Genomic DNA, 62,676 nt, shown 5'->3' with positions numbered 1-62,676 from the left:
TAGCAGAAAAAAAAAAAAAAACACTTTACAGCTGGAACCTAGACTTAAAAAAAAAAACAGAAAACAGCGGGTGGAACAACTGAACTAAAGAAAGGGCCTTACAGGCCTCGTAGGACACTTGTTAATGAAATCTCTCTCCCTCTCTCTCTCTCTCTCTGCTACAGGGGTGACGTATGGACTCGGGTCATTCAGAGGGCAGGCAGCTGCACGTACAGTTAACCCTTCGTTGACTCGTTCAGGGACGAGACAACTCCTTTTGGCAGGGTGACACCTAGTGGCCTTAACTCGTTACTGAACGAGTTTGGCTCCTTGGGTGTTAATAGTCATTGCACAGCGGGTATTCCACAGCTTATTAACTGTGGTACCTACAACAGCCCAATAAAAGTCCTGGTCCATGGGTGAGAGCTTCTCATCAAATATGCCATACATTACCGCGTTATAAGTCAACTTTACATTGAAACCAATACGGGCCATTCTCCCCCAAACATACTGTGACCTGGGACAATAAACTAGCAGGTGCTCTATTGTTTCATCATCATTACAGCTCACAAATGGGCACTTAACAGTTGTTACGAAACAGCTCCACTTGACAACTTCTCTAACGGCTAGTTGTCTTACGGACACCAGCCACATGACGTCTCTCTTTTTTTCAGACAAGCTTTTACTCCAAATATTTTTTAATCACACCTGCTTCTGATTGTCATCCAGATTTCTGGTAAAGAACGCTCGCCAAAATGTCATTCAAACGCCTCCCGAAACTCTCACACTATCTGCTTGGGACGCTTGCATTCTCCCATGCTTAACAGAATGGCATTCTGTTAAGCATGGGAACCCAGAGGCTAGAATGAGCGCAGAATTATGATGTGGAGGAGGCAAGGAGTAGTAAACAAAACAAACTTTACTGAGAGTAACGTGGTACAAACAGAGTACAAACTAAAAGCGGAGCACTTACAGTACGGAAACACAGGACCGTAAAACAACAAACCGAGGTAAGCCTCACAGGGCAGGAGAACAAGAACTTAAGGCCTTGCAGGGCAAAAACGGCAGCTAGGTGGAACCCGGGGAGCTAGGAGAGCGACTTCAAATGCAAAAAGTCCAACAGAGCAAGTCGATGGCAGAGTAACGTCTTAACACGGTTAATGCAAGCGTGAAGAGTGAATCACACAGGCCAACTTAAGTAGCAGCACCAAACAATAATCAGAGAACCAGGTACAGTTGTGAGTCAAACAATAAGAGTCAAAGAGCAAAACAAGTCAGTGGAGGGGGAAAAACGACAGGGGGCGCTGAGGGACAGTGCAGGGCACAACAATATGTTTACATTGCCAAAGCAGAAGTGTACACAATACAATACAATCAGAACAAAATATGTACAGTTTTCATACATCGCGGTTACGTCAGGCAGAGCAGGGACATATACAATGGTTTTTAAGGTGGTTGGGTTCCATTTGATATCCTATCACAGCAGCTCACGAATCTTGCTGCTGTGTTTGCACAACATTGTTTTACTTCACACAGCAGGTATGGGAGTTTTTCATCATTGGTCATATTTTCAAACTCTCCTTGGGTGGTTATGATCTGTGGGAAGTATGTGTCTCTGATGTCTTGGTACAAAGTCTGTGCTCACTGAGTCTGTACCTAGTTAAGATTTTTCTTTGTTTTGGGTCGGCCACCTTGCTCAGGTATTCTGCCATGGTGTATTCTCTGTTTAGGTAAATAAATAAAGGTAAAGTTAAAGGACTGCTATGTTCACTTTTGATTTGGACACTGAAACGACCCATCTGTTTAAAACATACATTAAGCCCTATACATTTCGGACATTTGAAAATAGCCGATCTACAAGCTCACGATGTGTCTGCTATTAATAGTATTTCTATATTGCAGGATTGATACTTTTTTAATTAATTTGAGTACTTTTCAACCACTGCATATACAGCACAACAGCGAATTGAACGGTGTGCTCTCTCCCCTGTGTCTCCAAATATGCGTTGCCCTGCGTTACTTCACTACAGGGGAAAATGTATGAGGCCAATATAATTTGTGATACAATCCGTTTGCAGGGCAGTGCGCAGGGATGCGCTCGCCCTGTGCACGCATATCAGTGACTTGTGTAGGCTACATGCCAGTGGAGAGACGGAGCTCTCTGTTGACAAAAGACGATACAAGCTTTATTTCCTTACGAGAAACAGTTCGTTTTCATTGGATTCGGGAGCTATGACGTCATTTTATGCGACTATACATTACTTTAGGAACAGTCTACGCATTACTAGTTACGTTATGCCTTAAGCAGTCGTGGTGCAACACCTGTTAGTAACTCACTTAGTTACAAACTAACTAGTAGTTACTAAGCCTCTAGTAAGGACTTTACTCCCTAACTTAGGGCAGAACTTACGTTCTGGTGGTGCAACTGGCCCCTGTACCTTATTCCCTCTCTTGATGTACCTTACTCTTTACTGTATATGTTCTTGTTTTTCTTTTATCTTTTTCTTACTTCTCTGTAACTTTGTAAATAACCTTATACTGCTGTGCTGCCTCTGGGCAACTGATTTTCCCCCTTGGGATAATAAAGGTATCTATCTAGTACGGATGCCCCCCGAGTGCCTTCCTAGGAAGGTCCTCGATGCACGTCCCGCTGGGAGAAGACCCCGTGGCAGACCAAAGACCAGATGGAAGGATATCTCCAAGCTGGCTTGGGAACGCCTCGGTATACTCCCTGAGGGAGTGGAGGAAGTTGCTCTGGATAAGAAAATCTGGAAGTCTCAGTTGGAACTGTTACCCCCACCACCCGATTCCGGATAAGCGGTTGAAGATGGATGGATGGATGTAACACACCACTACTGCACGTTTGTGCGTGCGTGTGTGTGACTATTTTTTTATTCAACTTCTGTTTATATCTGGGTGTTATTGTAATGATGACAACATGTGTTTATGTTGATAATAAATACAATTACCACCTCTTTAGACCGCCTGCGGACTAAAGGCCTTCTGTTGTTCAGTTATGCAGTGACAGATGTGATATAGGTATTTAAACAGTTCTGTCACATGCTGCTATAAGTGTAAGGTGGCATAACATTGTATCTAAATATGGCAGCACTTTTTATTTGATTCTATACAGAGCACAATGGTGAATTAATCATAAAAATATGATATAGAATGACACCTTTCCAGTGATGTCATTACGTGCGCATCCCGCATCAAAAACTCATTCATGTCATGGTCCTGGGGTCCCGGGGATGCGCCTCCATTGGAGTCCATGTTAAAATAATTTACTTCTTCTACTTAAGTTGCTATATTAGTTTAGATAGTTTAATTTGTTTTTTAATGTATTGTGTAAGATAAACACTGTACAGATTTATTATCAGTTAAATCTGGAACAGCTAAAAACTATTTTCACTAGTTGTTCTCAAAGTGGGGTCCTGGGTCCTTGAGGGAGTTCCAGGGGGTCCCCAGATAAATGAACCACGTTACTCTCAGTAAAGTTTGTTTTGTTTACTACTCCTTGCCTCCTCCACATCATAATTCTGCGCTCATTCTAGCCTCTGGGTTCCCATGCTTAACAGAATGCCATTCTGTTAAGCATGGGAGAATGCAAGCGTCCCAAGCAGATAGTGTGAGAGTTTCGGGAGGCGTTTGAATGACATTTTGGCGAGCGTTCTTTACCAGAAATCTGGATGACAATCAGAAGCAGGTGTGATTAAAAAATATTTGGAGTAAAAGCTTGTCTGAAAAAAAGAGAGACGTCATGTGGCTGGTGTCCGTAAGACAACTAGCCGTTAGAGAAGTTGTCAAGTGGAGCTGTTTCGTAACAACTGTTAAGTGCCCATTTGTGAGCTGTAATGATGATGAAACAATAGAGCACCTGCTAGTTTATTGTCCCAGGTCACAGTATGTTTGGGGGAGAATGGCCCGTATTGGTTTCAATGTAAAGTTGACTTATAACGCGGTAATGTATGGCATATTTGATGAGAAGCTCTCACCCATGGACCAGGACTTTTATTGGGCTGTTGTAGGTACCACAGTTAATAAGCTGTGGAATACCCGCTGTGCAATGACTATTAACACCCAAGGAGCCAAACTCGTTCAGTAACGAGTTAAGGCCACTAGGTGTCACCCTGCCAAAAGGAGTTGTCTCGTCCCTGAACGAGTCAACGAAGGGTTAACTGTACGTGCAGCTGCCTGCCCTCTGAATGACCCGAGTCCATACGTCACCCCTGTAGCAGAGAGAGAGAGAGAGAGGGAGAGAGATTTCATTAACAAGTGTCCTACGAGGCCTGTAAGGCCCTTTCTTTAGTTCAGTTGTTCCACCCGCTGTTTTCTGTTTTTTTTTTTAAGTCTAGGTTCCAGCTGTAAAGTGTTTTTTTTTTTTTTTTCTGCTAGTCTCCCTGCCGGCTTCTGAGACCGTGCTTTCTGTTCTGTAGCTAGTTTTCTAGCGTCCCAGCCCCTTTTGGTAGCTGTGTTTTTTGTGTTCTCCCCGTTACCGGCTCTGTTGGGGGAAATCTCGCATTTTCGACATGTCAATTGTTCGACGGGCCGCAATTTCGACGCGCCAATAGTTCGAGTTAGGGATCGCGAGATTTCGGCGCCGCTGTTTCGACGGCACGTTTTTTCGAAAAAACTGACGCCGGTCTTTCGACTGGGCGGCCCGCCCTTTCGACACGGCAGCACGGTATTTCGACAATGAAAAAAACACGTCTCTCTCACACACGCACAGACAGACTCACAATGCCAACTAACCCAGCCTTACCTCCCCGACTTTTTTGTTCTCTTTCTCGTCTCTCTCCCTCTCCTCTCCCTCTCTCTCTCTCTCTCTCTCTCTCTCTCTCTGTCTCTCTCTCTGTCTGTCTGTCTGTCTGTCTGTCTGTCTCTCTCTCTCTCTCTCTCTCTCTCTCTCTCTCTCTCTCTCTCTCTCTCTCTCTCTCTCTCTCTCTCTCTGGATTAACATTACCTGAGGACGTGGGGTAAAGTAACACAGACATAGAAAGGTAGACGCCTCTTCCGGCTGGGGGGTGCTGGTCCAAGACTCCTGGCAAGCCTCCCAATAACTCTATGCAAGCCTCCAGAATTCTGAGGCGGGGCTCTTGGGAATTCTGAAGGACGCTTCCTTGTGCGTCACAGAATGGGAAGCTCGGTAGTCCAATCAGATGCAGTCCTGGCAGGACTCCCTCTTTCCCATTGGAGGGGGCAGAGTGCCTTCCGCAGTTCCACAGTTATGCACTTCCGCCAGGGGTGTTTGACCAGTCGCGCTAATGAACTGCAGCGGTGGAGGAGGTATCTAGCTTTTTATATCTGTGTAAAGTAATCTTTACGGACGGGAAAAGCAGGGCCGTGCTTAGGGCCTAGGGGGACCCAGGCAAGGCAAACCCCGGTTTGAGGCCCCTGGCCCAATTGGTAACCATCAAAATTGCATATATTTTAAGTCCATGTTAATCATTGCCAGTAAAACAAACACTGCGTGCCATCTTTAAGAAGCCCCAGTAAACCTGTTTAAAGTATTAAGTTAAACATAACATTTATGTTAAGTCGCTTACCGTTCATTATGTTGACATCATCATGGGCCCACTTCAAACTGTCAGGGGGGCCCCAAATGAGATTGAATATATACATATATATCAATATATGTACCTCAATTTGGTAACCCTCATATATATGTTAAGTCCACAGCTACTTTAATTAATCTCATCCTGGGGGGCCCCCATTCCCTGCATCCGGAATGGATACATTTCTTCTAAAGTCTGTGTAAATATTTACATTTAAAAAAGTTTTGAGGGCCCCCAAATTGATATTTTTGGGGGCCCTGGACAGTTTGAAGTGGGCCCCCCAGGATGAGATAACATTTTCACAGGGTTTATTGGGGCCTCTTAAAGATGTATGTGACATCACAGAACACACAGAACACACATGAAGGAACTGCTTGGGTAAATTAGGGCCATTGTTATCTGGCCTGCACCTTTGAGAGCCAATCTCTTTTCATATTCTAATGAGCTAATATGTCCAAAGCAATTGTTTCATGTTAACCCTCACTTCAACTGTTCTCTGTTCAACAGCTCAACTGGGGCCCATGCCCATATTGGTTAAAAAAATCAAAATCTCATGAGGCCCCCAGCCTGTGTGGGGTTTGCCTGTATGAACTGCACGGCCCTGTTTAAGAGTAGCCTAATGAATGACCACAGTCAGTGCGCAACAGGCTCCGCCAATCACTTATCTTACTTGTAAAAGGAACATATTATAAGACATGACAGTAATATGGGTGCATATAAACGTAAAATATACTCTCCTCCCTTGGCTCCCTAGCTGTAGTAGCCTATGCACATATGAACATGTCTGTGAGACAGACAGACAGACAGACAGACAGACAGACAGACAGACAGACAGACAGACAGACAGACAGACAGAAGATGCGCGAACACCCTTTGCTGTTTTAGCACCTCGCAAAAACACTACTGATCTAGCAGGCTTGTCAACTCTCCTGGATCTCCCAGGAGTCTCCTGGATTTTGAACCCCTCTCCTGGGAGTCTCCTGGATTGGCAAATCTCCTGGATTTCTCCTGGATTTTGTATCAAACTCCCAAAATTCACCAGAACACAGGAAATTACATCTACTATGTTAAAAATGTTCTGGGGGAGGACCCCCAGACCCCCGCTTTAGGGGTGGGGGCAATGCATGCAAGAAAGATCATACAGATATTCACTTAAGTAATGACTTAAAGATGAGAAATCATTATTAAAGATGTCCTTTTGCTTCTGTCATCAGATCTGTACTCACTACATTTGGCATATTAGGCTGAAATTGTACACATGCTAGTAAAGTAAGCCTGATAAATGTATCAAACATGCACAAAATTCAACAGAACACAGGACAATATATCTATTTTGGGGAGAGGACCCCCCAGACCCCGGTTGGGGAGTTCCGCGCACCCCCCAAAAATAAATCTCCTGGATTCTGACAGTCCAATGTTGACAAACCTGCTGATCTAGTAGGTGTGATAAATTCTGTCGGGTCAGTCTGGAGCATATTAAAGAGGTTATTATAGGCCTAATCGGCGATCACTCACGTGCGCGAGCGCATGCATGCGACATCTCCAGCTAATAAATCCGTGCACAGGGCTTCTAAATGGAGACCCACTCCCCCCACAAGTTGCCACAACACCCCTGCCTACAGTTCATGCATGTCACGAATACAGGTCACTTCGCCAAAAATCCAAGCAACATATATAGGCTTCAAAGGAGCTTTATTGGCAAACACGGGCTTATGACACAGAACAAAAGTTTACATTTGGGCCATTGTGAGAAAGACAGTAACCAGTCCGCCGTTCGCCCTGTGGTGTGTGTGTGTGTGTGTGTGTGTGTGTGTGTGTGTGTGTGTGAGAGAGAGACAGAGAGAGGGGGGGGAGAGAAGAGATCGAGACAAGAGAGAGGGAGGGAGACGAGAAAGAGAACAAAAAAGTCGGGGAGGTAAGGCTGGGTTAGTTGGCATTGTGAGTCTGTCTGTGCGTGCTGCCCAGAGCTGCCAACCCTCACGCAATGAGCGTGAGACTCACGCAAATGACCCTCTTCTCACGCTCTCACGCCACACATCGTATTTCTCACGCCGTCATATCACCAGCCGTCACAAAGTGGAAAACTGCGTCAACTCAAGTGTCACTAACTGAAAACGAGCGCTCTATGCCGTTTCCATCCATCTTTCCCAGTGGGATCCATAATCAGGCGTCACTGAGACATCCACTTCCACCGCGATTTGATCAACAAAGGGCTTAAAATACTGTATCTGATTCTGAAGTAGCCCTAATGATTAGATGCGTCGCTGTGTGTGCGTGAGCGTCTGGTGTGAGGAACGCTGCGTGCACGTTCCTGCGCACATCATTCTCTACAGTAAGATTGACAGGCGACAGGAGGATCTACAACATTAATTCAACACAGTTTAAATGAGGGACTTTTGGATGGATGCGTGTGCAAAAAGAACAGCTATTCAAGCAAAAGACGTGTTACTTGCAGCTTGTGAATAAATGTAAACATTTATCCATAATTTTCTCATCCTAGTAAAGCCAGATAAAAGTATAAAATTCCCTGTAAAATGCAACAGAATACAGGAAATAACATTTACTCTTTTAATTTTTTTTCTGGGGGAGGACCCCCAGACCCCCCACCAAAATGATCCACAGTATAGGCTATTAACTACGTTTCTGCCTCAAAATTACATATTCATTATTGAGGGTTAGATTTGGAGAATTAAATAACACCCACCCAGTGCAATACTGTACCTGGTTGGTATAATAGTGACTCCAAGGGTCAATAAAATTATAATAATAACGTAAATTATTGTAATATTTGTTGAACATAATAGGCCTATATCATTTTTTTTATTTATTTTGCGGCACCAAAGCCTCCCCCCCCCCCCCCCCCCCCTCGCAAAAAAAAAAGAAAAATCTCACTCTTAGGTTTTCCTGAAAGTTGGCAGCCCTGGTGCTGCCTTGTCGAAATACCGTGCCGTCTTGTTGTCGAACTGTTGTCGTGTCGGACAGTTGTCGTGTCGAACTGTTGGCGTCCTTTTTTTCGAAAAAGGGTGCCGTCGAAACAGCGGCGCCGAAATCTCGCGATCCCTAACTCGAACTATCGGCGCGTCGAAATTGCGGGCCGTCGAACAAATGACACGTCGAAATAGCAACACGCTCCCCTCTGTTGAGCTGTAGTTTTTTTGTTTTAGTCAGCCTTTTGCTGGTTTTGCTCCTTCCCGTTTTTGACTTTTTTTATTTTGATCCCAGCTGCTTATACCAGTTGTTTATTTGTTCTCCCTGTGTAGTTTCTCTGCCTTTTTTGTTTTTTTGTCTCACCTTTTGTGTTTTTTGCTTCCCCCTGTAGTTTTTGTAGTTTGTAGGATTGAGCCGTTTTGAACAAAATGCCTCAAATCACAAACACAAAGTGCCATTATCATGAAATGGCACACATACATTCCCACTCGGCCGAGGAAGAAATGCCACTTAAAAAAACAAAAAAAAACAGCCTCATGGTGGCGCTATAACAGGCCGATTTGTGGTTATACCCATAGACATAGAAAGGTAGACGCCTCCTTCAACTCTGATGCATGTGCATCGAGGGACTATTGATTGATCGATTGAAGAATTTGTTAGAAGTTTGCAATAGAAAAAAGTACAGTTTCATGACTGTACTTTTTTTTTTCATGACAAATCACTGGTACAAGGTCAACTAAAAGGAGATCCTAGAAAGCCGAGGCTTATTTCCACAGGAACCACACTTTAAGTATCTCATATAACATTGAAAGACAGACGGATAGAACATAGTACTTTATCTAGGATAATATCAGTTTCAAAAGCATAACATCAAATACAAAGGCAGAAAAAAAGAAAAAGGGGGGGGGGGGGGGGGGGGGGGCATGGGGGCTTAGTCTGTGCTGTCTGAAGCTGTCTCAATTTTGAAGGAGGCTAGGGATTTGCTCTCCTTTAGGGCTTGTGGAAGGGCGTTCCACATGTTGATGGTGTTGTAGGCTGTAGCAGGAGAACGAGTTAGAGCCTTGTTTAGTGTTAAATCTACGTTGATGGTGATTAGTGGAGCTGCCTCTGGTGTTGTGATCGTGAACATCCTTGACCTTTAAGAAGTAGTTTGTCAGGTACATGGGAATCTTGGAGGTGTAGTGTATCTTGTACACCAGGCCCATTGCAAGATGCTGTACTCTATCAGCTACTTTGAGCCACCCCACGCTTTCGTGGTGATGATTGGTAAGGTGGGTCTGAGGAGGGAGACTAAGCACAACCCTAATTAGTTTGTTTTGGGCTGTTTGGAGCTTTAACTTTAAGGCAGCTGGGGCGTCGCGATACCAGACAAGGACTCCGTAATCAATGAGGGGCCCAATAAGAGCACCTCCTAGTGTCTTTCGGGATTTAATATTGATCAGCGGGGCAACCCTTTGCAAGAAGCGAATTTGTTGGTTGACTTTATTGATTACCTTGGTGGTAATTTTTTCACTGGATAGGTTAGCCTCCAGGATGCAACCCAGGTAGCAGATGTGTTTTTTTCTTTCTATCACAGTGTCACCTACTTTAATTGTGAAGTTCTCAACTAGGCTAAGTTTCTGACTAGATCCAAAGAGGATACATTCAGTTTTGCCTAGGTGAATTGAGAGTCTGTTGTCATTGAGCCAGGTGCAGATCTTGTTAAGTTCACAGTTAAGGGCCAGTAATGGGTCTGTAACTCGGTGAACAAATGGAACCAAATGGACCTGTTCCATTTGTACTCTAGTATTTTAACATTTAATATAAATTGGGGTCCCAGTGATATAAATATAATTAAATGGGTGTCTGTAGCCTAGTGTATTTAGAAATCCTAGTTCTAAGTTCAAACATTAGCCAAATTGTAAAATAAATATAAGAAATAGGCAAACATTTTGAAAATAGCCGATGTACAAGCTCACAGCGCTCGAAAACATTGTATTGAGGACTCATAAAACTTTTCTGGGACCCATTTGAATGACCACCTGTGGGTCCCGGGACCCATTACATTGAAAACCTAGTAACATCACTGCCTTTCATCATGAAGTAGGCCTTCTACCTTGTGTGATACAGTTGATTGAATGTTTAAATGTTTAGTTCCAACAGTTTTCATGTGTCATGTCATTGGTAGTCAGATCAAATCCACCACCATGCTGCATAAACTGAAGTGTGTTTACTGGGGTCAGAAAACCTTCTAGTTATAGCGAAATTGATAGCAAAACAAGATATAGTTTATGGTATTGCGTCACAAAGTATCTCTGCGAAGAGGTATGTGAGTATGATGTTAATTTAACATAGTTCAACATGTTTTAGAAGAAAGATAATGGAGGAAACATTGTTCTCGGACTGTGGAAGGGTGATGTTTCGATCGCATCACTTAAAAACTAGATTGCTGTTTTCATCTCAGATATATTAATGACGAAAAGGCACATGTGTGCTAACTGGTCAGCTCTTTGTTGCATTAAATAATACACAACGCAGTTAGTTATCTCTTGTTTTAATCGAGGAGAAAACACAAAAGGCACATTAAGCCACTATAGACAAGAGGGGCTGTGTGTGTTGTCTCTACATGGTTCTCATGTGGTGTTTAAGTCCAGCCCCTTCAGAGCGGTCAGCACCAGTCTGTCAGACTTTACTTTAGGAAAGGAAGGATAAACTACTGAGAAGAGAACAATGGCAGAAGTCGCACCAGCTCCAGCTCCGGCCAAGGCCGCCAAGAAGAAAGCAGCTCCCCGACCCAAGAAGACCGGGCCCAGCGTCGCTGAGCTGGTCGTCAAGGCCGTGTCCGCCTCCAAGGAGCGGAGCGGTGTGTCTCTGGCTGCCGTCAAGAAAGCTCTGGCTGCCGGCGGCTACGATGTGGAGAAGAACAAGGCCCGCGTCAAGATCGCCGTCAAGAGCCTGGTCGCTAAAGGCACCCTGGTCCAGCTCAAAGGCACCGGCGCGTCTGGCTCTTTCAAGATGAACAAGGCAGAGGCGGTGAAGGCGAAGAAGCCCGCTGCAAAGAAGGCAGTTAAAGCAAAGAAGCCCGCTGCCGCCAAGAAACCCGCAGCGGCTAAGAAGCCCAAGAAGGCGGCAGCAAAGAAGCCCGCAGCTGCCAAGAAATCACCCAAAAAAGCCAAGAAGCCCGCCGCCGCCAAGAAAGTAGCAGCTAAAAGCCCCAAGAAGGCCACCAAGAGCCCCAAGAAAGTGGCTAAGAAGCCCGCAGCAGCCAAGAAAGCTCCAGCCAAGAAGGTTGCCAAACCCAAGGCAGCAAAGAAGGCAGCCCCCAAAAAGAAGTAAATCATCTGTTCCATCTTTATTCCCACAAAAGGCTCTTTTAAGAGCCAACCACTTCATTTTATAAGAGTATCCTCACTTTGTATATGCCATGGTCATATGTGAGCACTGGAATAATAACCAGTCTGTTTAATAGACATGTGTGTTAATGGTCTAATGCCACTCACAAATAATTAATGACACTAACAGTCTAGACATAAATGTATTTATGACAACGTTAATAAACATAAGCACACACACAGCCTTTACTTTGTCCTACGTTTTGAATGTGGCCATTTCTCTCACTTTAGCTATAGAGCTTGCAAACCCACCCACCTCCCCTATGACCTAATTTTGTTAAATCATAAATCACTATTAGATTCGCCATTGTCCTGACTAGTATGTTTTGGTTCAAATTCAACATTGATATTGAATAGTAGCCTACTACCATTGTTATTGTTCAGAATCGTATACATTATTATGCATAGTAACCCTGGTCCACCTCAAATAAGCGAGACAAGAATTCCGTATTAATACTTATTGATGAGATAACTGTATTTAGGTTGTCTGTGACAATACAAACGTTTGAACTTGAGAGTCGAAAGAAATGCTATGGCCCAGAGGGTGTATTAGGCATGTATTCAGTAACACCAAATGTACATTGACAAGAATATGAATGGGGGGATACGTTTAAAAAATGTACAATTATTATGATAGAGGACTTGAATAAACTAGGGGGTGATGTGACCAAAATGAACAAGGGGGAGGAGTGTGTGGTGGGGGAGGAGTGTGTGGTGGGGGCAGTCTGCCTGTCCTCCCTTACGTCCTCAGAACACAGATAAAAAGGCATGGCTCACAGCTCTGGGATCATTCACCTCTGCATCTTCAACTCAACTGAAGCTGAAAAATGAGTGGGCGTGGAAAAGGCGGAAAGGGACTGGGGAAAGGAGGCGCCAAGCGCCATCGCAAGGTTCTTCGTGATAACATCCAGGGAATCACCAAGCCCGCCATCCGCCGTCTGGCTCGCCGTGGCGGTGTGAAGCGTATCTCCGGTCTGATCTACGAGGAGACCCGCGGTGTCCTCAAGGTCTTCCTGGAGAACGTGATCCGTGATGCCGTCACCTACACCGAGCATGCCAAGCGAAAGACCGTGACCGCCATGGATGTTGTGTATGCTCTGAAGAGACAGGGACGCACTCTGTACGGCTTCGGAGGTTAATAATGCTGACTTGATCTACCAACAAACAACCCAAAGGCTCTTTTAAGAGCCACCCACACGTTATGTAACGAGTTCATTCCCACTTTTGTAAATAACTACAGCTTTTAATCTCTACATGTGAATTATGAATACAATAAGTTAACAATCTACAAAACATGAATATACTGTGCTGCTAAGGACACACACGCACAATGTTGTAATCCGACACGCACAGCCAGGCAGAAACGTCTCTTTCCACATTTAATACAGTACCTGGCTTAAAGTCCTGCTCGCAATTTGGTGTTAGGGGAGTTTCTCACCTGAACTGAGTCAGTGGGTCCCTAGACATGAAAAATCACAGAGGTGCTCGTCCGCCATAGTGGCACGAATGGCGCAATGGCCATATCAAATATGGCTGCCATCGGCTATGATGAAAATCCAACTTTTCTGTTTCTGGGTGTATATGCACATGTAATACCTCTATTTGGACTAATTGTGGTGTGGGGAATTCATTTCTGATATTGTTTTGACCATTTTGGGTGATTTGGACCTCAAAAGGTCATGGTCAAGGTCATTTTGCTATTCCGAAGACCGTGGGCCATAACTTGGCCATTGTTAGGAGTAAAAACAGGTGCAGTAGGTCTAAATCAACTAATGCTGACATGTAAAATTCATTTATGACATTGTTTTGACCATTAAGGATCATCTTGTCTTTGAAATATCAATGTCAATGCCATTTTACAAAAACGATTTTGTTCATTACTTGCACTTTTATAGTATTTTTTGTAAGTTTGTTACTATTTTATAGTAAGTTTGTTTTCTTTATAACAAAAGACATACTAGTGAGAAATACAACAAGTAAACATCAACATTTAACTTCAAAGGGGGGTTTTAAATGGGTCTTTAAATGAGCAAATAAGACTATTTACGAATAAAAGTAACAAATACAATTACACAACAAAATCACTCACAAAATTAAATAACAATTTCCCTCAAAGTGCACCATATTGTGATTGTGTGCATGCAAGTATAGTATGAGGTGTTTTTACAGGATGGATTTGTCATTGTTACATGGCAAAATATGATGCACAGAACTCCATCAGTGTCGAGTGTCTTGCTTCAGACATGGCAGGAGTGAAGTGCTCCTTCCATCCATCAGAGCTTGACATTGACTTTTTGAGGCAGTTGTCCTTTGGACAAGTATATTTCCCATTCACTTGTCTGGGGACAAAAGTCACTTGTCCGGATAAAAATGTCATACATTGAAATAATAACAAAAGGATGGCTAAAATGACCCCCCTTGCTCCCTCCACTCCATAGTATGGGCACTTGTCCCAGACAACAGGACAAGCCTTTATGTCATGTCATGTCATGTCATGTCATGTCATGTTCCATGTTCCATTGGTTCTAGTCTTTCCTCAGGTTCCTTGGCTGTTGCAAGCAGGTGGCAAGAAATGCGCTAGAAAGGTGCCTTGTTGGTCTCAGCAGTTGTTCTTCTCTGCTACCAATACTGTGTCTTGTTCTGTCAAGGTCTTTGCCTCTCCAAAGTTTGTTAGATATTGTACTCGGTCAGAAGCCATAACTACATGTTTAATCCTCACCTGGCCCATGCAGTCATCTCCTGTCTCCAAGGCATACAGTATGTACCTTGATCACTGTCTTGGCTAGTGGTGCTCCAAGATGAGACTGCTTGATGCAGTGGAAGTGAGTCTCACCAGTGCCATACTGCTGCCAGATCTCCTTCATCCCCAGTGCTTGGAAATATGGGGTGTAGTATAGCAGTAATGTGAAGGAGACTGGGGTCCGCTCATAGTTCCGACATCCCATTATTCTGACCATTAGGTTAGTGAAGGTTAGGGATAGGCTTAGTTATAATGGAGGCTGTACATGCACCAGGTGTCAGCCTCTTCAATCCTATTCAAGATGTCTGGGATCTCTTCTCCACTAGCGATATCATCAACAGAGACAACAGAGCTGATAATGGTAAATGGACTGCATTTACAGTATATAGCACTCTTCTCCAAAGCGCTGTACAATGTATTTCACATTCGCCCATTAACACACACATTCACACATACATTCACACCATGAAACCATGCAAGGTGCTCATCGGGAGCAGTTAGGGGTTCAGTGTCTTGCTTAAGGACACTTCGACAAATAAGCAGGAGGCAGCCGTTCTACCTACATCGCCACAAGCTTGAATGGACACCATATTCCGAACACACAGCTGGAGAGCTGTTTGTTCTCCTCAGACACCCAGAATTTGTAAAGTTGATGAGGGATGGGTCTGTCGACTCTGTTATCTCTGATGATGAGTGGCTCCCTGCAAAATGGGCTGGAGGTGAAGAGATCCCAAAGATTGAACTAGATTGAGGAGGCTGTCACCAAGCTGCTGGTACATGTGGAGTCAACTGGCCCTATTATAACTAAACCTACCCATAACCCTAACCTAATGGAGGGAATAATGGGTCGCCAGGATTATGAGTGGGCCCCAGAGAGTTGTCGTAGTGATACTTCCAAGCACTGGGGATTAAGTAGATCTGGTAGCAGTATGGCACTAGGTGTGCAGCGGCACATGCTTCTACAGCATCAAGCAGTCTCTCATCTTGGAGCACCACTAGCCAAGACATTGATCAGGGGACATATGCCTTGGAAACTGGAGATGACTGCATGGGCCAGGTGGGGACTAAGCATGCAGCTATGGCTTCTGACCGAATACAATATCTAACAAACTTTGGAGAGGCAAAGACCTTGACAGAACAAGACACAGCATTGGTAGCAGAGAAGTACAACTGCTGAGACCAACAAGGCACCTTTCTAGTGCATGTCTTGCTACCTGCTTGCAACAGCCAAGGAACCTGAGGAAAGACTAGAACCAATGGAACATGGATGGATGCAATGAACACTTCGACTCTCGAGGATATGGCTGCCTTGCTGATGGATAAATGGTAAATGGTAAATGGTGCATTTATATAGCACTTTTATCCAAAGCGCTTTACAGAAATTGTGCATTACATTCACCCACACATTCATACACCGGTGGCGGAGGAAACCATGCAAGGCACCAACCAGCTCACCGGGAGCAATGTGGGGTTCAGAGTCTTGCCCAAGGACCCTTCGACATTAACTCAGGGGGAGCCCGGATTCGAACTGGGAACCCTTCGTGCTCTAATAACGGTTTCTCTACCCCTGAGCTATGCCGCCCCAATATCGGTGCATCATATTTTGCCATGGAACAATGGCAAATACATCCTGTAAAAACACATCATACTAACTTGGATGCACACAATCACAATATGGTGCACTTTGAGGGAAATTGTTATTTAATTTTGTGTGTGCTTTTGTGTGTGATTTTTATTTGTCACTTTTATTCGTAAATAGTCTTATTTGCTCATTTAAACAGCCATTTTAAACCCCCCTTTAAAGTTAAATGTGGATGTTCACTTGTTGTATTTCTCACTAGTATGTCTTTTGTTATAAACAAAACAAACTTACTATAAAATAGTAACAAACTTACAAAAAATACTATAAAAGTGCAAGTAATGAACAAAATCGTTTTTGAAAAATGGCATTGACATTGATATTTCAAAGACAAGAGGATCCTTAATGGTCAAAACAATGTCAGAAATGAATTTTACATGTCAGCATTAGTTGATTTAGACCTACTGCACCTGTTTTTACTCCTAACAATGGCCAAGTTATGGCCCACGGTCTTCGGAATAGCAAAATGACCTTGACCATGACCTTTTGAGGTCCAAATCACCCAAAATGGTCAAAACAATATCAGAAATGAATTCCCCACACCACAATTAGTCCAAATAGAGGTATTACATGTGCATATACACCCAGAAACAGAAAAGTTGGATTTTCATCATAGCCGATGGCAGCCATATTTGATATGGCCATTGCGCCATTCGTGCCACTATGGCGGACGAGCACCTCTGTGATTTTTCATGTCTAGGGACCCACTGACTCAGTTCAGGTGAGAAACTCCCCTAACACCAAATTGCGAGCAGGACTTTAAGCCAGGTACTGGAGTAATTTGCCCAAAATAAGCCTTGCTTTGCTTCATAAACCCATTTTAAGCAGCACGGGACTTAAAGTGGAGCCTCGCACACAATCCTTGACAAGCGCTTGTGACTGCCATTATTAGTGTATGAACATCTAGAGGCGAAAACACACCGAGTTCATTATATTACTTTGAAAATACAGAGTTTACATTGTCCCAACTGAAGTTAACTGGAGTGATGGAACTAAGTCGAATCTGCTTTCATTGTCTTGCAGTAATAAACGGGCTAGGTTTCAGGAATGGAGAAAAATAAAGTAACACCCGGTTCTCTATTTTGTTTTTCTAAGCCCAGAAGAGAGCGGAATCACATTTACACTTTATAATACTTAATTAACTATTTCTTATAATGCCATTGTCTCAATGAATGGACAGACTGAAATAGTCTATACCTTTTGTTAGTCAAGAAAGCACTGTTTCCTTTGGGGACCTTTATGGACATTAAAAATGTACATTTACCCTAAGTGCATGTTTAGCCGCTCAAAATATTACAGGGACAATAGAGCGCACGAGCGGGAGAAATAATACAGAAATAAAGACACCGCCCTCTTTGTGGGAGGATCAGCCAATCATCTGCTGGGAGTCACACCACCACATTGGCATTGGCAGTGTATAAATAATGGTGCGACTGCACTCTTCCATCACATTCTACTGCTAGAATACCTTCAAAATGCCCGAAGTTGCTAAGCCAGCGCCCAAGAAGGGCTCCAAGAAAGCCGTCTCCAAGACCGCCACCAAGGGCGGCAAGAAGCGCAGAAAGTCCAGGAAGGAGAGCTACGCCATCTACGTGTACAAGGTACTGAAGCAGGTCCACCCTGACACCGGTATCTCCTCCAAAGCCATGGGCATCATGAACTCCTTTGTCAACGACATCTTTGAGCGCATCGCCGGTGAAGCCTCTAAACTGGCTCACTACAACAAGCGCTCCACCATCTCATCCAGGGAGATCCAGACCGCCGTCCGCCTGCTGCTCCCCGGTGAGCTGGCCAAGCACGCCGTGTCTGAGGGCACCAAGGCTGTCACCAAGTACACCAGCTCCAAGTAAACTGTTCTGTCTGCTCTAAACACAACGGTCCTTTTAAGGACCACCCATATTTTCCAAGAAAGAGCTAGATCCAAATGCTAACCATATAGCCTGTCTACAATCCTGATCAGCTATGTGATATGAGATTAGCAAATTAAATATACCCAGACATGGCACATTAACGCTGACTGGTTTACAAGGAAAGACGAACATGGCATAACAGTCCTTAGATATATATATATATGCAGCCAGTGTTTAGTCCATAAACTTGCTTGTAAAAACATTGGTGTTGTCCTTGCCTCGTGTTTTTATTTAGGCAGCCAAGTATGTTATGAAGTGTAATGATTATAGTTGTCATGCGTGAAACTTCAGAGCTAATCGAACAGATTGATTACATCTTAATAGTTATATTATAATTTTCTCCTCATAGGGCATTAGGAGCAACTCTTTGTTGAATCAGTGGGTGGCTCTTAAAAGAGCCTTTGTGGGGTTTATTCAGACGAATGAAGCAGGTTTATTTCTTGGCGGCTTTCTCGGTCTTCTTGGGGAGCAGGACTGCCTGGATGTTGGGCAGCACACCGCCCTGAGCGATGGTCACTCCGCCCAGCAGTTTGTTGAGCTCCTCGTCGTTGCGGACGGCCAGCTGGAGGTGACGGGGGATGATACGAGTCTTCTTGTTGTCACGGGCAGCGTTTCCAGCCAACTCCAGGATCTCAGCGGTGAGGTACTCGAGGACAGCCGCCAGATAAACCGGGGCGCCGGCACCGACTCTCTGGGCATAGTTGCCTTTACGCAGCAGCCTGTGGACACGACCCACGGGGAACTGGAGCCCGGCACGGGATGAACGAGTCTTAGCCTTCGCCCTGGCCTTTCCGCCGGTTTTCCCTCGCCCGCTCATTCTGAAGGTATATATATATAGAGTATAAGCTCGAAGAAATGTGCTGGAGGAGAGGAATACGAGACCTTTTATAGCCTACGTTCGACTTTCTAACACAGACTTACTTTTTTGTGATTGGTCGGAGATACTCTCTGTGCTCCCCACCAATCACTACTAGTGGCGTGATCGGCTCCTCCCAGTCTAAACTCTGGTTCCTCCCAAACAAGGAGGTTCCTGACCACAGACCAATCAGAGAAAGACGGCGCCTCAGAGCCGCTGAAATAAAACGAACGAGTTTGCGCTCATTTTTATCACAACTTAGTTGTTCAAGCAGCTGATAGAAAATGGCCCGAACCAAGCAGACCGCCCGTAAATCCACCGGAGGCAAAGCCCCCAGGAAGCAGCTCGCCACCAAGGCAGCTCGTAAGAGCGCGCCGGCAACCGGTGGAGTGAAGAAGCCTCACCGTTACCGTCCCGGTACAGTGGCTCTGAGGGAGATCCGTCGCTACCAAAAGTCCACCGAGCTGCTGATCCGCAAGCTGCCCTTCCAGCGCCTGGTGAGGGAGATCGCCCAGGACTTCAAGACCGACCTGCGCTTCCAGAGCTCCGCCGTCATGGCTCTGCAGGAGTCAGCCGAGGCTTATCTGGTCGGTCTGTTTGAGGACACCAACCTGTGCGCCATCCACGCCAAGAGGGTGACCATCATGCCCAAAGACATCCAGCTGGCCCGTCGTATCCGTGGAGAACGTGCATAAACTATCCGTCACTGTCTGAACCCCAAAACGGCTCTTTTAAGAGCCACCAAATGTATTATTTGAAGAGCAATAATTCCCTGCTTCGTATTAGGGTAGACACAAACACTGTCCATTCACGTGCAATATTACGCAGGTAAGTGTTTGTTGCACGTTCACAAGGCAAATCAATGTTATTTACATGAACCGTAAACAACCAGCATAATTTCTTAATAAAATATTAAACAAGATGGCCATGGTAAACTAACCTTTTGCATATGCAAAAGTGGTCCTTTATCTCTGTATTGGAAGAAAGGCATGCAGGCGCAGTGGAGTAAAATATAATGCATGTTTGTTTGAGCATTGTCATAGCAAAGAGAACAGAACATTACTATGTTACTAGTTATTACTAGTTATACTAGTTATTACTAGTTATATTCCGATTGTGAAAATAAAATGTAACTTCCGACTACCATTAGTTAACATGTAATTAAATACATTAATTGTATTTTAGCTGGGCTGTAGCCCCATTTGCTTTGTCTAATTTAGACATTTTGCTCATGTGGCATTTTTTTTAACTCCATAGACCAGTTTGCTACCAGTTCTAAATTATTAAGACGCGGATCTTAATCAATTAATACAAGTTCTCACTAATGACAACTAATCACATAATTGATCGATCCTGATTGGCAGTGCCAAGACAAAAAATATAAATAGGAACTCTTTGAATAAAGTTGTGGGTGGCTCTTAAAAGAGCCTTTGTGTTAAACTGGTTGTTGTGAGGCTGTTTACTTCTTCTTGGCAGCTGCCTTCTTGGGTTTCGCCGCCTTGGGTTTGGCTGCCTTCTTTGCTGGTGCTTTCTTAGCGGCAGTGGGTTTCTTCACTTTCTTTGGACTCTTGGCAGCCTTCTTGGGGCTCTTGGCTACAGCTTTCTTTGCAGCTGCAGGCTTCTTTGCCTTCTTGGGAGATTTTTTAGCGGCTGCGGGCTTCTTGGCTGCCGCCTTCTTGGGAGATTTCTTTGCCGCGGCGGGCTTCTTGGCTGCAGGCTTCTTGGCTTTGACTGCTTTCTTTTCCGCCTTCTTGTTGAGCTTGAAGGACCCAGCAGCACCGGTACCCTTGGTCTGAAGCAGGGTGCCGTTTGCTACCAGCCTCTTCACAGTGTTCTTAACGATGACCTTCTTCTTCTCCACGTCGACGCCGCCGGCGGACAGAGCCTTCTTGAGGGCGGCCAGAGACACACCGCTCCTCTCCTTGGAAGCTGTCACAGCATCGACGATGAGATCCTGGACGCTGGGACCGTCCGTCTTGGGTTTAGCGGCGGCCTTCTTCTTGGCTGCTTTAGCCGGGGCGGCGGCAGCTGGAGTTGGGGCGACTTCTGCCATTCTCTTCTGTATCGTATATCAGATGCACTGAAGTAAAGTCCGAGTAGAGAGACTGAGAGGGGAGGAGGGGGTGGAACTTAAAGGATTTGTGAGAACCATGTAGTCTCAACCCACTAGGTCAGTGCTCTGTGTGCTGCAGAATACTGGGACACTTGTGTTTTCTCTGCAACTTAAAACAGATAAAATACAGACTGAAAAATATATTGAAGTCAATAAACAAATGGGGCACATAGCAGACACGTTTCACTTCACAATCAAATCATGTGGAGTGCTTAGTGCTCCTGTGTTTTGTTTGGAGACGTTAAAAATCTCAGATATACACCATTACAAGGAGAGTAGTTTGCCATCTTTCCCCCGTCATTTGGCTTTTAAAATACTTTTAATATAGAACAACCAGTTTCATATTTTCCGCAGAGCAAGATTTGATGGCTGGCTTTGAAATAAAAGTAAAACAGGTCGTCTGTGGCAAAGCTTTTTGTTTTAAAACTGAAACTTTCCAGTGTCGGCAAACACAGCACTGCTGTTGGCCTGCCCTGTGGCATGGACACTTATGAGAGGACACTGGTCATTTATCTGACTCTGCTAAGCTCTTGTTTTGTTAATAATCATAAGAAACCTGACATAGTTCATTTCAAGGCTTACATTTATGATTTATATGTATTCAAGGACGGTCAGTTAAAGGCCCAGTTCACCTCTGGGACAACCAGATCTTATTACTTATTATTTTATTGTTGTTTGGGACAAGATCAACACAATCCTGAGTTGTTGTTTTTTTTGTTCAATCTGTGTTTTGAGATATGTTAGTATTTCAGCATGAATGGTGATGCATTTTGCATCATATGATGCATCTTGCATCCAATGGTGCCATTCACAAAACAATATACATACTATTGTGTCAGCATTGAGTTAAATGACTGTACATAGGCCATACTGATACTTACAAAGAACAATACCATTGTGCTTTCTTGGGTTTAAATCATATTAGTAGACCGTGTATCTAAACTGTACTGCCATGTACTTTTTTATGCGGGGTCTCGAGCTAGTTCGAAGCAAAGTAAAATAATGATGCTGTTATCATCCCAATCTTCCCTTTGGCTCTGTATGCCTAGGTATCCAATAGATTGCTGAGTAAATTGACACGCAGCCAGCATAATGAAAAGAGCTATATAAATAGAAACTTTTATTTATGCTATTACTTAGGTCGGGGGGAGAGGGGCACTGGTACGATTGTGATCTGGTACGATTATGATGCATGCATGATGACTCATATGATGCAAAATGCATCATCATTCATGCTGAAATACTAAAATATCTCAAAACACAGATTGCACACAAAAAATAACTCAGGATTGTGTTGATCGTGTCCCAAACAACAATAAAATAAGATCTGGTTGTCCTAGAGGTGAACTGGCCCTTTAACTGGTGAGTAGCGGTGAGGTGAGTCTAAGGAAGGTTAAGCAGGACCCTAATTAGTTTGTTTTGGGCTGCTTGGAGCTTAGTTTTTAGGGCTTGTGAAGCTGGATATTTCTGAAGCTAGACATTTTTTTGTGCTGTTGGGGCTTGCAGCCACATGAAGCTGGATATTTCGGCCGCAAAGCTGGACATTTTTAAAACCGGATAAATAAGTGGAGAGATTGAAAAATATCCGATTCACTGGGTCCGTGTAGACAGGGAACCCGGATATCTCTGAAGACTTTACTGTGTGTGTGCTTGTTAGACCTAGATATCTTTGTCGTGTGGACCTAGATATTTTTCTGTGGATATCTGAAAAAACGGGATATATGAAATATCCAGCTCTGTGTGGACCTAGATAATTTTTCTATGTGGATATCTGAAAAAACGGGATATATGAAATATCCAGCTCTGTGTGGACCTAGATAATTTTTCTATGTGGATATCTGAAAAAACGGGATATATGAAATATCCAGCTCCGTGTAGCCATGGCCATAGTGGCAGCCTACAGAATACAGATGGTGCTGATTACCTTTGCAATGTAAGGATATATATTCCATAATCCTGTGTCAATGAAAAAGAAGGGGGAAAAAAAGCATGCGTCACCTGCTTTGCCTAGTCCAGACGGTCATGTTAGACTGGATAATGTCTGTGATTTTGGATATTGTACTATTGTGATTGATTTGGCATTAGTGTTCTTCTAGCTTATTGGGACTCAAACTGAAGTATGTCTTGTAGGCCTACTTGGCCTGAAAAAAGGGTATTGGAGCAACCCTATTTTCTAGTTCTTAGCTAAAGAAATCGGTATCGGAAAGAATCGGTTTTGGCAGGTCAGACCTTCATAAAACCGGTGGATCGGTATCGGCCAAGAATTTTGCTATCGGTCCATCTCTACTTATTTTAAATAATACATTACATATAATAAAAAGAAACTTGGCATAGCTCATGCAGTCTTGCAAAATGCATACCTTTTACAGTGTAGTTATATCACGGGTGTTTCACATGACAGATTAAAACAACAATGCTTTGCACCAACACAGGTAGTTTAGGTATTATGCAGCCATATATGTTGCATATTTGTGATAGTATGCTTTTAATTTGCCTGTTAAAATAGCGTATAATGACAACTAGCAAAAATGCAGATCTACAAGCTAAAACACGCCTTTTGAAGTGCTGTAAGAATGTAGATTGGCTATTTTAACTAATTTAGACAAATCTTACATGATCATTTGTGGAAAAGCCTTGAATAGGTCCCCAAATATATAGGACCAACATGGTTGTTTGTTGGTGATTATAAAGATACATTCATACTAAAAGGATTAGAGGAAACCCATTGCATTTAATATGGATCACTGATACATTATGTGAAAATAGCAGATCTACAAGCCGTGAGCTTGTAGATCTGCTATAGCATAACTGGTATAGAGCTGCTATATTGACGTTGTAAAGTTTTATTTATTCGATTATTTCATTTTCAGGTCAGTGTGATAGTGGGACATGCAAAAGGAAGCAACCAATTTTATTCATATGGATCCTCTGTTTTGAGAGAGCGAGAGAGAGAGAGATTGTATTGTATCATATTGCAGTCTGACATGATTGATATTCAGACTCATCCTGCATATTGGTTTTAGAGCTTAAATTACATTGAGAACCTGTCAAAATGTATATCTGACAGTTGGCATAAAATAAGTCAGAATTATGTTTTTTTTTATTAGTATTAATTTGACAATTGACAAAAAAACAAAACAAAAAAGTTTTAAAACTATGGCATTGATCTGACATTTGGTCAAAAAGTCAGAAATTGCAATGTTGGGACATTGTGTTTATGCTATAACTTACTGCAATATAATTACGTTTTATAGTACGCACGCACGCACGCACGCACGCAAGCACACACACACACACACACACAAACACACACACACACACACACACACACACACACACGAGAGCTGTCAGGAACAATGCTTTTAGTAAGCTTTAAATTAAAACATGGAAGTGTTTTACTATTGTAGTTTTACTGTGATTTATTTACATTAACCACTTCAGACTTTGCTATTATGCCAAATTGGAAATAGCTGACCTACACAATGCCATAACGATGCATTGAGAGTTTGTAGATGGGCATTTTCGTATTTTTTGTAAGAAAGTGGCCCAAACTAGATTAAAAGTAGACACTTAACAGCAGCCAAATTAAATCAAAACCAAGTTTTATTTTTATATTTTTTTTACCAAAAAAAAAAAAAAAACAGATGCATCATTATCATCAACCAAACAGACAGGCCATGGATCATAACAACCTGGCATCATCATTGTATGGACATGGATATACAGATCAGTGTTCCTCTACAAGACACGTTATCCTCATTGTCATACAGTCATTTTCCTCTTGAATGACTCATTGTGTCAAAATGTCCCAGAGCAAAGACTCTTAACCCCTAGTAGCTGCTGACCGGGCGCTGGATTGAAGGAGTAGTTCACCCCCAACATGATTATTTATAACTCACACCATGGAGACTTGAGTTCAATAATATATATTGTTTTGTTTTGCATTTTGGTCCCCATCCAGAATCAATGGGGGTAAATTTACTATAATCAAATTCAAGTCTTAGAAATGCGACAAAAACAAACAAATATGATGTGATTGAACTCATGTCTCCATGGTTTGAGTTATCAATAGAAACAAAAAAAGTTATTTTGTGGGTGAACTACTCCTTTAAAGCATCCACTGCTCCTAATAGTTAATGCAGAGACAAATTTCACATATGTGCAAATTATATTGTTTACATCATCATCATGTTTCAGTTACAGTGACTTTCCCTGGCAACATTTTCAGAGGGAGAGCACTATCCAAATTGCAAACGTATGGATAGAGCATGTCAGTGAAAGTGTGTGTGAAGGTGCGAAAGTGTTTGTTAGTATCGGGATCTGAGAATGACAGCTCTCCTCTGTTCCAGTCCACATGGACTCTGATCCTCTGGATATTCTGCCTCATTGAGAGAGACATCACTAACTAGGGCAAAAGTCTTTGGAATACAACACTACTGTGTCTCTCTCTCTCTGTGTGTGTGTGTGTGTGTGTGTGTGTGTGTGTGTGTGTGTGTGTGTGTGGTGCAACTCACCAACCACTGTGTTTCATTTCTATTGCACTTTGTCTCTACACTTTTAACATACACAAACAATTAAGGCGGATTTTGCCGATACCAATATACTGTAGGCCTATAACAAAACAACATTATGTTGTCTGTTGAAGAAAAAAAAGATGTCTTGTCTTAATCGTGTCATGTACAGAAGAGAAATGGGAGAGAGGGTGGAGATTTGATTAATTTCCCAATCATGCTCAGTAGTGTATCATAATTTTGAGTTGGTCTTTTACCACTCATAGCAGTGAATATATACCATGAATAATATGTGTCAAACAAGTGTAACACACCACTACTGCGTGTGTGTGTGTGTGTGTGTGTGTGTGTGTGTGTGCGTGCGCGCGCGCGCGTGCGTGCGTGCGTGCGCGCGCACACATGTGCACGTTTAATATTTTTTAATTCAATTTCTGTTTATATCTGGGTGTTATTGTAATGATGATAAAATGTGTTTCTGTTAAATGCAATTACCACCATCTGTCTGCAGACTAAATTAGGCCTTCTGTTGTTCAGTTACAGTTCAGTGACAGTCGTGACTCGTGATATACCTATCTTAACAGTTCTGTCACATGCTGCTATAAGTGGCAGAAATATTTTCTGTAGTAAATATGGCAGCACTTTTTATTTGATTCTATACAGAGCACAATGGTCAATTAATCATAAAAGTGTGATATAGAACGACATTGCATCATGAGAAGTGTGATACAGTTGATTGAATATTTAAAAGTTTAGTTTACTGTAGTTAGTTTGATCACAAATAAGTTATCTTTCCAAACTGTTCCAACAGTTTTCATCTGTCATATCATTGGTAGTCAGATCAAATGCACCATCATGCTGCATAAACTGAAGTGTGTTTACTAGGGTCAGAAAACGTTCTATTTATAGAAAACACGGATAGCAAGACAAGATATAGTGTATGGTATCGCGTCACAAATAATCTCTGTTAAGAGGATTAAGAGTTTTGTTGTTAATTTAATATAGTTTAACATGTTTCAGAAGAGAAATGATGGAGGAAACACTGTTATCGGACTGAGAAGGGTGATGTTTTGAGTGTATAACTTAAAATCTAGATTGCTTTTTTCATCTCAGATATATTAATGACAAAAAGGCACATGTGTGCTAACTGTTCAGCTCTTTGTTGCATTAAATAATACACACTGTAGTTTGTTATCTCTTGTTTTAATCGAGGAGAAAACACAAATGGCACATTAATAAGCCACCAGACAAGAGGGGCTGTGTGTGTGTGTGTTGTTGTCTCTACATGGTTCTCATGTGGTGTTTAAGTCCAGCCCCTTCAGTTCAGAGCGTTCATCAACAGCCTGACGAACTTTGCTTTAGGAAAGGAAGGATAAACTACTGAGAAGAGAACAATGGCAGAAGTCGCACCAGCTCCAGCCCCGGCCAAGGCCGCCAAGAAGAAAGCAGCTCCCCGACCCAAGAAGACCGGGCCCAGCGTCGCTGAGCTGGTCGTCAAGGCCGTGTCCGCCTCCAAGGAGCGGAGCGGTGTGTCTCTGGCTGCCGTCAAGAAAGCTCTGGCTGCCGGCGGCTACGATGTGGAGAAGAACAAGGCCCGCGTCAAGATCGCCGTCAAGAGCCTGGTCGCTAAAGGCACCCTGGTCCAGCTCAAAGGTACCGGCGCGTCTGGCTCTTTCAAGATGAACAAGAAGGCAGAGGCGGTGAAGGCGAAGAAGCCCGCTGCAAAGAAGGCAGTTAAAGCAAAGAAGCCCGCTGCCGCCAAGAAACCCGCAGCGGCTAAAAAGCCCAAGAAGGCGGCAGCAAAGAAGCCCGCAGCTGCCAAGAAATCACCCAAGAAAGCCAAGAAGCCCGCCGCCAAGAAAGTAGCAGCTAAAAGCCCCAAGAAGGCCACCAAGAGCCCCAAGAAAGTGGCCAAGAAGCCCGCAGCAGCCAAGAAAGCTCCAGCCAAGAAGGTTGCCAAACCCAAGGCAGCAAAGAAGGCAGCCCCCAAAAAGAAGTAAATCATCTGTTCCATCTTTATTCCCACAAAAGGCTCTTTTAAGAGCCAACCACTTCATTTTATAAGAGTATCCTCACTTTTACCAGACTACATGTGAGCACTGGAATAACCAGTCGGTTTTAATAGACATGTGTTTTAATGGTCTAATGCCACTTAAATAATTAATGACAAGAGTAGAAATATAACTCATGTTATAAGAGTATCCTCACTTTTATACCAGACTACATGTGAGCACTGGAATAACCAGTTTGCTTTGTGTGGTGTTTTAATGGTCTAATCATGCCACTTAAATAATTAATGACAAGAGTAGAAATATAATGGTAACATAATTATTTATGACAAAGTTAATAGATATTAACGCAGTTAACTTTGTCCTACATTTCGAATACGGCTATCTCTCTCACTTTAGCTATCAAGCTTGCAAACCTCCCCTATGACCTAATTTATTTACTGTAAATCAAAAATCACTGTTCGATTCGCTATTGTGCTGTCCTCCTGACTACTAGTATGTTTGTTTTGGTTCAAATTCAACATAACATTGATATGGAATAGTAATTACTACAGTTTACAGTTTAAGCATTTATTTTAGCAGACGCTCTTAATCCAGAGCGATTTAGCCTACAATAAGCAGGGTAATACATCTACCATTGTTATAGTTCAAAATCACATACATTATTGTAAATAGTAACCCTGGTCCACCTCTACATCGTGTGCAACACATAGCAAATGTCACATTTCTCAAATAAACCAGACATGAAGTCATACTTAATTATTGATGAATTACCTTTGTTTAGGTTGTGTGATAAAACGTTTAAACTTGAGAGAGTCTGAAAGAAATGTTATGGCCCAGAGGGTGTACCTACGCAATACGCATGTTAACACCAAATGCACATTGACAAGAATATTAATAGGGAGATTTCAAAAGTGAATAGCAATTACAATATGATATAGATAGAGGATTTGACTAGCAATGTTACTATATTCTTATTCTGCGTTCCCAGAAGCTTCTCATTTTTCGCCACTAGGGGCCAGGGGGCACTATAATCTATGAACAAGGGGGAGGTGCGTCCGTGTGTGGTGGGGGATGGGAGGGCGGGTATGGCACCACCCACACTGCGAGGTCTGCCTGTCCTCCCTTACGTCCTCAGAACACACATAAAAAGCCATGGCACAGCGCTCTGGAATCATTCACTTCTGCATCTTCAACTGAACTGATACTGAAAAAATGAGTGGGCGTGGAAAAGGCGGAAAGGGACTGGGGAAAGGAGGCGCCAAGCGTCATCGCAAGGTTCTTCGTGATAACATCCAGGGCATCACCAAGCCCGCTATTCGCCGTCTGGCTCGCCGTGGCGGCGTGAAGCGTATCTCCGGTCTGATCTACGAGGAGACCCGCGGTGTCCTCAAGGTCTTCCTGGAGAACGTGATCCGTGACGCCGTCACCTACACCGAGCACGCCAAGAGAAAGACCGTGACCGCCATGGATGTTGTCTATGCTCTGAAGAGACAGGGACGCACTCTGTACGGATTCGGAGGTTAATAATGCTGCCTTGATCTACCAACAACTCAAAGGCTCTTTTAAGAGCCGCCCACACGCTTTGTAACGAGTTAATTCCCCATTTAGCACGACAATAACCTCAAGACTTTTCGGGTGAATATGTTACTCAATTCAAATCCTAAACATGAATACACACGATAAAGCTGTACAATGTTGTTATTCAACCGCACCACAATTCACGTAGGAACAGGCATTTTCGCAGAAATGTCAATGTGCACGTCTATTTACACATCTTCCTGAATTAAACCTTGCTTTACCTCAAACAATTTCAAGCAGCACATGACTTGCATTGGAGTGTCGCATAAAACAATCCTTGGTCTGTATAAGACAACCTGTCTTTACTTGTGGAATAAGTATTGTGATTTGAATATGAACGTGAAATATACATATGCACTGGGATGAACTGTATTGCAACTGGGTTTAAACAGCGTCTGGCTGATACGCGTAAAAAAAAAGTGCTTGTGATTGCCATTATTAGTCTATGAACATGTAGAGGCGGGAAAACACACTCAGTCAGCTCATTATCTTACTTTGGAATACTCATACAGAGTTTATATTACATTGTCCCAACTGTTAACTGGAGTGATGGCAACACGGTAAATCGATTCGGCTTTTTTTGTATTTTAAGTAATAAGACTAAGAATGGAGACAAATAAAATAGCGCGCGCACGCACGCACGCACACACACACACACACACACACACACACACACACACACACACACACACACACACACACACACACACACACACACCCTGCTGCCAGCAGCACCCAGTTCTCTATCGTGTGTACACAGTATAATATTGCATTAACTATTTATTATATTATAATATTGGGAATAATACCATTGTCTCAATGAATAGACACATTGATATATACCTTGGTTGGTCAAGAAAGCACTATGGCTTGTTTCCATTGGGGTCCTTTGTGGACATCGTTTACAAATCTAAGCAATATAATAATAATAATAAAATACTTTCACATTACATTTACCCTAAGTGCATATTTAGCCGCTCAAAATAATATTACAGGGACAATAGAGCGCACGAGCGGGAGAAATAATACAGAAACAAAGACACCTCCCTCTTTGTGGGAGGATCAGCCAATCATAATGCTGGGAGTCACACCACCACATTGGCATTGGCTGTGTATAAATAATGGTGTGACTGCGCTTTCTAACACATTCTTCACTGCTAGTTTCCGATAGAATACAGACAGGATGCCCGAAGTTGCTAAGCCAGCGCCCAAGAAGGGCTCCAAGAAAGCCGTCTCCAAGACCGCCGCCAAGGGCGGCAAGAAGCGCAGAAAGTCCAGGAAGGAGAGCTACGCCATCTACGTGTACAAGGTCCTGAAGCAGGTCCACCCTGACACCGGTATCTCCTCCAAAGCCATGGGCATCATGAACTCCTTTGTCAACGACATCTTTGAGCGCATCGCCGGTGAAGCCTCTCGTCTGGCTCACTACAACAAGCGCCGCACCATCTCATCTAGGGAGATCCAGACCGCCGTCCGCCTGCTGCTCCCCGGTGAGCTGGCCAAGCACGCCGTGTCTGAGGGCACCAAGGCTGTCACCAAGTACACCAGCTCCAAGTAAACTGCTCTGTCTGCCTTAAACACAACGGTCCTTTTAAGGACCACCCATATAATCCAAGAAAGGGTTCCCTAAATGCTAATCAAATGCCTAGCCCAGCCGGGTATTGGTAACCGGTAGAGTCGCCGTAATGAAGCTAGCCGAGAAACGGGGGGTGAGTTCGGAAATGCACACCGGGTGGGGCAACGGTGCGCTCCCTAGCCGCCTGTCTTTGACAGATCAGATCTTTTAGCGGCGTACACGCTAAGGATGGTTACATGTCTGACTGGAGAGCGTATACCGCTATGGACCATTACATTTATTTAGTAACTGGGGTGACAAAGTCCCCAAGTATCAAAACACTATTAATAGTAAAATATCAGCTGTGTATATTGAACTGCGAAACGTGCGAATGAAATGCACAATTGTCATTTATGAGATCAGTGTTCCATATTTTAATTCCTTTGCTTTTTTATTTTTAAAGACTTTATTGAAAATGTGCAGTTTTAGTCATTTTTAAGCATTTACATTAAATGAGAATAGGCATGTCTATACGTAGGCCTACAGAAAATATAAGGGCATTACTTTTCTTAAGTCCCCCCCCCCCCTTTTTTTTCAACATCTAGCCTTTAGGTAGAAAGCACATAAAGAAAAATAGAAACATAATAAATATAATAATTATTAATTCCTTTGCCCTGGCCTCAGTTTAGAACTGTGTAGATTAAAACGTTATTACAGTTTTATTAATCCAATGCTATCAACATGTTAGGCTCCGTACACATGACGGCCGGGCTACACCAGAAAAACCCCGCCGTAAAATGGCCCAGAGCGCCCTAATAAAACTGATGGATTAGGTCGGATTCTGAAATGTTACATGAAAGGATATTCCTATCAGTACGGTTATTAGCTCATGAGACCTAATATGCACAACAGTGCAGATGCACGCACAGTAGGCTACTTTATGTCCTCTGTTTGTATAGCGACAGCATAAATGAATTACATAGAATATTGGCTTGGCTTCTTGGACAACCGTTTGATTTAGGCTACCACACAAGCCCGGGAATCTGAGAACAAAAGGCTTTGTCACAGGCAATGAGCGGTTATTTGCACTTTTCAAAAAAAGGGAAGGGTGGGGTGGGGGGTCCGGGTCGAGATTTTCTTAAGCCGTTTCCCAAACACTGGGTCGGGACCCATTTCTGGGTCACGGACCAATCTTTTTGCGTCACAACTGGAGTAAGAATGTATGAAATATGTATCATTTTACTTTTAGAAATTAAAAACAAATTGGGTTTGACAAATGCTCAAACAAACACATCTAAAACATAAAAAAAGAGAAAACAGGTTAGATGTGTCAACAATTCCTACTCTTGAGTGGAGTAAAATAGATGCATGAGGCATGTCTAGAACTCACTAAATAACAATATGGACCATGACCAGACTTTACAGTAAAAGCTGATGTAATGTCTTTCTGAAAGTGTATAATGACCTTACATGTCCACTTTCAGAGTTAAACTAACGTCTAGTTTTATTGTGTTGTTGTTGTTATGGGGCCATATACTGACTATGCTCTGTTTATTTAATGCTATGTTATAACACTGTTACTTATTTATAGGTCTACTTTGTGAAAATAAAATGTGATTTCACAATTATACCACTAGAGGTCACCGCCTGCTTATGGACACCAATTGGCGTGTATGTTAATGCATTCAAATCACATAGTAGTTCATAAAGGAGAAAAAGCGTTTAATCATATAAGTCTAGACCAGATTTGAGATATTCTCTCCCATATATTGTTCTCTACCTAATAGAGTTGTTGAATAAAACCAACTTTTGGGTAACATGCCATGATTATTATCCCTATAATATAGTCGTTACCTAAATGTAATAATAATGTGTGTGTGTGTGTGTGTGTGTGTGTGTGTGTGTGTGTGTGTGTGTGTGTGTGTGTGTGTGTGTGTGCGTGTGTGTGTGTGTGTGTGTGTGTGTGTGTGTGTGCGTTTGTCTAGCTATACTTATGGGGACCATACGCATGTTCACACACTCACATGCGATACTTTTGAAGAACTGTAATTGGATTAAATTAGGCTGTTAAAATAAACATTGTAGACCCCCTCAACCCCCACTTTCACTTTGAGAAGCCACTGATAGACATGTTGATTAGATTTTACACCAAAACATTTAAATACGTGTGATTGTGAATGATTCAGAGCTTGAGTATCTATCACCTTGCCGATATTTAAGAAACATCTAAAACGATATCTGATTTCATCTACTGATGTGTTATCTTACCTAATGTGTCTTTTTGTCTTTTTCTCTCTTTTGTGCAGTTTCTGTTTTTATTTCTGTATTGCACAGCTGCTCTAGTAGATAAGTTGTATTATGTTGTATTGTTCTCATTGAACCTTTAATCTGTCTAATTAATGATTCCAAATCAGCCCGATGGCTTATTCCTCTCCTTGCACAGTATTTTGTTGCCTTGATATGTATTGTTCTACTTTTTTATAACAATTTGATAATAAAACTAAACTAAACTATACAATGAGGGCCATACCTGACAAGAAAATTGCACACAGGACAGTGGCAAAGGCCAATATTGTGACACACAGTGTGTGACGTGCAGAGATCACCTATTTTTGTACATTGTTGACATAATCTATGCCCAATCGGCCTACAAAGGGAGGCCATGTTGAAAGAATCTAGATCTACAACTACATCTAAACTTAATGAGCCAATTTGTGATCAGCATAAATAATTTGAATTCACTCAGACATTCAGCTCTGTCCTGCGGGGGAGGGAGGGGAGGGTGTTGAACTCATCAAGATGCTTCACACCAAAACCAGCAGATACTAGATATTCATAGTCCTGGAATGAAGCGCTTCTGTACAAACCAAGAGTAAGCGTTTTGGTGTAAATCAAATCAGCATACCAGTGGCTTCTCAAAGTTGAGGTGAGGGTTGAGGGGATAAAAAAAATGCATATTTTAATCATTGTAATCAAAGTTTGTGATACCCACTTGTGCACAGTACATTCCTCTGTGCTAATGTGTTGCATATGTAACTCTGAGAGGGTTGAATTGTGGGAGATGTGATATATTTTCCAGGCATGTTCAGATTTGTAGGACTCAAGCAAGTCTTTGAGTCAATGCGTGATTCATAGCAGAGAGTACAGTGCACCAATCAATATCTGTCAAACTAATTCATGTAAAACCAGCAACTGAGCTAAAAGTCTGGTACAATAGTCTGTTATTAATGGCCCTGTTTTCACTGGCAGCCGCATACAGCCTGAATCAGATCTGTGTCACATCCAGATTGGAATCTGATTGCTTCCATTTGAACCAATTTTAAACCAATCGGATTCAAATTGGATGTGGCACAGATCTGATTCAGGCTGGATTTGGCTGCCAGTATAAATGGGGCATAATAGCCTGAAAAATGCTTGGTGAGGAACACGGAAATGGGTTGAACCTCAACAAGAAGAAATGCTCCGAGTTGGAGCCACACCTTTCCTTTGAATTGACTATCAACGTGACATGTCCCTGTCAAGCCTGCTGCACACTGGGCTAAACATGGGGACCAAGGAAAATCTTCCTAGCTATACAGTCTGTATGCATTATTGTTACTGTAAGTTGTCATTATGTCCAAATAGTTTTGTGAGGGTTAGACAACCTGTGTTTTTAGACTTACATTATTGAATAAAAATGTGCATGTAACCTGGCTTCCTGTACTGTATATTCATGCTGGCAAACAGAAACGCACCCACACATTTAACATTAGTGTGGTTGCTGCTATATGCAACACCCTGTTGTTACTAGTCCAGTTCAATACGTCCAAACATGAAAGGTTCTTTCAAATCTTCGGGGGATTGGGAAAACTATACATTTTTGGAAACTTCAGAGTATAACAAATAACCTCTCATTATTAAGCAAAATGTATACTTCATCATACAAACAACATCAATGTTAGGAGATCTACAAGCTGGCCCGGGCTGCCGGTGTGGTGGTGGTCCGGGCACCCCAGGCTACAACGCCAGCCTGACAGCGTGTCGCGTGTTTGAATCCCGTTTCCGACGACCTTGAATAAATAAATCCTGGAATTGCACTTGTGTGCCGGTGGTTCCCAATACATTTTCCTGTATCTTCTTCTTACAGTACATGATTGTGTGTTCATATAGAGGATTAGCATTCTAAGAAAAGAAAAAAACAGACATAGGCCTATATATATATATATATATATATATATATATATATATATATATACACAGTATAATATTTCAAAAGATTTTGTGTAAAAAATGTAGACGGGGTAAAATCGCAGTGAAACAGCGTTTGAACCCTTTGACAGCCTGTGCCAAATTTTAGACAGAAGTGGGTTTCCGATCAGTAGTAGTCTATTTACCATTCATTTATTACAGCCTTTTTCTTTTTTTTCACGGGTTTGTGTACTCAAGCCGTCATTTACCCAGTATTAACAACTGACTATTCAAACATCTTAGGAGTTATATACTATGGTTTCTTTCTTTCTTTCTTTCTTTCTTTCTTTCTTTCTTTCTTTCTTTCTTTCTTTCTTTCTTTCTTTCTTTCCTTCCTGATGCCCCTTGAAAAAAAATTATCAGTGTAGGCCCTGAACTGGCACTTCATTGTGTTCTCTTCAGTGGTATGTTTCTGTCAACGGGGCTTTTAGACATCAGTGGCTGCGTTTGAGATGCTAAATTCTTATTGGTTTATTGAATACTTTATTAACAGTTTGCAGAGAGCAGCTACAGGGAAGTACAATACAAGGTCTGCTAAAATGATTTTTCCAAGGAAGTTTATGGCTTCCATTGGGGTCCTGTGTACATATACAATACAACGCTAAAACATCATATGTGAAATGCCGTGGCCTGTCATAGCATCTCAATGAGGCCAATTGAATTAATGAAGCCAATGAAATGTGGTGTAGACGCGGACGCCAATCGGTCCGATCGGTCCCGTGGTACTCGAGATTATCTGTTCTAAAACAGGCAGACAGACGGACAGATGGACAGGCGGGCGGGAAGAAAACATTATCGGCCGTCCGGCCTGGTGTGGATGTGGATAATGAGAGATGTAGACCTATCTCTCAGAAAGTTCTGTAAGACTAGGCCAAAAAAAGATGTATTGCACATTCATGCTTAAGTTGTGTTAGAGCTGTTTGAAAAGTCTTGATTTATGTCACAAATGTAGGTTTAAAAATATTTTAAATAAACATCAAGGGTGGAAAAAAAAACATAAAGGTCAGCCGTTGGTTACTTTGGGTGGGGTTTTCTCAGCTTTTCTAAGGGAAGTGCAGCTCGTGGAAGTTAAACTAACCACAATGTCAGGGTACATACAGTCACTTTGGTCCCTTCTCGTTGTCTATTCTAATTACACAAAGGTGTTAAAACCACCCTGCTTAAGTAAAGCACACATTTCACAAATAAATCAAGCCAACATGTTTACAGCAAACGTCTATCTTTCCAACCACAAATGCTTGCAAGTGTTGATGTTACTGGCACAAACTTGTGCATTTACTGTACATCTGAGTCTAAATGTGATGAGGGCTGCTCATTCTTCTGAAAACCTTTTAGTGAGATTTTGAAAGTATTTGGCGTGAGCGTAAGATACCATCCCAATTTTGGTCAAGCAAAAAATAAAAAATAAGAATGTGCTCTCCTCGGAGTGCAGAAGTCAATCATCGCCGATTGGAATGGAATATGACAAATCTGATATATCTTGATCACATGCTCCCAGAGATATTTGTGGGAGTTTTGGACAAAACTAGCAGAAAATGGTGGAAGACTTATAGTGAGAATGCACATGCACAGTTTCACGCCGATCGCTCCAGCGGTGCCTGAGATTAGCTGTTCATAGACAGATGGACAAACAAATGGCTGGACAGGAGTGCTAATAACATGATCTCCCGCCATCGGCCACCCGGCCTGGCAGATGTGTGGAACATTTGTTGGAAATAGCAGATCTACAAGCGTGTGGATCAGTTATTGTGGGAAAAGATCAGACCAAGTAAAGAGCCAACGGTCAAATCAAGACTAAATATTGACGGTTTAAATTAATATGTTGGATTCATGCTGATAAGATAAGAATTATGATACATAATTCATGATTTGTGTATGAGGCTCATATGACCATATAATATATATTATGAACTGAACTTACAGTCTAAGAGACCACATTTTGGTTGGATACTGTAGGTTCAGGCTAAATAGATTACAGGTCATAGTAACTTTGGTTGCCCTGGCTACGAAATCATGATATACTGTATGTCACTAGTGGAAAATTACCACTCTCTGACTTCCTTGTTATGATCTGGGAACAAATCAATGAGTCCCACGACTTCTACTGTTATAATGTCACTGTCTTCCTTGTTATGATCTGGGAACCAATCAATAAGTCCCACGATTCTTACTGTCATAAACTGTACTCTTTATATTATATACTGTTCTCCTCCATCTTGGAGGAGAGAGAGATTTAGAAAGCTGCCGCTATGGTATGCTCACTGTCTGTCTTCCTTGTCTGACTCTCTTAAAATACAGCAATCTAAGATATACGTCCTTTGGTCTCTTTGTCTTATTTTGGTTATGGATTTTATCCATAGTCCATATTTGTTTGTTTCAGACCATCAACTTTTTAAACTTTAAAAGGTTGACAGTAACATATTAATAGAAAGGGTATGTGTTAGTTATTTTGTTGTGGTTTATATAATCTTTTTATCATTTCATATTGATGACCAACTGACCACCTGACCCGAAGGCACAGCTTGTGACTGTGTCCTGCTATGTCATGTACAGTACCCACAAGTTCTCTGTCTGGTAGAAATGAGGCCTTATCTGCTGCCATGGAGCCTGTAACTAAAACAATGAGAATTGTTTTGGGTTATAAGGCTCAGCCTGGTGTCATGCAGACACTGCAGGGAAGGACATCCCTTCAGGAACCTATGAACTGTTGAAACGTCATCCATTGACTGACCAAATGACCATACATAAACTCATGTCAAAACATAATTTGTCAGAGAGAGCACGAAACATTGAACCATTATTTCTGTACTGTACCTGTCTTGAATTCTCTCTCTCCATAATAAACATTCCATTCTCACTCCTGAACTCTCCTGTCTTATTTCTTTGTGATGGATTAATGTAACTCATAGGGGAATAAGAAGGTGTTGTTGTTTACAAATAATATATTTATCAGTACGTCAAACAAGTCCGATACGAGTAGGCCTATGCAATTTAAAAAAAAAAGAAAGAAAATCTAGTACATTGGTTCTCAAAGTGGGGTCCAGGGACCCTCAGGGTTCCTTGAGGGGGTTCCATATCGACTCAATGGAACCAAATAGAGCTATTACAGGTCCATTTGGTTCCATTTATGTGTGAGAGAGTTATGGGGGTCCTTTGAAATGAAAAGGTGTGTGTGTGTGTGTGTGTGTGTGTGTGTGTGTGTGTGTGTGTGTGTGTGTGTGTGTGTGTGTGTGTGTGTGTTGTGCGTGCATGCATGCATGCGTGCGTGCGTGCGTGCGTGCGTGTGTGTGTGCGTGCGCGTGCGAGATGTGTGAGATGTGTAGATGAGAGCTAATTTTTAGAATACCATTACGAAAATAAACCACTCCCCGATGAATACGTAATGACATGCAGAGACATCAGACAGTACATTACGTGTTCAGTCTTCAGTTCAGTGAAGGTCCAGTTCAGACTACAGACTGAGTGGAACTCAGCATCATGTCAGTCTGTATGTGACCTGACAGCAGTCAGTGTATTCATACAGATATGAAGCAAATAACCCTGGTGTGCCTTCTGATCTGGAGCTCAGGTATGTCTCTGTTTTAATGATTTGTTTAAGTGAAATACTCAATAAGATAGACACCATGCTTCAAGTTACATTTGTTACTTTTTCTGGATGCTTTGACTGTGTGTGGCTATACATTTCTGAGAGAAAGATGTCTGTTTCTAAAGGGGAAGAGGCAAAAAGGGGGATACAATTCACGAGCAGAATAAAAATGATTCAACATTAGTCTGTGCTTGAGGTGCTGCAAATGTACGGTTTGGCAGTTTTTGTGAGAGGAAAGAGGCAACCAGGTCTATGAAAACAATCCAAAAGAAGTGACTTGGCCACGGCTATTTGAAAACCGACAACTACTGAGAGACAGCCTACTTCAGTAGATCTGCAATTTAAAAAATGAATACAAATGATTAAAACATGATATTTTTTTGAATATTTTTGGAACATTTTAACAACACAAATCTTGTATTGCAACTACTAATAATTATCACAGGCAACTTTACAAAAAAAACAAGAAAAAAAAACAGATCTGGCGCATTTACAGTAGGTTATCGCCTCTCCGCTCTGAGTATTAAATAATTAAGTAATAAAATATATTTTAGAAGAAACATGACAACATTAAATCATCATTATGGTCCAACATTGTGGTGAAGTCATTTGAAGTTGTATTGCTCCATAATGTTTCCAACAGGCACACACCCAGCATCAGCAGTCTACATACATCTCCCTGAAGACGCGACTACTGTCCACAATGGAACTGCAGGCAGAGGTGGGAAGAGTGACCAACATGTGTACCAATGTATTTGATATATTATACAAGTTGATTATTCATAGGCTATTATTCATACGATTTATTGTTCATTGTTTATTGATAGGTTCCTAGATCCTAGATGACTGTTTCTATGCATTTGATGTATTGGGTTGTTCTTATATTGTAAATTGCTCTGGATTAAGAGCATCTGATAATGCCTAAATTGTACATTGTTTAAATAATCGTAACATCATTGAAATATCTGAAATACACAGTGTGTGTGTGTGTGTGTGTGTGTGTGTGTGTGTGTGTGTGTGTGTGTGTGTGAGTGTGAGTGTGTGTGTGTGTGTGTGTGTGTGTGTGTGTGTGTGTGTGTGTGTGTGTGTGCGTGTGTGTGTGTGTGTGTGTGTGTGTGTGACTGTGTGTGTGTGTGTGTGTGTAGGCGTGCATACTTCAGCCTGTGGTGTTCCTGCCATCAAACCAAACGTTCCTGAATGTCCCCGTGATGGACTAGGTATCATCAACGGTGAGGAGGCTGTACCTCACTCCTGGCCATGGCAGGTCTCCCTGCAGGTAGGCTAAATATATACAACAGCATTACGGGGGGAAAAAAAAGAAAAAAAAAACATTTTGGTATAGGCCTACGAGTGAATCAATGATATTTTAAATCAAAATTTCTCATGGGTCAAACAAAAGCGGCCTGATGATCTGGGGTTTGTTGTCTGTTGGTTGATCCATTCCTGTTCAGAATTTGTCTCACCTCTTTCCACAACATTTTCAATAGTGGGCTCAATAAAAGCCCGGCTCAATAGGATCGATAAGGCGCTCATTATCAATAATAATTAACCAGCTCCATCCCGAGACATATACCGTATGAGTTATACACAGGATCTCAATTTTAAGTCTAGTGCTTACTTGATCTTATCCTTTTAGTTGACCTTGTACCAGTTAACTGTACTGTCATGAATCTGTACCTTTTTCTATGCAAACTTCTAATAAATTGTTAAATCAATCAAAACACTACAGTAGCTATACATGAATTAGTGTTGCTAAAGAAACCTTAATGTGATTTCAGACCTACGGGGGCTTTCATTTCTGTGGTGGATCACTGATCAACAAGGACTGGGTTGTGACTGCTGCCCACTGCGAGGTCAGGTACAGTAGACAATGTCTCCCTCTGAACCGAACATGATATTCTATGTATCCACATACAGTACAGTAGCATTTCCAAAACTAAGACCCAAGGGCAAGGACACACGTTTTGTGTGTGTGTGTGTGTGTGTGTGTGTGTGTGTGTGTGTGTGTGTGTGTGTGTGTGTGTGTGTGTGTGTGCATAATCAACAATACATTATTCGAACAATTTCAACATACTGCACTGGAGGATCATAAAAGTATGTTAAGTAAATGTCACCATCTTTTCAGGAAATCTCACCGTGTGATCCTGGGCGAGCACAACCTCGAGAGCAACTACAACATCCAGAGCGTGAGGATTGGAAAGGTTGGTGGCCTGTTTGACATGATGAATATAACACTTTTGTTACGTTAAGTATACCTGCTCATGATATTGTCAACATTTAGTTTTTGGGGTATTTTTCTTTTTTTTTAAAATACGCCTGGCTCCAGATTGGAACGTTTGATTGAAGCCAAGGCATTCAATCAAATAAGCAACAACAAACAAACTATACAAACCAATGGTCAGATCATGGCGATGACTCACCATGCAACGAGTCGCAATTTGAAAACACTTGCAACCACTTTTTAACCACCTGCAACGTTATGTAAGGGTTTTGTTGCATTTGTTGACAGCACATTTAGTGTTTGGCATATTCTTTTGAATAAAATGTAATTCAGTTTGGATCATATTTTAGTCAACAGAGAAGGTTTAGTTTTAGTCTAGATTGAATCTACCAAATATCATATGATTTTAGTCGACTAAATCTACATTTGATTTTGTCAACAACAAATATTTTGTCAGGCCTTGGTGGCATGGCTGATTTTACACGGTTGCATGCTGAAATTAGACGCAGGCGTACAGTATGTAGATCAGCTATTTTCAGAGCGCAACCAAACATAAAATGACTTGTCTTTTAGTTCTACTGGATCTCTTCTCCACTAGTCCCTCCCTAACAATTTGGTAATACATTTAGTCAGTCAGTTAGTTAGTCAGTTTAGTTAGTCATACATTACAAGTCTCAGTTTTAGTAGCGTTGATTTAGTTTTTTTTTGTTTTCGTCAGTGTAAAAAGGTGGAAATCTTTTTGTCGTAGATTTAGTCTATAACTGTTGGTGTAGACACTGGACAGGGCTATAGATATCTGTGTATATTTATGTTTTATGTTAGGTAACCTATAGTTTCCCTGATAGGTCTTCACTCACCCCAAGTACAGTGAACAAAACCACTGGGACTATGACATCGCACTGATCAAGCTGCAAAGCCCCGCCCAGATGGACAAGCACGTGTCCCCGGTGTGTGTGGTCGACACTGATGACCACATCCCTGTTGGCACCAAGTGTGTGGTCACTGGCTGGGGCTCGACCCGCTCCAATCGTGAGTTTGAACGACACAAAACGCACTCTTTTGCAACCACCAGCCACATTGACTGGCCTTCAATGCAAAAAAAGAAAAAGTAACTGGGCACTCAAGTGGCGCAGTGGAAATCCTGCCCACCACCGCAGAGGTTGTCGGTGCGAGGTTTATCGTGTTCGGGGGAGGGAAGCCAGGCGGGGAGGTTGATTAGTCACTGCACCCTATTTCTACGGAATGGGGGCGGCACCTATCAGCATGGAGTGTTGCTCAGGGAGGAGTAGGACAAAGGCTCTATGTCGTCCCGGTGGGGACTCCTATCTGGCAGGTGAGCCAGTAGGATACAACAACAGTGACAACACACAGACATGGGTGTGGGGAGGAATTCATCGGTATAACGACCAAATTTGTGGTCATTCATTTAGGCGTAAGGATTACCTAATGACAAATACCCCTGGGACCAATGGGCCTATGCAGTGAGGTCAGCATGTATGAATTTGCAATCCCCCCCCCCCCCCCCCCCCCTCCCCGGTAAGTGGGCTACCGAACAAACTTCTGTGCAACTTTCAACAATATTAGAATAGGATCAATCAAATAAGCTGGGCAGTTAGAAACGACTTCTTCAGAATATAAATTTAAAAAATATGCAAATCTTCAATGTGTCTTCAAACTAAAACGTTCATTTTGGTTTATACATGTTTTCTTCCAGCTGTCCAGAGACCTTCCAAGCTGCAACAGGCCTGTCTGCCCACCATCAGCCACAGCCAGTGCGAGAGCTACTGGGCCAGGGGAACCATCACCAGTCAGATGTTCTGCGCTGGAGCTGCTGGAAGCAGCACCTGCCAGGTGAGTAACACTTATTTCAACCATCACACCCGTAAACTAGTAAGTATTTAGCAAATAAGTATTGGTAAATGCATATTTCAAATACTTACTTGAGGTCACATATCAGTGTGGTTAAGCGAGGAGCTCATTCGGTTGATTTTCTTGCAGGTGGGATTTATGGCTCTTTGAAGTGAGCCGAGCCGGATCTCTGCGATCCGTTCCTTTTCAAAGAGCCGTTCAAAATACTACATGTAAAAAGTACAAACATTCTTTACTACAATGTACAAAATACACAAGTAGAAGTGTAATTAAAATGTACTTGAGTAAAAGCACTAAAGTATTGGTATCAAAATGCACTGAGTAGTTCACCCCCCAAAATGACTTTTTTTCTATTGATTACTCGTGCCATGGAGACTTGAGTTCAATAATGTGTTGTAGACTATTTGTCGCATTCCTAAGACAAAAATATGATTATAGTACATTTAGCCCCATATTGAATAGAAAGTACTCAATATGCAGAACGTCACATTTCACAGGTTTTCCAATTAATAACATTTGGAAAAATCATTTGAAAATAGCAGATCTACAAGCTCACAATGTGTCGCAACGTGACACATTGTGAGCTTGTTGATCGGCTAATATTTTCAAATGGCGGAAATGTATATGGCCAAAATGTAGGCCTATATAGGGTTGAAGTGATTTGTAATTATAATCAAAATCTAGAAAGTAACAAAATAACTAAAAGTAACTAAAATGAGACAGTATTTTGAAGTGAGCCGAGCCGGATCTCTGCGATCCGTTCCTTTTCAAAGAGCCATAAATCCCACCTGCAAGAAAATCAAGCCGAATGAGCTCCTCGCGTGTGGTTAGCTTAAAAAAAGAGGAAAACAAGAGATTGAGACATAAAATATATTAGAGGGATTTCTTATCAACACACCATGGAGACTTGAATTATTTTATTAATTTAAAAGTTCCGTTGCATTCCTAATTTCATGATAATTATATTATCCTATTATTACAAAAATAAAGTTCACTTTTAGACCAGTTATAACCCGATTTTAGTCGACTACGGCTCACTGGGAAGTGACTAAATCACACCTGCTTGTTGTTTCAGGGTGACTCTGGTGGTCCCCTGGTGTGTATGAAGAATGGAGCCTGGACCCTGCATGGTTTGACCTCCTGGGGTGGTCGAGGCTGCCCTACCAACAGGCCTGGTGTGTATGCAGCCGTCACCAACCTGCGCGCCTGGATGGACCGCACCATAGCTAACAACTAAAGCAGGGGTGCAGAGGGCCATGCATTTACACACTCACTCCAGAGGGCCACGTTGCATGTACTGTCGGCAGAAAGCTCTTACTGTATCTCCTTATTTTAACTTATTTTCATAATTAGTGCCCCACTTTGTAATTTTATGTCACGCAAAAGTTGCAAAAATAGCCGATCTGCAAGCTCAAAACACGTTGCAGTGTTACACATTTTGACCTTGTAGATTTGCTCTTTTGGCTATTTTTTAAATTAGAATCCTGAATTTCTTTTTTGGTATTTTTTAATTGGAATCCTTAAAAGTAAAAAATATATATTTAATTTCAAATGCAATTAGTTATACTTTAGGTAAACCTTATGAACTTAAATACAAATACATTGGACATAAAAAAAGTCTAAAATACTAGTCATGCGTTTTTATACAGTAATACGTTATTAATACAGACTGAAGTAATTAAAGTGTACAGCTATCAATCCGAAGTGAAGGTGGGGGCCGCTAGTCCATGTATGAACTGTAACAGCAGTTACCATGATTGACATCTACACAATCAATGCAAATGATTTGTGATTTGTCCTTGATGTGCACATTGTCTGCAGTGATACATGCTTATTGCTTATTGCTTGAATGAATAAACCCTGGAATTGCAGTTGTGTAGTGGTTCCCTAATCCCTATCATTTTTCTTGCTTCGGGAATCACACAGCATTGTCATCCAGAATTGGGGTGCAGGCCAAAACAGTGCATTAACTTATGCTTTACATTGTGTCAAAAATGTAAAGACAGTCCAAAGTTCCTACAGATAAAGATGGGGTGGTAAAATGACATTTCCCTTTTAAACAATTGTTTTAAATCAGTTAGGAACACATGTCAGTGACAGATTTGGGCACCTATAGTGGTAAAGATGCAAGGTAAAGATGAAAGGCAAATAGGTAAAGGAGGAAATGCTAGACTTGTTGCCCAAGCGGAGGCTATGCAAAATGCACACTTGTTATCTTTAGCATTTAGTGTGTGTGTGTGTGTGTGTGTATGTTTGTGTGTGTGTGTGTGTGTGTGTGTGTGTGTGTGTGTGTGTGTGTGTGTGTGTGTGTGTGTGTGTGTGTGTGTGTGTGTGTGTGTGTGTGTGTGTGTGTGTGGACAGACATACTGTAAATTTAACACAATCAAGAACGGCACTTTCCCTTTCCCTCTCCACACTTGTGGAGACAAATCAAATAGCCTAACCATAACATAAGATTGGCATGCACACATCGGCCCCTGGCCATCAGATTCAGAACATAATAGAATCCAGTAGGCCTATGGCAGCAGTTGGCACAGCGGCCAGCCGTCAAAACACTGAACACAATAGAGTACAGCAGCAGTTGGTGTAGATTGAATATTTTCAAAAGGGCACGGCGGCCCATCAGAACACAATACATAAAATGCTATTACCAATAGGTGGAAAGTCTGTGGAAAGTAACTCCACGTCCTCCTCATCCGAGTCACAGACTCATCAACACTAGTATTTGCTTTGTACAGCAGATTCATTTGTATTTTTATTTGGGCCCAGCAAAGAAATCAGATATTAGTTTTCTGAGCCATGCTGTAAACTAAACAACCTGATGACAGCTTGGCGAAGAGAATCTTCATGCCCGGCGTGTGAAATTTAAACAGGAAACAGCAGGGTCTGTTTCCTGTGCTGTTTCCTGTTGGGGGGCGCTCTCCCTGCGCCAACTAACAGATCTAATTGGGCCATCACCCTCTTCCAAATGACTGTTTCTGGAGTGTCAACGGTCAACGGTCCTAGTGCCTGCCTCATTTGAGTCTCTTTCCTCATGTTTCCCCCCTGTGGCCTCGCGGCCCAAATACTGGTTTGCGGCCCACGGGGGTCTTATCCCCTGTGCCTGTTGCTTCCTTTACGTCCTTGGACAATAGCCTCTTGTGAGCTGTTTACTGCATACATGGGGACATACTGTGTACATAGGGACTAAATCAAACTAGGAGTGTTTTGCACCGTTCAAAAAGAGAATTTATTTAAGCATTCATTCAACGTGTCACATCGAGATGCAAGAGCAGCCGCCCTCCCTGTCCCCCTATACACCACCTGCATAGTACTGAAGCACAGCTATGTTGACCACAATATATACGGTAAGTAACATTTCCTGAACCTTCTGCGGTGTGTGCGTGTGCGTGCGGTAACCTAATAACCGTGTGTGTGTGTGTGTGTGTGTGTGTGTGTGTGTGTGTGTGTGTGTGTGTGTGTGTGTGTGTGTGTGTGTGTGTGTGTGTGGCGGTGTGCATGTGTGTGTGTGTATGCACGCGCGGTAACCTAATAACTAGCCTACTATAAGCGCACACTTCTTAATATTATGTTCTTGTGTTTCCTATCTGTTCACAGGCCCCAGCAGCCACTTCTAGAGCCAGCAGATATTGTAGTAGGCCTACTTTCAAACTTAACCTTGCTTCACCAGACTTTCCACCTCAGAAGAAATTAAGCCTGGTATTTGTTCTAAAACTAGCCGTGTGCACGATCAGGTTTAGAAAATAGTAATAAAAACAGTGGTTCTGTTGGTTGTTTCCGGTTAGTGTTGCCCACATAATGTGAATCACTACAAATACTACGAATGTTATTTAAGTAAGATTAAGTAGGTTTTACTTTTGTCATCCTACTCACCTTAGTTATTCCGTCCCATGTAGAGAAGTGACCATATTAGAAGTGATAAATGGTGCAGTTATATAGCTCCTTTATCCTCTGCGCTTTACAGAGATTGTACATTCACACAGACATTCATATACACCGATGGCGGAGGAAACCATGCAAGGCACCAACCTGCTCACCGGGAGCAACTAGGGGTTCAGTCTTGCTCAAGGACTCTTCAACACTAACTCTGGGGGAGCCCGGGATGGAACTGGGAACTCTTCTGGAAAGATCTGTGTTCTAAGACAGCAACTCTACCCCTGAGCCACTGAAGTGGGATGAACCTTCGACCACAGTCTGGAAGAGGCAGATTCAGGTTGCTGAAGTAGGGAGTGACTGGGGACAAAAGTAACAGGGGTCAAATGTAACACACTCAATAACTCTAATCAAAAACAAGCTAGAGGAATGAGACTTCTTCTGCCCATGCTTAGCAGGGTACTCTCTTAAGGTGCCTCCACACCGAAAATACTACAGGAGACTTGTTCAAACTGTTCACAGACTGCAAAGAACTGCAAAGAACTGCAAAAAACTAAGCACATTGAATTTTCCAGCCAACTGTATGCCGACTGTAATTACTGTACTGTTTTGCGCATGCGCACTGTGTTGCCATATCGGCTCGTTACAAGCGACTTTGATCCTGTTTTCCTATAATGTTGCTAGTTGTGGGTTACTTTTGTTTGGGCATGTTTCTGAATTGTAGTTGCTTATTTGGCCTTGCTTTCAACATTCTTTTAGAAAACAGCTAATGTAATAGAGCTCAATAGGTGAAACTGGACGCTCCTTTAGGCTTTGTTTTCATAGACCTGGTCGCTTGTTTAACTCACAGAATCTGGCAACCGAGGAGCAGAAGCGGAGATGCTTCCTGTCCGGTGATTTTTTCTCCTCACACCAAAACAACACACATCACTATTACTAGCGTTGCCTTGGAGTTGATTAGTATAGGAAATTGAGAGTTGAGATTGTGAATATGCTATTTAGTTAAAATATGCAACAGGAAAATGTATCTGGCTTATTTAGGCTTGGTTTTGCTGCAGCAGTAGCAAACTAATGGTACATTACAACTCGCTAGAATTCACCGACGTCCAGGGGCGACTCTACAAAACTGAGCAAGTCCAGTTTTCCAGTTCTCCGTCGATAACGCTCCCGACCCGCTGCCGAAAACCTACCGATGAGCTCCCGTTCGGCAACAGACGCTTTCCGCCGCCTTCCGCCGCCGAATCGTCGCCGAATCTGTGCGGTTAAAAGTGGCCTTAAGATGTAGTTTAGGTGTAGATCCTGATATTTTCAACATGGACTCCTTTGTTGGCCATTACCATATCACTAAATCTAATCAACATGTCTATCAGTGGCTTCTCAAAGTGGAGGTGGGAGTTGAAGGGGTCTACAATGTTTATTTTATTGGCCTAATTGTAATCCAAAAGTATCTCGACCAACCCACAATACACATTATTATTACTACATGTTGGTAACTAGATTATAGGAATAATCACGTCATCTAGTTACCCAAACGGTGTTTTTATTCAACAACCTCTAGGTACAAGACATCATTTGGGAGAGAATGTCTCAACTCTGGTCCAGGCTGATATGATTAAAAGCTTTTTTCCTTGACAAACTAGTGTGCAAGCCAACGTTTTCCATAAGCAGGCTGTGACCTCTAGTGGTGGATGTTAGAATGCATGAACAGTACAAGGGGAGGGGCATCACCTTCATATTATGTATGTTATATGTAGTTCAATCCCTGGACAATCCCCTGGTCCATCATCATCACTTGATTTGTGAAGATGGTGTGCTAGGAGGAGATAACGTTTTAGTATTTAAACAACTCATCCTACAAAATATTGTGCAGCAGACGGCAGATCACAGTCAGCTATAGGCCTAAGTACAATAAAATACTCACATGCATGAAGACTGGGTTGGGGTCTCGATCAGTTGATGGTGCAGGTCACGCGATTTTTGTTGCAGGTCAGGAAGTATGTCTCGCCTTGTGCAGGGATCTCCAGGCAGGGGACATACTCTGAGGATGTACAGCTTGATGCAGGGCAAGAGACGCATGGCTTCCCTCTCATAGGCCAGGTTCTATAGAAATCATAAATATAGATAAATATTTCTGTAGCATTAGACCAGGGGTCTTCAACAGGGGGTCCGCGACCCCTAGGGGGTCCGCGGAGGTACTGCAGGGGGTCCGCGAAATTATTGCTTAAAAAAAAAAAAAAAAAAAAAAAAAAGATTTAATTTTTTTTTTTTTTTTTTCATTTTTCACATTTATGTTACAAAATAAATCATGATTCTATCCATTTTGAATAGCTTGAATACATGATTACTATGCAATTGACAGATTGTTGATATTATTGACATTGGTTCTCAGTTAATAAGTAGTATGTTTAGAAATGGTAGTGGTACGGCCCACCCTGCTCGCTGTAACTTGTACATGTTTAAAATAAAAAATATGTCGTAGCCCCGACCCCCCCACCCTACGAGGTGGTAGGGGGTCCCTGCTCCATCTCCCCATCAGTTTGGGGGTCCCCAGCCTGAAAACGTTGAAGACCCCTGCATTAGACAGTCCATTTTGTACGCAAAGAGACAAAACAAATCACTCCAGATATTTTAAGTTAACAAAATAAATTAATAGGTAATCAAACTCAAATTAACAGTATCTTCAGTTTACCGTTGTGCTTTTGGCACGACAGCCTCCTAGCTCACCACGATCACATCGACAGCCTTATCGTCACCTTCACCAGGGAAGCAATTGTTCTTTGGTCTAATGCAGTAATTTAAGAAAAAAAAACAATGATAAGTGAATGGGTTCAGCCAATTAAAGTATTAACACCATGTCTTGTCAGAGCCTAAATAATTAAGAACTTCAGTTGCATGCTGGCATGCCATTTTAATGGTTTTGATTTCAGATGCATCCTGTACAAATAAATACCTGCTTGTAAATTACAGACAATGATCTTGCTTCCAAACAGTTTGCAATGCTATGCATACTGTTTTAAGTGTTGCACATACTGTATGATTTATTTTAAAAGGAATGAAACACAGGACACAGAAACAGCATGAAAGGGATTTCTTTTAGTAGTAGCTTTACTAGCCTCAGCTGCTTAGCTCTGAATGACAATATTACCAGTCATCACATTTACAGCAGACATAAATGTAAAATGTGAGGTGTAAAATAGACCATTACTTAACACAGTCATGTTCTGCTGTAATAAATAAAATAATTAGCATTGAATACAATGTGTAGAATGGACCCATTGCATTAATAATAATTGATGCTGTAAATTAGCATTTTAGATCCAGGCACACATATTCCATAACACCAAACATCAAGCTCCCAAACACATTAAAATGAGGGTTACCAGAGGCTGTTAGCATTATACTAACGTTAGCATTCTGACAAGTTGCTCATTACATGACATTCATAAGCAACCAAAATGAGTGTCAATAGCCTACAAACAACATGTTTTGTGTTGTTCAACACTGGCTTATACTGTGTTTTAGGTGAGTGTTACCTAACTGAAAGGAATAAAACACATGACACAGAAACAGAATGAAAGCAAGGCATTTTAGTAGCTTCAGCTGATTAGCATTGAACAAGCTAAGCTCAAAGATGCCTGTTCAAAAACAAAATAAATTGGGGAGTAACTATAACAAAGACAAGTGTAATGTACCCACATGAGTGAAACATGCTCTATTGCATACACTTGCATGTGTACCACATAAGCAATGTTGAATTATAGGCCTAGAAAGTACAATTTGTACATTGTCCAAATGTAGGAGTAGTCAAACAAGACAAAACCACAATTCAAACAGAAACTCAAGTAATATACTTGTTTTAGCCTACTTACCAGAAAAAATAATGTTTCAAATATGTCAAATATGTCCAAGAGCTGAAATGGTGGGTATGTGTCCTCTCCTTGTCTGTGGCCAACTAACTGTCTGCCTCCTGCCTGCCTGCCTGGGCAGGCCTGGGCAGGAGGTGGAGCTTACAATTTGAATCCAGCCTATCATCATCCAGCCTACACTGATCAAAGAAATTATGAAGGGAACAAAATGTTCCCTTCATTCTTTGACCTTTCTTTGAGCAGTACTACAGTATATTATAATAGGCCTACTCAAATAAATGAAGGGAACATTTTGTTCCCTTCATTTCTTTGGGCAGTATACATGTAGAAATGTACTTACATCATGAAATTATATATATATTATATTTTCTGTTGCAATGCAATCCATTATTTTGTAGCTATTGTGCTGTTTTTATTTCCTTCATCTGAAAGCATTTACAATTAGGCATTAAACCAAAGACTGTTATTTTAAAATATAAAAATGGAAAGAAAGCCCTAACATTAGGCTGCAATGATTGTTGTACTTGTATGTGTTATTCATTATATGTCCAAATAAATGATTCAATCAATCAAAAAACCACGATCACATGTCAATACAGTAAGCCAAATAGCCAATACCTTTTCATTTCAAGGTCCCCCACTTGATATGCATTAGGCCACATGCAAACTAAGAGAGTGTAATGGAATGAATCGAATGGACCTTACTAATAAAGGTCCATTTGGTTCCCTTCTGAATCTGAATTACACCTGTAAGCATCCCTTTCATTCCATTCGTACATTCTCAGAGTTACAGACCTCCAATATCCATTTGATTACATTTGAACAGTCTCAGTTAATAGAAATCCATCTTCAACCGCTTCAACATGTAAATATTCAAACTAAAAGTACTGATTGTCAATGGACGTCCAGATTATGGCCTGTCAGGATGCATTTGCTCGATGTCATTTATGAACTAAAGCTGGATGTCAATGGACGTCCATATTATGGTCTGTAGGAACGTCTTTTCTCAACTAAATCAGGCTGTCAATGGGCGTACAGATTGTGGCCTGTCTGGACGTATTTTCTCAATGTCATTTATGAACTAAATCTGGTTGTCAATGGACGTCTAGATTATGGCCTGTAGGAACGTATTTCTAAACTAAATCGGGTTGTCAATGGACACTTAGATTATGGCCTTTTTGGGCATATTTGCTCAATGTCATCTACTAATCAACTAAATCTGGTTGTCATTGGACGTCCATATTATGGCATGGCATCAACGTCTTTTCTAAACTAAATCTGGTTGTCAATAGACGTTTTGATTATGGCCCATTAAACGTCTATACTCAACTAAGTCTGGTTGTCAATGGACGTCCGTATTAAGGCCTGTCAGGACACATTTGCTCAAAGTCATTCAAGAACTAAATCTGGTTGTCAATGGACGTCCAGATTATGGCCTGTAGGAACGTCTTTTCTCAACTAAATCTGGTTGTCAATGGACATACAGATTATGTCCTGTCTGGACGTATTTTCTCAATGTCAGTTATCAACTAAATATGGACGTCATTGGACGTTCATATTATAGCAAAGCAACAACGTCTTGTCTAAACTAAATCTGGTTGTCAATGGACGTCCAGATCATGGCCTGTCGTAACGTATTTGCCCAATGTCATTTATCAACCAAATCTGGTCGTTGATGGACGTCCGGATTACGGCCTGGACGGACGGACGGACGTAATATCAACTTGATTTGGACGTCCACGGACGTTGCTTGCTCACTGGGAAAGCAGGGTTCCCCAATTAGTTTTCCCCAAGGGCCGAATCATGTCTAGGGTGCCAAGCCGAGGGCCACAACATTGCAGGGGACGACGATGGCGTTCCCGCTACTCCAGCGACAGTTCAGATATCGTCGTTGTCGGGTGAAAATCTTGTATGTCCAAAACCGTTCGTTATGCATTTATCATTTTAAAAATGATTTAAACTAGTGAAAACAGCCGATCTACAAGCACACAACGCCTCGCACCGCGAGTAGTTGTGTGCTTGTAGATCTGCTGTTTTCACTACTTTTCTGAGACGGCCTTGAATGATGAAGCAGGGCTTTACTTTGCGAAAGAACGTACAAATTTGGAGATACGAGGTTTCCACCCGACAACAACGATATACTAGTGTTGTTGCTGCTCTTATACCACCATTATCACTGGGGTTGGTGGGGGCCTGACAGTATTGGGCCGCCTATTGGGGAACCCTGCTCTAAAGTATAGGCTAATCCCTGCACACCCACTACTGTGTGTCCAGAAACAGCTCGGACTCTATGGTCCAGTTGATGATGCTGATGATGACACAGCATCAACATTCTAATGATGTCATCAAAGGGCAGGTCTTCCCGAACATCGACAAGTCCACAGAGCTGATATTAATCGTCTGTAATGTGTGAAGAAGCAACGCGTTCTAGTAGTTCACTCCTCAACTTCCCGTGTGCGTGTGTGTGTGTGTGTGTGTGTGTGTGTGTGTGTGTGTGTGTGTGTGTGTGTGTGTGTGTGTGTGTGTGTGTGTGTGTGTGTGTGTGTGTGTGTGTGCGCGTGCACACATGTGGCGGGACTCGGGAGCACACACTCATGTAGCAGAACACATCAGATTTGAAGCTGATTTTTAGATTGATAATAATGTCATAGATTGATACAGTACAGTATATTAGAAAAGCAGTCAAATTTAGAAATGTTTACAGTTTTGTTCTCAATAACCTTTATCATGTGCGTGCGTGCATACGTGTGTGTATTTGTGCGTGCGTGCATGTGTGTATTTGTACATGCGTGTGTATGTGATACAATATGATATTACAAACATAAAACACTCCCTGATGAATACATAATGAGAGCTGTCAGAACTACAGAGATATATGGCTCTAAGTGTTGTTCAGTGTAGGTCCAGTTCAGACTAGACCACAGATCTGAGCATCACTGAAACTTTAACATGCTCAATTGTAGAGCCATGTGAGAAATATCAAATAACGTGAAAAAAGTGATTTAAATAATTCTACTATTCAGACGTCTATATATAAATTCTATGACCATTCACTATGCATGCAGTTCAGTCTTCCACACACAAGACGGAACAGTTAATTAGAGTCAGCAGTGGTGTACGTTGTGTGAAAACACACTTTCTAACGGTTCTCACCTAGACTTCTCTTTTTTAGTGTTGGTTGTGATGTTCTTGGTCTGCGTAAAAAACAAATGTCTACTGCAATGCTTTACTGTTGCACAATTTAGAAAATATAGCTGATTGTGTCAAAACACAATTCAGATGACCACACACTCAAGTGGCGGAACATCTTTAGCGAAGCAAAAAAATAATTTATAATAATACACAACAATGCACACACACACACACACACACACACACACACACACACACACACACACACACACACACACACACACACACACACACACACACACACACACACACACACACACACACAGTTTAACAATATTCATCAACACCCGTCCACACTTCCACACAGGAAGGTATACAAGGACACAAACAATGCAGGTGCAGTGTTTGGTTACATTCACAAACTCATAGCACATGTCTCCATGATACAACAAGAATGTCACTCAGTATTCCATAAGCATCAGCAAGCATCTCTGCCATAGGAGATCACAATACTTTGCCAGCCCTTCTGCTTCGCCTATGGACATCCCAACCTGTCAAAATATATACTGTATATAATATAATATATAATCAGCCTGCACGATGTCTGTCTATCAGTCAACGATGATTATGACTTTATGACTCCAAATCTGGACAACATTTCGGCCTGATCAGAGCAACAGTGGCTTGTATAGGCTCTAACAGAGTCCAGGGTGAAGAGCTATCCACTTCACCGCGGTGTAGTTTTCTAGCTATCACCTAAAAATGTATAACAAAGCCTAGGTGATAGCTAGAAAACTACAACACGGTGAAGTGGATAGCTCTTCACTCTGGAGTGGACTGTGATAGAGGCTTAACTGGTACTGAACCTTGTGGTGTGTGACTGGGTTCTGTAGGCTACTGTTTCCTAAACAGTGGGTCGTGGACACATTTTTATGTTTTTCTTTTTGTTTTAACCTTATTATGTTTTGTTTCCTACATTTTGTTTGAAATCATTTTTATTTCCAAACATTTTTCCAAAAAAAAAGAACATTCCCAAAAAATGCAGCCCTTCCATTCGGAGGCCAACTACTGAGCTGCATGCAGGCCTTCTTTATGGTTTGTTGAGCTTGTTCAGCTCCCAGGCCTTGATGCCACCTCCCCAGCAGCATACTACTGCATGAAGCAGAATGCTGACTGGCAGGGTAGGGCTTCCTGAAAATCGACAAGGCCACCGAGATGATGGTAATCTTCTGTAATGTGTGTGTGAAGAAGCAACACGTTCTAGTGGTTCGCACCTTGACTTCCCTTTTTAGTTTTCTTTGTGTTCTTGATCTGCTTGTTACCTGCATGCAATTATACATTTATTTATTTATTTAATATATTTTTGTATTGCTTGAAAACTGGGGTTTTGTTTAGACACTTCACACAATACACACGAGTAGCAGAACACCTCAGATATCGGTTATATTGATATACAGTAGTGTCTGTGTGTGTGTGTGTGTGTGTGTGCGTGCGTGCGTGCGTTCGTGCGTGCGTACATTTATGTGATGTGTTGATGTCAGCTTCTAGCTTCCAGACCATCATAACCAAACCACTCCCTGGTGAATACGTAATGAGTAGAGCTGACATGTCAAACTACAGAGATATAAGACAGAGTGTGTTGTTCAGTGAAGGTCCAGTTCAGACTACAGAGTAACTGGATCTAGGCATCATATCAATGTATTTGTACTGACAGCTGTCTGTACTATTGACGGCTATACAGACAGATATGAACAAAATAACCTTTGTGCTCCTTCTGCTCTGGACCTCAGGTAAAGTACGACTCTGTTTTAAAGATCCTTGCGATGTGAAATACATTGCAATTACAATGAATGTAGGTAACGGTATGTTTTTTTTTACTTGCAAAGGGATAGTTCAGCCAAAGCATTACCTTTCTATCAAATGCTCACCCAAGTCTAGACTTGAATTCATGGATTCATTCATGAATTCATCTTTTGTTTTAAGCCAATGATTTGACAATCAGCAGTGGTTCACTATGGAGACACAAAGATTCTGCTTTGTTCATTAGTCTGTGCTTGAGGTGCTGGAATGTACGGTTTGGCAGATTTTGCGAGGAAAGAAGCAACCAGGTCTATGAAAACAGTCCAAAAGAAGTGACTTGGCCACGGCTATTTGAAAACCGACAACTACTTCAGTAGATCTGATGTAAAAAATAAATACAAATGATTAAAACATATATTTTTGAAACATTTTAACAACACAAATCTCAACTTTACCAAAAAAAAAAAAAAAAAAAAAAGCAGAAACAAGCCCAGATCTGGCGGAGTTATAGTAGGTTCAGTCAGATAACTCACGATAAGGATTGGAACAATGTTTATTATTATTATAAACTAGAAGCTCGGCCACCCGAAGGGCGGCCGAGCGTCTAGTCGGCGCCCTGGCCAACTCGGGAACAATGTAAATAGGGAATGAATGCCCTGCCCTTTAATGCAAACCCCATTATACCTGTTGTCATAGGATCTGTTTTGACCATCTGTTTGCGTGTGTCCATTTATGCCCATATATGGAGATATCTGTCTGTCTACGTCCATTTTATGCCCATATATGGAGATCTCTGTAGGACCCGTTTTGACCAAAATAGCAGTGCCTCCGACTGTGTTGCAGACACAGTGCGGTTCCCCCTTTAATGCAAACCCCATTATACCTGTTGTCATAGGACCCGTTTTGACCATCTGTTTGCCCATATATATGGAGATCTCTGTAGGACCCGTTTTCACCATCTGTTTGCCTGTGTCTGTGTCCCTTTTATGCCCATATACGGAGATATCTGTCTATATGCGTCCATTTTTTGTTGACTCATGTGGCGTATGTGATGTCAGAGCCTTTTATGAAGTGATGTCACAATGAGTCAGCGTTTGCGCCGATTTCCTCTGGAACAGCCTGATGTCAACAATCAGCTCTGCATAAGGAGATTCTGAACGTTTGCACCGGTTCGGGAAAACCACGCATCGGGTCGGGTCGAGGCCCGGCACTGCACTCCGTGCCGCGGCATGGAACGCGCGTGCCGAATCTGAAGCCGGTGGGACGAACGGTTCTCGAGATACGCGGATTACATACAGACACGCAGACAGAGATTTGTCGCATTTATAGATAGATGAGTAATAGAAGTGAGTAATATGTCACATTTATTTTGGCGTCAGGCTCTGCTTCTCCCTGCTCAGCGCAGCACAGAAGAACATTAATAACCATTAGGAGCAGGGAGATATAAATATATAAACACCCCCCATGGGGAACAGAATTAGCAGCAGAGCCTACTGGTGGTGCTGGGGAGGCGGTGGGGGCAAGCAAGCCTTGCCTGGTTAATAAACCAGACTCTATCACACACTTCGTTTTGGGAAGAGAGTCTGGAATTTCGGGGAGAGATTCTTTTTCTGAGGGGCAGGCTAAAGCCTATTGACGTAATGTTAGGGGCGGTTTTAAAAAATGGTGTGACATGCTCTTAATTGCTCCCTCTGAACTTCAAAAGGGTTGTGAGCTGCGGTAATTGATTGAGCCACACAAGTGTCAATAGCTCATTAGTTCAATGAAAGCGTCAAAGACCACGATCTATTTGATGTCTGTAATAGAGTGGAGGGGGGAATGTGTTTGAATACACACAGACCCGCCTGATTGGCTGACTGGTTCTGAACCAGGCCACCACCCACCACGTGCCCCAAGCCTACATTGGCCAGCCCTTTCTGAGGGCTGGTGGAAAAAGCTTATTTAATGTGGAGGGCCAGACTACACAACACCACCACTACCGCCAGGGGGTGGTGTTGTGCAGTCTGGTTTATTAACCAGGCTAAAGCAAGACAGCAGCCAATCAGCAAGGCAGGAGGAAGAGACATCTGAGCAGGCTTTAAGTAGGTTGGCAATGATCAGCTGACTGCCACGTCACCTGTGACGTAAGACTGGCGTAGTAGCGTTGTAACAGAAACTGAATACGACCGCATTGACCCACTCGAGTTATGCTGACTGAACCCATTCCGCGGGCTTCATCCATTTATCGCCTCTCCACTCTGAGTATTAAATAATTATGTAATAAAGGATATTTAGAAGAACCATGACAACATTAAATCATCATTAAGGTCCAACATTGTGGCGAAGTAATTTGAAGTTGTATTGCTCCATAATGTTTCCAACAGGCACACACCCAGCATCAGCAGTCTACATACATCTCCCTGAAGACACGACTACTGTCCACAATGGAACTGCAGGCAGAGGTGGGAAGAGTAACCAACATGTGTACCAATGTATTTGATACTTTAAACAAGTTGATGATTCATATTATTCATACGATTTAATGTTCAATGTTTATTGATAGGTTCCTAGATCCTATAGATGACAATATATGTATTTGATGTATTACCTTGTGCTGTCCTTATATTGTAAATTGCTCTGGATTAAGAGCATCTGATGAATGACTAAATTGTACATTGTTTGTGTGTGTGTGTGTGTGTGTGTGTGTGTGTGTGTGTGTGTGTGTGTGTGTGTGTGTGTGTGTGTGTGTGTGTGTGTGTGTGTGTGTGTGTGTGTGTGTTTGGTGCACGCACGTTCTTCAGCCTGTGGTGTTCCTGCCATCAAACCAAAAGTCCCTGGATGTCTCCGTGATGGACTCGGTATCATCAACGGTGAGGAGGCTGTACCTCACTCCTGGCCATGGCAGGTCTCCATGCAGGTAAATGTGATATAGAACAACATTACAAAAAAATTAAAACGCATTTTGGTATACAAGTGAATCAATGAGATTTTAAATCAAAATGTCCAGGGATGGATTACCCAATGGGCACAATGGTCCCAGGCCCAGGGGCCCCTGAGCTAGGGGGGCCCCTGAGCTTGAGACAACGCATGAACGCCTCCCTGCTATTAGCGTTGTGCTTTTTGTCTATTCGCTTTTTGTCTATTTGTCTAATCTTTGTCTATGCAAACTTGTACAGTATTAAATCAATCAAAACACTACAGTAGCTAATGAAACCTTAATGTGATTTCAGACCTACAAGGGCTCTCATTTCTGTGGTGGTTCACTGATCAACAAGGACTGGCTTGTGACTGCTGCCCACTGTGAGATCAGGTAAAGTAGACAATGTCTCCTTCTGAACCAAATAGTGTGTGTGTGTGTGTGTGTGTGTGTGTGTGTGTGTGTGTGTGTGTGTGTGTGTGTGTGTGTGTGTGTGTGTGTGTGTGTATATATATAGAGATAATTTCTAAAAGTAAGACCCATGGGCAATTGGACCCACGTTTCTGTGTGTGTGTGTGTGTGTGTGTGTGTGTGTGTGTGTGTGTGTGTGTGTGTGTGTGTGTGTGTGTGTGTGTTTGCGTGCGTGCGTGCGTGCGTGCGTGCGTGCGTGCGTACATGCGTGCCTGCGCACGTGCGCGCAATCTTCTCCTAAAAGTATTTTAACCAAATCTCACCATCTTTTCAGAAAATCTCACCGTGTAATCCTGGGCCAGCACAACCTCAAGCAAACATCCAACATCCAGAGCATGATGATTGGAAAGGTTGGTGGTCTGTTTGACGTGATGACACTATAGAGACACAACCTTTTTTGTTACAATAAGTATACCTAATCATAATATTGTCAACATTTATTTTGGGGGGGTATTTCCTTGTGTATACGCTGGCTCCAGATTGGAACGTTTGTTTGAAGCCAAGGCATTCAAGCTAAACGAACCAACGCTCAGATCATGGCAATGATTCACCATGCAATTTGAAAACATTAAAGCACTTTCAACCACCTGCAACCGGGCAACCTTTCACTGCAACGTTCTGTAACGATTTCGTTGCATTTGTTGACTGCACATGTATTTAGTGTTTATCATAGTATTTTCAATAAAATGTAATTTGGTTTAAGTCTTAGTTTAGTCATCTGAAAATTGATTGATGACAAATTTATTCAAGGTACAGTACAGTTCACTGGTACAAGGTCAACTAAGAGGATACGCCCAAGAAAGCCTTTGGTTTCAGTTGAGATCCTTTTTTCTTTCTTTTCCCCCCCCTTTTTTTAAACTCATATCGTTGAATGACAGACAGCTAGAACACAGTACTATGCAAAAGATATCATCAGAAAAAACAATCGTAAAAAAAGAAAACAAATGCAAAGATAAATGGTATTTACAATATAAAGGACAGGGGGAGTATAAGGATAGACAATGCAAAATATATTTACAATAGAACGATCAAAACATCGGTGTATATTTATGTTTTTACTTTAGTAACCTATCGTCTCCCTGATAGGTCTTCACTCACCCCAACTACAATGAACACAACCACTGGGACTACGACATCGCACTGATCAAGCTGCAAAGCCCCGCCCAGATGGACAAGCACGTGTCCCTGGTGTGTGTGGTCGAGACTGGTGACCACATCCCTACTGGCACCAAGTGTGTGGTCACTGGCTGGGGCTCGACCCGCTCCAATCGTGAGTTTGAACGACACAAAACGCACTCTTTGCATCCACCAGTCACAGTGACTGGCCTTCAATGCATACAAGTAACTGGGCACTCAGGTGGCGCAGTGGAAATCCTGTCCACCACCACAAATGTTGTGGGTGCAAATCCACCGTTTTGCATCCGGCAGCTTTGTGGTGTCATGGGGAGGGAAGCCAGGTGGGGACACTGGGGAGGTTGATTAGTCACTGCACCCTATTCCTACGGAATGAAGGCGGCACCTGTGGTTGCTCAGGGAGGAGTAGGACGAAGGCTCTCTGTCCTCCCGGTGCAGGGCTCCTAGCTGGCAGGTGAGTCAGTAGGAACAGCAGTGACAACACAAAAATGTGGGTGGGCAGGAATTCGTTGGCATAACGACCACATTTGGGGAGGAAAGGGGTAAAAAAGGAACCTATTATTAGGAACTAAAGCTGGTTGCACAATGCTGTGTTTTTTTTGTGAAATGGGTTTTTCAGGGAGAGAGAGAGATAGAGAGAGAGAGAGAAAAAAATTGCTTCAGTGTGCAACTACCTTAAATGTTATTTATTCTTTAAGTAATTGAGGCTTAAGGATTAACTAATGGTGAAAGCTGGTGGGACCAATGAGCCTATATGCAGTGAGCCAGTCTTCCCCGTCAACCTGTATGAATGTATGAATTTGTATGAATGTATGAATTTGCCCCTTCCCCCTTAATGTTGGCTTATGTGCATTCTTCCAGCTGTCCAGAGACCTTCCAAGCTGCAACAAGCCTGTCTGCCCATCATCAGCCACAGCCAGTGCAAGAGCTACTGGTACAAGGGATCCATCACCTATCAGATGTTCTGCGCTGGAGCTGCTGGAAGCAGCACCTGCCAGGTGAGTGACACTGACTTCAATGAAAAAAGAAAAAGAAAATAATAATTATATATATATATATATATATATATATATATATATATATATATATATATATAAGCCATTTACCATGAGAGGGAGTGGGTTGTTGGCTGATTTACCACTGTTTCAGGGTTGTGCCACGAGCTGCAGGCGAGTGGCAAACAACCCGTGGACTGACTGACAGCCCGTGGAGGTTTTGATAGTAACTAGTAATGTCTAACTATATGGCTCACTGAGAAATTATTAAAAAAAAAACTGTTTCAGGGTGACTCTGGTGGTCCCCTGGTGTGTAGGAAGAATGGAGCCTGGACCCTGTATGGTTTGACCTCCTGGGGTCTTGAAGGCTGCCCTACCAACAGGCCTGGTGTGTACGCAGCCGTCACCAACCTGCGCGCCTGGATGGACCGCACCATAGCTAACAACTAAAGCAGGGGTGCAGAGGGCCATGCATATGTCCACACTCACTCCAGAGGCCCACGTTGCATATACTGTGGGCAGAAAGCTCTTGCTGCATCCCCTTATTTTAACTTCTTCTCATAATTAGTGTCCCACTTTGTCATTTTATGTCATGCAAAAGTACCAAAAATAGCCGATCTGCAAGCTCAAAACACGTGCGACACATTTGACCTTGTAGATTTGCTATTTTGACTATTTTTTTTTAATTTTTTATATTAGAATCCTTAGTTTCTTTTTTGGTATTTTTCCATTGGAATCCTGAAAAGTAAAAATTATATTTAATTTCAAATGCATTTAGTTATACTTTATGTAAACTTTATGAACTTAAATACAAATACATCAGACATAAAAAAAAGGCTAAAACATAGTCAATATGCTACTAATAAAGACTGAAGTAATTAACGTGAACAGCTGGAATCAATCCAATTTAACCTGAGGGCCGCACTATAAGTGAAGGTGGGGGGCGCTAGTCCATGTATGAACTGTAAACAGCAGTTACTATGATTGGCATATTTACAATCAATGCCAATTATTTGTGTATTTGTCCTTGATGTGCACATTGTCTGCAGCGATACCGATACATGCTTATTGCTTGTTGCTTGAATGAATAAATACTGTAATTGCAGTTGTGTAGTGGTTCCCAATCATTTTTTCTGGATCTTCTTCTTCTGCAGTACAGTTGAAAAAATGTGTTCATTGAGAGGATTAGAGCTTACCCTTCAATGTTGCTCCGTAAATCACATAGCATCACCATCCAGAATTGGAGTAACAGTGCATTTTTACCTTATTGTGTCACCTTGCATTGTGTCAAAAAAAAAAAAAAAAGGTCCAAAGTTCCTACAAAGACAAGGTGGTAAAATTGTATTTCACTGTGAAACAATTATTTAAATTAGTTTTTGGCAAACTTGACACAGAAATGTATTTTCCGATCAACAGCAGATTAGGATCACACATTCGAACCACGACCTCCCACTATTTCAGGGCAGACACAACCTCTAACCACAAGGCAACTGAGCCGTTTATCTTTTCATGTGGATATTGTTTATATCTGTCTTTATCTGTATATGACTATTTTAAATCCACCAGGGTATTTCTTCATTGTCAGGGTGATAGACCAAAAGGTGACATCTATCTATAAATGCGACAAATCTCTGTCTGTTTGTTTGTTTGTTTGTTTGTTTGTAATCCGCGTATCTCGAGAACCGTTCGTCCCACCGGCTTCAGATTCGGCACGCGCATTCCCCGCCGCGGCGCGGAGTGCAGTGCCGGGCCTCGACCCGACCCGACTCGCGGTTTTCCGAAACCGGCGTGAAACGTTCGGAATCTCCTTATGCGGAGCTGATTGTTGACATCAGGCTGTTCCGGAGGAAATCGGCGCAAGC

The 62,676-nt window shown here is 42.2% G+C and overlaps 11 protein-coding genes across 11 annotated transcripts; 9 read left to right on the top strand and 2 right to left on the bottom strand.

Moving 5' to 3' along the window:
- Nucleotides 1-11,171: 11,171 nt before the first annotated feature.
- Nucleotides 11,172-11,777, top strand: LOC308280749 (histone H1-like; the record flags this gene model as incomplete). Its single annotated transcript, XM_080755062.1, has 1 exon — nt 11,172-11,777. The coding sequence occupies one exon, from the start codon at nt 11,172-11,174 to the stop codon at nt 11,775-11,777; it is 606 nt and encodes a 201-aa protein (XP_080611188.1).
- An 883-nt stretch (nt 11,778-12,660) lies between these two features.
- LOC308280746 (histone H4) lies at nt 12,661-12,972 on the top strand (the record flags this gene model as incomplete). The annotated part of the gene is made up of 1 exon (XM_080755060.1): nt 12,661-12,972. The coding sequence occupies one exon, from the start codon at nt 12,661-12,663 to the stop codon at nt 12,970-12,972; it is 312 nt and encodes a 103-aa protein (XP_080611186.1).
- A 4,715-nt stretch (nt 12,973-17,687) lies between these two features.
- On the top strand, nt 17,688-18,062 carry LOC308280740 (histone H2B-like; the record flags this gene model as incomplete). The annotated part of the gene is made up of 1 exon (XM_080755054.1): nt 17,688-18,062. One exon carries the CDS (start codon nt 17,688-17,690, stop codon nt 18,060-18,062), a length of 375 nt encoding a protein of 124 aa, XP_080611180.1.
- A 493-nt stretch (nt 18,063-18,555) lies between these two features.
- On the bottom strand, nt 18,556-18,939 carry LOC308280748 (histone H2A-like; the record flags this gene model as incomplete). Its single annotated transcript, XM_080755061.1, has 1 exon — nt 18,556-18,939. The coding sequence occupies one exon, from the start codon at nt 18,937-18,939 to the stop codon at nt 18,556-18,558; it is 384 nt and encodes a 127-aa protein (XP_080611187.1).
- Nucleotides 18,940-19,262: 323 nt separating this feature from the next.
- LOC308280754 (histone H3.2) lies at nt 19,263-19,673 on the top strand (the record flags this gene model as incomplete). The annotated part of the gene is made up of 1 exon (XM_080755067.1): nt 19,263-19,673. The coding sequence occupies one exon, from the start codon at nt 19,263-19,265 to the stop codon at nt 19,671-19,673; it is 411 nt and encodes a 136-aa protein (XP_080611193.1).
- Nucleotides 19,674-20,437: 764 nt separating this feature from the next.
- Nucleotides 20,438-21,031, bottom strand: LOC308280745 (histone H1-like; the record flags this gene model as incomplete). The annotated part of the gene is made up of 1 exon (XM_080755059.1): nt 20,438-21,031. One exon carries the CDS (start codon nt 21,029-21,031, stop codon nt 20,438-20,440), a length of 594 nt encoding a protein of 197 aa, XP_080611185.1.
- A 5,962-nt stretch (nt 21,032-26,993) lies between these two features.
- On the top strand, nt 26,994-27,599 carry LOC308280753 (histone H1-like; the record flags this gene model as incomplete). Its single annotated transcript, XM_080755066.1, has 1 exon — nt 26,994-27,599. The coding sequence occupies one exon, from the start codon at nt 26,994-26,996 to the stop codon at nt 27,597-27,599; it is 606 nt and encodes a 201-aa protein (XP_080611192.1).
- Nucleotides 27,600-28,823: 1,224 nt separating this feature from the next.
- LOC308280751 (histone H4) lies at nt 28,824-29,135 on the top strand (the record flags this gene model as incomplete). The annotated part of the gene is made up of 1 exon (XM_080755064.1): nt 28,824-29,135. One exon carries the CDS (start codon nt 28,824-28,826, stop codon nt 29,133-29,135), a length of 312 nt encoding a protein of 103 aa, XP_080611190.1.
- Nucleotides 29,136-30,372: 1,237 nt separating this feature from the next.
- LOC308280750 (histone H2B-like) lies at nt 30,373-30,747 on the top strand (the record flags this gene model as incomplete). The annotated part of the gene is made up of 1 exon (XM_080755063.1): nt 30,373-30,747. The coding sequence occupies one exon, from the start codon at nt 30,373-30,375 to the stop codon at nt 30,745-30,747; it is 375 nt and encodes a 124-aa protein (XP_080611189.1).
- Nucleotides 30,748-38,415: 7,668 nt separating this feature from the next.
- On the top strand, nt 38,416-43,884 carry LOC308280744 (chymotrypsin B-like; the record flags this gene model as incomplete). The annotated part of the gene is made up of 8 exons (XM_080755058.1): nt 38,416-38,539; nt 39,201-39,278; nt 39,703-39,833; nt 40,336-40,415; nt 40,683-40,758; nt 41,624-41,807; nt 42,493-42,629; nt 43,723-43,884. The coding sequence occupies exons 1-8, from the start codon at nt 38,497-38,499 to the stop codon at nt 43,882-43,884; spliced, it is 891 nt and encodes a 296-aa protein (XP_080611184.1). The 5' UTR covers nt 38,416-38,496.
- A 14,262-nt stretch (nt 43,885-58,146) lies between these two features.
- On the top strand, nt 58,147-61,264 carry LOC308280743 (chymotrypsin A-like; the record flags this gene model as incomplete). The annotated part of the gene is made up of 5 exons (XM_080755057.1): nt 58,147-58,214; nt 58,960-59,035; nt 59,772-59,955; nt 60,681-60,817; nt 61,103-61,264. The coding sequence occupies 5 exons, from the start codon at nt 58,147-58,149 to the stop codon at nt 61,262-61,264; spliced, it is 627 nt and encodes a 208-aa protein (XP_080611183.1).
- Between the last annotated feature and the right edge of the window lie 1,412 nt (nt 61,265-62,676).

This window comes from Nannobrachium achirus, assembly GCF_963921795.1.
Source record: "Nannobrachium achirus genome assembly, contig: SCAFFOLD_241, whole genome shotgun sequence".
Taxonomy (NCBI): domain Eukaryota; kingdom Metazoa; phylum Chordata; class Actinopteri; order Myctophiformes; family Myctophidae; genus Nannobrachium; species Nannobrachium achirus.
Note: the sequence above shows the minus strand (reverse complement) of the source record. Positions and strands in the feature narration are given on the sequence as shown.